The 69752-nt window shown below is 42.7% G+C and overlaps 1 protein-coding gene across 1 annotated transcript; it reads left to right on the forward strand.

Annotated features, from left to right (window-relative positions):
• Positions 1-760: 760 nt before the first annotated feature.
• baiap3 (BAI1 associated protein 3) lies at positions 761-44581 on the forward strand. Its single transcript, XM_048990980.1, has 34 exons — positions 761-1223; positions 13225-13374; positions 24216-24303; positions 24692-24772; positions 25032-25139; positions 25641-25700; positions 26346-26412; positions 26959-27172; positions 27743-27787; positions 28084-28161; positions 28350-28455; positions 28531-28638; positions 28741-28833; positions 28916-29019; positions 31006-31123; positions 31839-31963; positions 32871-32961; positions 33081-33137; positions 34452-34549; positions 34821-34872; positions 35046-35197; positions 35349-35472; positions 36802-36945; positions 37239-37334; positions 37545-37760; positions 38530-38598; positions 38694-38773; positions 38974-39082; positions 39483-39554; positions 40419-40502; positions 40806-40926; positions 41471-41594; positions 42311-42516; positions 42706-44581. Exons 2-34 carry the CDS (start codon positions 13232-13234, stop codon positions 42807-42809), a joined length of 3537 nt encoding a protein of 1178 aa, XP_048846937.1. The 5' UTR covers positions 761-1223; positions 13225-13231; the 3' UTR covers positions 42810-44581.
• The last annotated feature ends 25171 nt before the right edge of the window (positions 44582-69752 follow it).

Raw genomic sequence — 69752 nt, forward strand, 5'->3', positions numbered from 1 at the left:
TTAATACTTTGCTCTATATCAGTTTTCTTAATCAAAACAATGCAGACGTAACAGGCATTATATTATACAGACATTGATTATTTCTCTGGGCGGCATGGTGGTGCAGTGGTTAGCACTGTTGCCTCACACCTCTGGAACCCGGGTTCGAGTCTCCGCCTGGGTCACATGTGTGTGGAGTTTGCATGTTCTCCCCATGTCGTTGTGGGGTTTCCTCCAGGTACTCCGGTTTCCCCCCACAGTCCAAAAACATGCTGAGGCTAATTGGAGTTGCTAAATTGCCCGTAGGTGTGCATGTGAGAGTGAATGGTGTGTGAGTGTGCCCTGTAATGGGCTGGTCCCCCATCCTGGGTTGTTCCCTGCCTCGTGCCCATTGCTTCCGGGATAGGCTCCAGACCCCCCGTGACCCAGTAGGATAAGCAGTTTGGAAAATGGATGGATAAATTATTATTTCTCATGTTGTCATAATCGGCCCAAACGGCTCACACTATGTTCTTTGGATTAGATGTTGAGAAGGGTGCACTTCTGATCACTTCTGATCCACCTTGTAATTGGTACTGGGCAGGTCAACAAGAACTGTCCATATTTCCACAAGTATACTTCAATACCAGTACCCCCCATTACCAGTCATTATAGATGTGCTGAGATCGCAGAATCATTCTCAGCACTTTAGCTTTCCATATATTTGCAATTATCGTCTAAGTGGAATGACCTGGACGATAATGTTTGACAGATCCAGATATATCAGCACATGTTCATAAACATTTTAACTGCTGTATGTTTGTTTAGCTTTTTGCATTTTCATTTGTTTACATTTTCATATCAGTTTGCAATTATGGTTGTTTGTGAATCTTTGTTAACACATGGCAAAAGAGGCAGGTCTAGCTGAGGAGGCGAAGCAGATAGCCTTCCGTCGCCTTGACTGAAGAGAGATTTTGATATCCCTCAGCAACAGCCCTAGGCAAGAAAACAGTACCAGCACTTCCCCTGACCATATATGGAAAGCGCCGGGAATGAAGGAGAAAACATCTCAGAAAATTGAAAGATTTGTCTGTTATCAGGCAAACTAAATCAGCGTGTATTGCAGCACTTACTCGTTTCGTTTCGGACTTTTGACGTTTCGTGAGCACACATCGTCATTACCCTTTATTGCTGCAGACAGAATGAAACTCTAAAAATCGGCAAAAACACAGGCGCGTCATACACGGTGAATGAGAAGTCCACAGGTGAGTGTTATCTACGCTTTCATTGCAACTTTGAAAGCTTTCTCTTCGTGTTTTTGTTCATCGCCATTCGACATATGGACAACTTTACATATATACGCGTCGATGTTGCATGGATTTCTGTTGCATGAGTGCACGAATACATAAGAAGGAAACCTGTTGATTGCTGTTTCTTGCCTTGATCATTTTTGTTCAGTCGCTAATAAGTATATAAATAGTCGTGTCTAATAAAAACACTAGCATATATTAAATGTTCTATTTTTGTATTTTATGGGGACAATCGCATCCCCGAGACTTTCAGCGTGTTGCATTTCTTTACGAGACGCAACATGAAATAATCACTCACACAGACATGTTAATTGTGATGCCTGTTGTTTTGCCGGTACCGATGAGTGACACGCACTAACAATGCAGCTGTCTTTCACATAAAGGAATTTACTTTGACTGATTCAAACAATAAAACTGCCAATTTTCTTATTGGCATTCCGTGAATTTGTCAGATGTTTGCTGTGATTTTGTGACTCATTCTTTCAGTAAAAGCAGTGGAGGATTTATCTACGCTATCGATATCTAAAGGAAAGACAACGTTTTCAACTAGAGTGTAGCGTTTTCCCTCGTTTAGTGGTCGTGGTACAGACATCTGACTTCTCGTACTTTTAAGTATGAAATCACAGTAGAGACTAGTGCATCATTTCAGTTTTTCCACAGTAACACGTTTGTAATTGTGTTTATAAGCGGAATGAGTACTGATTAGCTTTGTTGATGTATTTCCAGGCATGGTGTATGCCTGAATTGATTGTTCTTCAGACGTGTTGCCCAATATTTTAAACTTCGTATATAGATATCAATCGTATTTTTATTCGAATGCTGTGGTTTTAAAATAATTTTTGTTTCCCAGGACCAGAGCTTTGGTAAATGTCAAGCAGGTGTAAAACCACAGTAAAATCGGTGCCTTCGCTTTGGGAGTATAGACGGACGATGTCGTTTTGTTGTACACTTTTAAAACTGTATAAACTGTATGTTACATGTTTTTAAAATCGGTTCGTGCAAAGATTGAAACATCCGAACCCCCGTGAAATCCCGGGGAATATTAAAAAGCGGAATAATTTGGAACCTGTGGGGGGGGGGGAAACGGTGCGGGATGTATATTTAATTCTAATACCTTTATACACTAATTTCGTAAATGTTTCTAGACACACTGATGGTTAAAAAGTAGCAAAAACAGCATACATAACCATAATGCGTTTTATATGCCAACAGCTCTGTTTACATGTTACAGGGAATAATTGTCTCTGAGATCGTCCTCATAGTCATGGAGTCCGCATTCGAAATTGATTTTGCGACTTTTTGTAGATGTTCTGGGAAGGCGACAGAGAAAATGTGAAGTAATCTAGCGAAACAGAGTAATATCTAAAGTGCTACAATATCTATTGTTTATCCGTATTAAGAAATTAATTATAATTTGGAATGTGTCCCGGACATAACTGTTAATATTTCAATGTTTAAATGTAAACCGCGCTTTCACTTAAGTATATATGTTGAAGACCCGCAAAGCAAGATTCTGTACGCAGTATTAGTTATATCTGAAGTCGGTATGACCGGTTTCACTCAATTGCAGACTAAATGTGAAATCGATATCAAATGACCGCTTTGTGATGTTTTTGCTGATCACATAGAGGTTGTTAATAAAATGTTATTAAAATATCGACTGTGATGTACAATTGGCGAAGACGGGAAAGTTGTTTTTTTATTCATTTATTTTTATTGCGCAGATTTTTTGCGAGTCTCGCCCAAATAAGTACATGTCTTATGCGAGAGACGGTCATGAAAAATATGCGCCCCGCTTCTAGCGCTAGAAAAAGGCTAGGATTTAGCGACGTTATACCATAAGCAGCTAGTTTCCGATTTTACGGGGATTTCCAAGGTAAGGATCGTGGTTTATGGAGAATGTTGATTTCTTTACACATGATCACCTTTATAAGATCCGTCTACTAATAATTTCAGTTGAAGGAATGTGGATAAATGTCAAATCCAAGGATCGGCAGTCGTCTGGGAATTTTTAAGTGTTAGAAATCCGAAGGAACTATTCCAGGTGACTGTAGTGGTTCGCTAAGTGTTTCCATGGTTACACAGTATCAAGAGAGGTGTTGCTAAAATTGAATATTAAACAATATGTAATTGCTATTTGACACCAGAGCCATTAATCTTTATTTATTTTAAAATGAATATATCTTTCTTAAGGTTTTAATAATTAAACACCTGATAAATGATCCCGCGCAAAGAATATAGCTTTAAATGAACATTGATTAAATGTTGCGTTTCTGTATTGAAAATGTTTGAGTTGATCGTTTTGAGTTTCTGGTATTCGTGTTCAGAGGATCTAGTAAACTTTATGACGCAAAGGTTCATGTTGTGGCGGGACGTCACAACGGCACTGAGATTCACAACGCACAACGATCCACATAGCGACTGTCAACAAAAGGGGGTTTATTAACAAACAGAACACAACTGGCGAACCAGAAAGTTATGGGACAGCGAAGGGTCAAAACTAAACAAGTAAAAGCATCACAAGGACAACTACATTAAAAACTAGGAAAACGTGCAACTGAATAAGGAGTTAAGCACTGGAGACACGGGAACCAAGACCCTACCACAGAAGAACGCTGACACAGACCAAACACCCACACCTTCTTAGCTTTGAGCCACGCGGAAGCCTCAGGCAGCCGGCAAACACACTAGACACTCAAGGGCTACGAGGCAGAGGGGTTAACAAGATGGCCAGCAACACTGGATGGCCAAACGGGGACAAGACACATCAGACAGAGCCAGACGGGCACAAATCGTAAAATTGTTACAAATATTAATAGGCTGTATTTATTTATAAACACTTTCCAACATTTCAATATTAATGCCTAGTTTAAGCTATACCTTGCAACGTACTTCAAAATACACACACAAACATATATAGCGTATTTGTAAATATATATACAGCATATGTGCGGTGGTTATACAGCGAAATCCAGACTCTGAAATTCCAATCTAATTGCAGATTAGTTTGCAAATGTAAAGGTTCGGAGGTCATTTTCAACATGCGCTGAGAAGACAGTATTTAATTTGCACATTCTGCTCATACTTTCCCCATCTGTCTACTATATAGTCTGGTGTTGGAAAAAAGAATACTAAATTTAGGGGGGGAAAGTGTTAACTTGGTAGCTATAGAATAAGAGACAGACACACACATAAATCCATGCATCCATACATACGTAGTTGATGATAATTAGCCAAAGTCGCCATTTAAATTGATTACGCATTCAGGAAACTCCGTTATTTTTATATCCAGCCCTAGCATCCGTTATACCCATTTGCCCTTAATTGATTACTCTGCGAAATATTAACACAGCACCTAGAATCGCTGGAACAGCCCCAATTTCTGAATCATGTTACAAGTTGTACCATTTTTCACGTTGCTCTTGTACTGCTGCTGATAAGAATCTGTGTCACTGCTGTGTTGGTGCCAAAAGAAGTGATTGTACATTTTTACTAGCACTTCATTCATAGGAAATTTAGTAAGCACTCAATGCAATTAATATATTATTTCAGACATTGCAATCTCACTGTATTTTTGTATAAAAACATCCCATTTTCTAAAGATCCCATGGATACAAGGACAGCTCACGCACACCTCATACCTGAGGAGGATGTAATAGGGCTCTTCATTATTGCATGGAATCTGTTCAACCAAAACTGCAGCCTTTCATTGCATGTATTAAAAGGTGAAACAAATGTTGCAAACTTGATTTTCTCTCTTCTTTATTTAACTGCTGCACAGACACAATTGCAGTTGCACTACGTCCACACATCAATACATCTGTTTAAACATGCCACCTACAAAAGAGTGTCTAGACTTATTAAAGGTGCAGGTTTGGTTTCAATGTTGGTAGGTTCCAAATCAGCCCCGGACTCCTACCCCCTAAACACACACTGTACTCCCACAGTGTTGGTAGGGACCCAATCAGCCCCGGACCCCCACCCCCTAAACACACATTGTACCCCCACAGTGTTGGTAGGGACCCAATCAGCCCCGAACCCCCACCCCCTAACCACACACAGTGTTGGTCATTACTGTCCATAACTAAATCTTTGCCCTTGAGATTTATGTTTTCACAGTCATCTCACTTTTACGTAATTGAATCATCAATCCATTTTCCATATCTACTTGCTGTTTGGGGAGCTGAACCAAGAAGGTATGAGCGTGAGCCAAGGGTCTGATCCAGGACCAGGAAACAGATCCTCACAGGACACACAGACCATCCGGCAGCTCCCGTTCATCTCAGCATGTTCCTGGACTGTGAGGAAACCCCACAATGACACACAGATACTTTTTAACGTCTTCATAGTCTCATTGACTAGTATAACCTCTTAAGTAATAACTGATCCTTTGACCCAACAGTCATATGTTCTGAACCTGAAATTCATGTTCTCTCTTCATAATTCACTAGAACACTCAAATTCCTGATTGTGTATTTTCCTCTCTACATCACAGATGGCATGTAAATTTTATTTCGAATCTTACTTTAAAGCTGTGCCTGTTTAAAGCCAAGTTTAAAACTTTGTGCTTGATAAAGTGTTTGAGTCAAGTTTGAAATGAAATAATCAGTTTCTATATAGCGTTTTATTTTAAAAGCAAATCTTTAAGAATCCGTTAGTAGTTCTTAAAACGAGAGAGAATGATACCTAAGATCTATGTATAGGTTGCTAATTTTCAGCTGACATGTCATGCATACTCACTGTGAGCATAATCCACATTGAGATTCCACTGCTAGCACTCTGGAGACTTGTTTAAAGTGTTTTCTATAAATATGGAAAATATCTTAATTATGTGAGTAATTTAACTTGGCAACATATTAAAGAAAGATCACACAAACTCACTCGCCTCGCTGATTACTAGCGTAATTGAACTTTCTTGTTAAGTGTGATGCAGAGCAACTTTAGAAAAAAAGACTTTCTGAGATAGGTTAAAGAAAATGTTTGATTTTCGGTTCTTCACTGAGTCATATTCAGTGACCTAAATTATTAACAGTGAGAGCTCGCTTTATTTGACTGTTTTTCCTGTTCTGGGTTGCATGCACTTTTGGATTTTTAACTAGGTCTCTAGGGAATTAGGGGAACGTATCGAATGGTACGATGTGGTGATTCCTTTTTGTGTGACAGTCTAATGAGGTTTGTGAACAATAACCAGGATTATTGCTTTCACATATTTAGCCAAGTAACCTTGGTTTTCTGTTCCCAGGCTATGATAAAGCATTGTTCAAATATTCTATACCCAGGGCCAGGCATATGTTTGCCAAATAAACAATATTCAAGAGAAAGCTAGTAAGGAATTATCAAATCTTTCGACAAGCTCTTCCAAGAACATCACTCCTCAGAAACACCCTGTAACCTAATAGACTGTTGGATTTTTTTTATGGAAGTGTCACGTTACCTCCTTGGTATCTTCATGGACCATTGAAACATCTTGAACTGAATCTCTTGGTCAGTGAGTATCAGATGCAGGAGAACAAGTGCCATGTTAAGAAAAGGCAGAACATGATTACTCAGATTCTCCATTGGTGGTTTCTCCGATCATTTCCATCCATCCATCCATTTTCCGAACCGCTTATCCTACTGGGTCACGGGGGGATCCGGAGCCAATCCCAGAAGCAATGGGCACGAGGCAGGGAACAACCCAGCATGGGGGGCCAGCCCATCGCAGGGCACACTCACGCACCATTCACTCTCACACGCACACCTATGGGCAATTTAGCAACTCCAATTAGCCTCAGCATGTTTTTGGACTGTGGGGGGAAACCGGAGTACCCAGAGGAAACCCCACGATGACATGGGGAGAACATGCAAACTCCACACACATGTGACCCAGGCGGAGACTCGAACCCGGGTCCCAGAGGTGTGAGGCAGCAGTGCTAACCACTGCACCACCATGCCGCCCCCTCAGATCATTTCATAATCCATAATTTGTTTGTCATTAAACTCTGATGTAAGTACAGTATGGACTTCATGCCTAATTCACTAGGACCAATAGGACAGGTGATGGACTTTCTCCCTTAAACAGCAGTAGCAAAACAACTTGACGTTGCGTTATACGCAAACTTAAATTCAAATACTAGAGACATATATCAACCAAAAAGCAAGGAAGAATGGCAGAATGTTGAATGTGACATAAAAATTCAATCCTCTCTTTTATAACAGATCACTCTTGTGCTGCTGATATTGTCTCTGGAATATAAAGATGTCTGAAGGGGATTTTTATGGGAAAATGAAACAGCAAAGTGGTAATATAGTGTCTCTGTATTCCTTTACATTATTATTATTATTATTATTATTATTATTATTATTATTATTATTATTATTATTATTATTATTATTATGTAGCTGGTTGCACAGGTGGAAGCACAGCAGTCAGATATGTACCTAAAAAATTATTACCCAGACTCTCTTCTGATATTTTTAAAAGCTTTTGTGTATTTTTGTCTGGGTGATTGCCTGTCCCGATCAGCACTTTTGCTGTGTGCTGGTAGGGCCAAGCTCTCATGTAAATCCATATTGTTCTCTCAGTACCTTTGACCATTTGAAATGCAACCTTTTTCCAGGGCACTGTGTAGATTTTGCTCTGAACTGCATAGCATGCAAATTCTGGCTTACAGTCTGCCATGCTGAAAAGCTTCCACAAGGCTGAGACCCTTAGATTTCCAAATGGAACAAGCTGTGCAGAAACGCATGTTTTTATGCGCTTGTCGATAGAAAGACCTCTTGCTTGATTTTCAAATTGGCTTCTAGATATTGTCACTTCCGCACAATAGCTCATCATTGGGGAAAAAAGCAAAACCCCTTCAGTGGATGTATTTCTGTGAGGACGTGTTGGTGACATGGTTTCTGTGAATATCTGCTGCTGGAACATGCTGAAGTGACTGGCTGATTAGAAGGTCACAATTACTGGAAGACTGAACTGTTGAATTGTTAAAATTCAAAGCATCTTCCTTCTACCTCTTAGGCTCACCATAATATGTAACAAGGATTATAATTAAGAAGATTTTTTTATGACTGGAATTATTCGATGCCTTGCACCTTTGTTATGAAGATTGTGATTCCTAATAAGCGCTTGCCTGCTCTGGTGGATGTGATTTCTAAGCTTAAAAAAATTACAAAAACAACAATCTAACAAATTAATTTCACCTACGCCTTAAAGCTGGGCTCTCAAATCCTCATTAGACTGAGAACTATTTCACCGCCTCTATAAAAGGAATAATCTGTGGAGAAGCGCATTTCCTATAAGATTATATGTTCTAATGGTACGGAGGCTACTGTGTAACTCGCTGACTGGATTCACTCTGTTTTCCTTTCTGCTATACGGGATCGATGACCGCTGCTTTAAAGGGTGCTGCTTGGCCAACAGCCACGCATTTCCCTGGCATATACTGCATGAAATGTCACTTCAGGTTATTGTTAAACATATTCGTTTCTTTGGTTTTACAATCGTATTTCCCACTTTCGCAGCAGATGGGTAAATGGTGATTCCCGCGATTAGCAGCTACGGTCAGTGACATTCCCTCCATGGTCGTTCCACCGCGACAGCGTCTGATTTCACACACTTACTGGTTGAATCATGCAGAATATATAGAACAGCAGGAGTCATTAGAACTTCTTCGTTGACTATTATAAGGCACGTTTTAGGGCAGACAAGGAGTCTATAAGAGGGTCTCCTTAAAGCAGCAACCATCAAGAGAAGAATCTCGCTTTTGTTACAGATGAAGGTTCTCATGAATCATTGAACTATCACAGAAAGACTAAGATTAATGTTTTACTTAATATTCTGTGCCTATATAACATACTAACAGATAACTTTAGTTCTGTATCATATGTGCCGTAAACCTTATAGATAGAAAGGAGAGTAAAAGTGTCAGAGGAAATTGTTCCGAACCCTAGAAGGACGACCAGACCAGACCAGCCCACTGAGATGGATGTAATGAGCCACCCTGCTTGTTCCTCACGCAGCCTCTCAGAGTACTGGAGTATTGCGTACCTGGGTTTACTGTTCTTCTCCACCAACCGTTACCATAGAGACCCACCTTCCGACCAGAGGGGAGGTTCAGGCTGCTGAGCTTCCAAAGTCATGTGGGGGTTTGGGTATTTGACAGAAACATTGTTCCCTATGCAGACACACAGTTAGGGCTTAGCTGCGCCTGCTGGTGCTCCGGAGCACCTGTGCTATGGGAGCCTGTTGCTAGTACCAGGGTTCCTGGTGTGCAGGTCGATTTTTTTCTCCACCAGGTGTCGCCACTTCAGAGTTCGCCCAGAGATGGGAGCTTATTGGCTCTCAGGGGAAACAGTAGCTGCCCTTTCGGTGAGATACAGGCTCTTAACAGCATCCCCAGTGCGTGGCAGCTTGCTGAGGTCCTCCGCACAGTCACTGTACATCCTCTCCACTGGTGCAGCGCATTGAATTATGCGGAGAAAAAAGTGAACAAGTTCCGGTCGACTCCCAGAAACACTGCCCCACTGAGACTGGATGTCATTAGTACCTCCGCAGAACCCAAACCCAGGCAGCTTCCTCACTGTGCTCCCCTGTGCGGCTGCTGATGTGCCATGTCAATGTGTTAATGAATAATCAGACACACGGAAAACGGAGCTGACTGTGGTGCCAAGCCGCTACATCCATTCCATACAGTGAACATGGATTCGTCCCAAAGCATCTGGGCTTGGTTGCGGTCAGATTAGTGAAAGTCATCTTTATTTTAGAGACAGTTACTCAGATTTTTATCACGTTTCTTTCTGTTCATGAAGAGGCTTTGGGGCACTCCAAAGATCACAGAAGTCATTCCACTGAGCATCGCAAAGAGTCATGTGATCTGAGGGTCCTTCACGCATGTGGGCACGTACGATTACCGCAGAGGAATCTTACAGGCTCAGTCTCCTCATTCCCATGGTGAAGAGCTCCTGTGGCTCTAACAGTTTTGATGTAGGTGCAGTTTTCTGGTGGGGTTTATGTCCACTCACCCCTCTAGAGGAGGACATAAAATTCCAATAAACATAAAGCAAGGCTCACATTTACGGTGAAGGATTGGGATTAAAATCAAGTGATCCACATATCATGATCATGATCAGTTACCAACTCTTAACCAACTGTTCATAACTGAGGTGCCCCCTGAGGTGGAAGCCAACCAGTCCCTGATTGTGACATGGTTGTGGGGATCGTGCCAAATCACTAATTTCAAATCTACCTTCCATCCACCCAGAACACCATCCATCCAACCATCCATGCATCTTTCATACCCTGTCTTGGAAGCTACAGGAGCAAGGCAGAGAAAAACCCGGGATAAGATGCCAACCCATCACAGGGCCCACACACTATTCACAGACAAATTCACATCTCTGGTGGAGCAACAGGCTGCATCGGGGGGAACATGCACGCTCTGCATAGGTTGGGCTGTGTCGGGGGGAACATGCACACTCCGCATAGGTAGGGCTGTGTCGGGGGGAACATGCAGACTCCGCATAGGTAGGGCTGTGTCGGGGGGAACATGCAGACGCCGCATAGGTAGGGCTGTGTCGGGGGGAACATGCAGACTCCACATAGGTAGGGCTGTGTCAGGGGGGACAAGCGCACTCCGCATAGGTAGGGCTGTGTCGGGGGGGAACATGCACGCTCTGCATAGGTAGGGCTGTGTCGGGGGGAACATACACACTCCACATAGGTAGGGCTGTGTCAGGGGGGACATGCACACTCCGCATAGGTAGGGCTGTGTCGGGGGGAACATGCAGACTCCGCATAGGTAGGGCTGTGTCGGGGGGAACATGCACACTCCGCATAGGTAGGGCTGTGTCGGGGGGAACATGCACACTCCGCATAGGTAGGGCTGTGTCGGGGGGGAACATGCAGACTCCGCATAGGTAGGGCTGTGTCGGGGGGAACATGCAGACTCTGCATAGGTAGGGCTGTGGCGGGGGGGGACATGCAGACTCCGCATAGGTAGGGCTGTGTTGGGGGGAACATGCAGACTCTGCATAGGTAGGGCTGTGTTGGGGGGAACATGCAGACTCCGCATAGGTAGGGCTGTGTCGGGGGGAACATGCAGACTCCGCATAGGTAGGGCTGTGTCGGGGGGAACATGCAGACTCCGCATAGGTAGGGCTGTGTCGGGAGGACCATGCACACTCCGCTTAGGTAGGGCTGTGTTGGGGGGAACATGCAGACTCCGCATAGGTAGGGCTGTGTCGGGGGGAACATGCAGACTCCGCATAGGTAGGGCTGTGTTGGGGGGAACATGCAGACTCCGCATAGGTAGGGCTGTGTTGGGGGGAACATGCAGACTCCGCATAGGTAGGGCTGTGTCGGGAGGACCATGCACACTCCGCTTAGGTAGGGCTGTGTTGGGGGGAACATGCAGACTCCGCATAGGTAGGGCTGTGTCGGGGAGAACATGCAGACTCCGCATAGGTAGGGCTGTGTTGGGGGGAACATGCACACTCCGCATAGGTAGGGCTGTGTTGGGGGGAACATGCAGACTCTGCATAGGTAGGGCTGTGGCGGCGACTGCACCTCCAGTCTGCCTTCAGCAAAACACCTATTTTTTAAATGATTTTTAAATTTTCCCTTCTTGTCACATCTTATATTTTGGCAGTTCGGGACCTGTGGTATTAGTACCTCTGTTCTGTCCATATATAATTTATCATGCATCAACTCTCCTCAATTTTTGTGTCATTCTTTCCTTTATTAGTAGTTTCTCGGAGTGGCTTCTCCATTCTCCTCTCATCAGTAACGCTCACCGCTGCCTCAGCATGCGTCCAAAGTCTCCTACAAGTTGGACAAGTAACTTAGATCATGTACAATCACAGTGCCAGACGCTACCGATGCATGCTCGCAAGAATTCGGTCAGAATTCAATTTAAAATCAATCTACAAGAGAATACAGAGAAATGTGGCAAAAAGGAATAAAAAAACATTATTTAATGTGCATGAAATGATGAAAGTTTTTTTTGCAGCAATAGTGAAAAATCATAGATACTCTATGTGGCTTCCATAGATCTTGTTTGGTGGACGACTTGGTAACTGTACTGACAGGTCTAACATGGTACTCTGCAGTTTTGAAGCAATTTAATACTTAGCTGGTTGTTCCCGAAGGGGCGGTCAGGTAGTGCAATGGTGCAGTGATACAGTAGTGCAGTGGTTAGCCTTGTTGCCTCACAACTCTGGGACATGGGTCTGAGTCTCTATGATGGCTCTGTGTGTGGAAGTCGCAAAATTGCCCATAGCTGTGCCTGTGTGAGCGTGCCCTGTGATAGGTGGTGTGCCCTGTGATGGGTGGTGTGCCCTGTGATAGGTGGTGTACCTGTGTGAGCGTGCCCTGTGATGGGTGGTGTACCTGTGTGAGCATGCCCTGTGATGGGTGGTGTACCTGTGTGAGCGTGCCCTGTGAGTGGTGGTGTGCCCTGTGATAGGTGGTGTGCCCTGTGATGGGTGGTGTGCCCTGTGATAGGTGGTGTACCTGTGTGAGCGTGCCCTGTGATGGGTGGTGTACCTGTGTGAGCATGCCCTGTGATGGGTGGTGTACCTGTGTGAGCGTGCCCTGTGAGTGGTGGTGTGCCCTGTGATGGGTGGTGTGTCCTGTGATGGGTGGTGTGCCCTGTGATGGGTGGTGTGTCCTGTGATGGGTGGTGTGTCCTGTGATGGGTGTATAGTGCCCTGTTCCACTGTATAGGAGAAGCAGTTACTGACAATTGCCTGTTCCAAAGAGTCCACTTTATGCTGGACAGTGTGTGGTTTCAGTTGTAGACATTGAGAAACATATACAATCACAACTGCATGTTTTGTCGATATATTTGATCTTGCAATCATATTGTATCTGGAAAGGCAAATTTTCTCTGGTCAAGCTGCTTTCTACCTGTAGATTCTGCCTGTATTCTGTGACGTGATTGGATGCTTCAGGCCCTGTGCCTCCCCCCTGTCACAGATAGCCAATGAACATGTCGACGCTGCTGGAACTCAAGAGCAGTGTGATGCGGCAGGTGCAGAGAAGCCAGTCACTGCGGGGGAGGAGAGAGCCAGCAGCCCAGCCCAGCAGCCCCCTGGCCGCGCCTCTCCCAGACGTCCCAGTACACGGGTGAGTTTGTACTGGTGCTTCGAGCTGTTCTATCCACAGCACACTGACGCTCTGCTCAAGACCTGGCTGTGTTTGTCGTATTTACCGGGGTGTGAATGAACCAAACTTTACTACAGGAATGAAAAAACTGAACGCTTCCAAACTAGTTCTCATGCCAACATTTGGCATTATAGTAAAATTCCTACTGCTCATGCACAATCAATTACCCTTTTTATTTTCTTCTATCTGCTCTTGCTGTACACAGTGTTCAGTTTATTGTGGTAAATTTGGAAATAAAATATCATTGTACTGTTGGTCGGTCACATTCTCTGATTTTAAAAGGATTTAGGAACGATGCCAGGACAGTGTTCTGCGGAGAAAGGACAGTGAATTACATTTTACGCTTCATTACTTTTAGAAACTTGGCATGGACAGTATTATTTAAATAGTTATATCTCGTATGGACAGCCGTGGAATGCTGAATGACCTGTGGTCACATGTTCATACATATGGCAATGCATTTTATCATGATTATTGTGGCTGGCTAATTATTTACATGGGCTGTCATTTAAGTTATTCACAGGAGGATGGAAAAATTCCTTCTATATGTCATATGAAATAGCTTTTTTTATTACTGCTATAATTAAATTAATTCATAGCAATAATAATTATTATTATTAATTAAAACATAGCAATTTATTCTATGCATTTTCAGACTAATCATTAATAACATGTTGCAAAGTCTTGTATAAACTTCAAGCTAGTCTACAGATTTTGATCCTAACTGAGGAAAAGAGGCCCAGAATGAGTGCAGATGCTGGCAGATCAAGTTCAGCTCTGGAAAGAATTACAAGACCACTCTGCTGGTTTAATCGTCGTTCTGCTGAGCAGCAGGCTGTGCTGAGCAGCAGGCTGCTTCCACGTTCAAAGTCTGTAAGACAGCAGAACAGAAGAACAAAGTGAAGCAGGAGACACTGGGAAGGAGCAGAAACCAGCCATGCAGAGGGAGGAAGCGGCTTTCCAGCGATGACCGTTAACTTATTCAGGAGTTTCTCATGGATCAGAGGAAGACCTCAAGTGAATGAATGGGAAACATTAAATGCAGCTGTGAAGTGCACTGCTAGGACAGTTTGTATCAGGCTCCAAGAAGCAGGACTGAAGACCCATAAAGCAAGGAAGAAGCCCTTCATCAAAGAGAAGCAGGGAAGAGTCAGGCTGCAATTCAGAAATATATATATATATATATATATATATATATATATACATATAATGTGATGCCCCCACCCGGGTTGTTCCCTGCCTCGTGCCCATTGCTTCTGGGATAGGCTCTGGACCCCCCGCGAACCAGTAGGATAAGCGGTTTGGAATATGGATGGATGGATGGATTTATATATATACACACGTGGACAAAATTGTTGGTACCCTTCAGTCAATGAAAGAAAAACTCACAATGGTCACAGAAATAACTTTAATCTGACAAAAGTAATAATAAATAAAAATTCTATGAAATTTAACTAATAAAAGTCAGACATTGATTTTTAACCATGCTTCAACAGAATTAATAAAAAAAAAAAACTCATGAAACAGGCCTGGACAAAAATGATGGTACCCCTAACTTAATATTTTGTTGCACAACCTTTTGAGGCAATCACTGCAATCAAACGATTCCTGTAACTGTCAATGAGACTTCTGCACTTCTCAGCAGGTATTTTGGCCCACTCCTCATGAGCAAACTGCTCCAGTTGTCTCAGGTTTGAAGGGTGCCTTTTTCAGACGGCATGTTTCAGCTCTTTCCAAAGATGCTCAATAGGATTGAGGTCAGGGCTCATAGAAGGCCACTTTAGAATAGTCCAATGTTTTCCTCGTAGCCATTCTTGGGTGTTTTTAGCTGTGTGTTTTGGGTCATTGTCCTGTTGCAAGACCCATGACCTGCGACTGAGACCAAGCTTTCTGACACTGGCCAGCACATTTCTCTCTAGAATCCCTTGATAGTCTTGAGATTTCATTGTACCCTGCACAGATTCAAGACACCCTGTGCCAGATGCAGCAAAGCAGCCCCAGAACATAACAGAGCCTCCTCCATGTTTCACAGAAGGGACAGTGTTCTTTTCTTGATATGCTTCATTTTTCCGTCTGTGAACATAGAGCTGATGTGCCTTGGCAAAAAGTTCAATTTTTGTCTCATCTGTCCATAGGACATTCTCCCAGAATCTTTGTGGCTTGTCCACATGTAGTTTGGCAAATTCCAGTCTGGCTTTTTTATGACTTGTTTTCAACAATGGTGTCTTCCTTGGTCGTCTCCCATGAAGTCCACTTTGGCTCAAACAACGACGGATGGTGCGATCTGACACTGATGTTCCTTGAGCTTGAAGTTCACCTTGGATCTCTTTAGAAGTTTTTCTGGGCTCTTTTGTTACCATTCGTATTATCCGTCTCTTTGATTTGTCATCAATTTTCCTCCTGCGGCCACGTCCAGGGAGGTTGGCTACAGTCCCATGGATCTTAAATTTCTGAATAATATGTGCAACTGTAGTCACAGGAACATCAAGCTGCTTCGAGATGGTCTTATAGCCTTTACCTTTGACATGCTTGTCTATAATTTTCTTTCTAATCTCCTGAGACAACTCTTTCCTTCGCTTCCTCTAGTCCATGTTGAGTGTGGTACATACCATGTCACCAAACAACACAGTGACTACCTGGAGCACTATATATAGGTCCACTGACTGATTACAAGATTGTAGACACCTGTGATGCTAATTAGTGGACATACCTTGGATTAACATGTCCCTTTGGTCACATTATTTTCAGTCTTTTCTAGGGGTACCATCATTTTTGTCCAGGCCTGTTTCATGAGTTTTTTTTTTTTTATTAATTCTGTTGAAGCATGGTTAAAAATCAATGTCTGACTTTTATTAGTTAAATTTCATAGAATTTTTATTTATTATTACTTTTGTCAGATTAAAGTTATTTCTGTGACCATTGTGAGTTTTTCTTTCATTGACTGAAGGGTACCAACAATTTTGTCCACGTGTGTATATATATATATATATATATATATATATAATCACAGACACACAGCCATGAACTGAGAAATGAGTGAAACAAAAAAAAAACATGATTATCATGGTGGTATCATGTAATTTTTCTCAGTAACATCTATGGCCAACAAAATTCTGTTTGTCACTGTTCTTTATGTTAGTTTAGTTATCAAAGATGGAAAGGTGACTATTATATCAGTAGTCATTTTTTGAGCTTTTTAGAAGTCTGTCCATACATCCATCCATCCACTTTGGAACTAAAGTAATATGTTACGCAGTCTTTACCAACATTATTAAGAGCAAGTGCAATCTTCTGCCCTGAAATTCTCTCTTCCTGTATCACAAAGGGGTCGGTGAGACATTGACATCGTTACACTGAGCGGAACCTAAAGATTCTCAGCAGTATGTGAAGTGAAGCGGTTAGGAGCTGCTGCCCTTGTGCTGGAACCTGAACGACATTCACATGCTGTCAGATTCCAGTGCATGAGAGGTTCTGCTTACACCTGCTGGTCTCAGTGCTCTGATAGTGAGACAGTCCCTTCTTCTGGACCCATTGTGGTAGATTGTAGCTTTATGTTGGCCACTCGGCATTCGTGTACTAAGGGATGCACTGTGAATTTCACACATGAAGACCCTCTCCCCTGACATAAATGTTCCCAGACCAGACATGTTTGTCTCTTTGTAATGGCAAAAATAAACAGAATTATACACTCATTATGAAGATAAGTACCCATGATGGTGCTTTGTTTTGTTCGCAAGGCGTAAGCACTGTAGTTACAGAAGGGTAAGTAGATGAGAGGCAGCTGGGTCAAATTTTCTGTGTGTGACAGCAGTCAATTCATACATACTATACATAAACAAAGCCAGTAAGCCACGGAGATACTGCAGAATGCCTTAATTCATTTTAAGCTTTTTTGAAAGTCACGCAGCATTTTGTTTTTGGTAATATTCTGTGAATATTATAGATTCACGAAGACCCCAGAAGAAGACTTATATTGTTATGTAGCAAAATGAGTGTTATGCTATTGTCTTTTCATCTGTGTAAGTTTGTAACGTGCGATGAACTGGGCCCTGAAGTACTGTCCACTGAGCCAATGTGGTACCACTGGGTCCTGAAGTACTGTTCACTGAGCCAACGTAGTACCACTGGGCCCTGAAGTACTGTCCACTGAGCCTTTGTGGTACCACTGGGCCCTGAAGTACTGTCCACTAAGCCTTTGTGGTACCACTGGGCCCTGAAGTACTGTCCACTGAGCCTTTGTGGTATCACTGGGCCCTGAAGTACTGTCCACTGAGCCAACGTGGTACCACTGGGCCCTGAAGTACTGTCCACTGAGCCTTTGTGGTACCACTGGGCCCTGAAGTACTATCCACTGAGCCTTTGTGGTACCACTGGGCCCTGAAGTACTGTCCACTGAGCCAACGTGGTACCACTGGGCCCTGAAGTACTGTCCACTGAGCCAACGTGGTACCACTGGGCCCTGAAGTACTGTCCACTGAGCCTTTGTGGTACCACTGGGCCCTGAAGTACTGTCCACTGAGCCAACGTGGTACCACAGGGCCCTGAAGTACTGTCCACTGAGCCATTGTGGTACCACTGGGCCCTGAAGTACTGTTCACTGAGCCAACGTGGGACCACTGGCCCCTGAAGTACTGTCCACTGAGCCATTGTGGTACCACTGGGCCCTGAAGTACTGTTCACTGAGCCAACATGGTACCACTGGGTCCTGAAGTACTGTCCACTGAGCCATTGTGGTACCACTGGGCCCTGAAGTACTGTTCACTGAGCCAACGTGGTACCACTGGGCCCTGAAGTACTATTCACTGGGCCATTACGGTACCACTGAGCCATTGTGGTACCACTGGGCCCTGAAGTACTATTCACTGGGCCATTACGGTATCACTGGGCCATTGTGGTACCACTGGGCCCTGAAGTACTGTTCACTGGGCCATTACGGTAACCTTAGGAAAGTAGAATCTTTAGAAATAGCAAAGATTAGTTGATGATTCAAGTCAAAATTCATATATTTAAATACATGCTGCAAATAGCAAAAATTTTTTGAATATTATTTTTTTTTATTTATTATGTTTGATATTTTGTTTTCACAACAACTTAAGCAAAAAGTAATCTCCAAGGTTTCTATAGCAACCTTAGAACGTTCATGTTTTTGGTTATATATATTTTCTTAAATTGAAACAATTTAAATTTAATGGCAACACACTGTTTGTCTAAATGAAGCATCAGCTTAAATTGAGCACAATTTGTTCTCTGCACAGTTGGATTTTACTCTGGTTCACAGTATTAAATTTGCACATTAAAACAACTGCTTATATATTGTTGAAGAACAAATTGCATGGCAGTTTCAAAACTTATCAAACAGAATACAGATGTTAAAAATATTATAATTTACCAATTTTTTCCTCGGGATAATAAACCACCTTTGCTATGGCCACTGTGCTCGATGGATGAGCTCGTTTCACATTTGCTGTATCAGAAAACATGGGGCAGATGTAAATATCTCAGCCTTGTCTTTCCCTGCATCCAGTGCTGCTGTGAAGCTGACAGGGAGCTCGTAGAAGTTGGTTGTGATCTTCATTAATAGCAAGGAACACTAATGTTTCTCCTGTCTCTAGTGACATGTTGTTAATAAATAAGGCAGCTAAGATGGGTTCCAGGTCCGCGGCGGAGCATCACGGAAGATCTTCTAAGCCGGGGATATGGAGCAGACAGTCCAGCGCATTAACACAGCCTGTCATTGCGCCACAACAAATCCTCAAAGGAAGTTAGAGTCATTGCTCTTTCCCGAAATGCATCAAGATATTTTTGGTTTTCTACGAATGTTATACACTAGGACCCTTTGTCATGGCCTATCGCAAAATTACAATATTAATGTCTTTAAATAAGCATTTTGGGGCGGCATGGTGGTGCAGTGGTTAGCACTGTTGCCTCACACCTCTGGAACCCGGGTTCGAGTCTCCGCCTGGGTCACATGTGTGTGGAGTTTGCATGTTCTCCCCATGTCGTCGTGGGGTTTCCTCCGGGTACTCCGGTTTCCCCCCACAGTCCAAAAAAAACATGCTGAGGCTAATTGGAGTTGCTAAATTACCCATGTGTGTGTGAGTGACTGGTGTGTGAGTGTGCCCTGCGATGGGCTGGCCCCCCATCCTGGGTTGTTCCCTGCCTCGTGCCCATTGCTTGCGGGATAGGCTCCGGACCCCCCACGACCCAGTAGGATAAGCGGTTTGGAAAATGGATGGATGGATGGATGGACAAGCATTTTTTTTTATGATGTGCAAAAACAAATGACAGAACAATTTTATATTAACTTTCGTTTCAGATTTTATTAAAGGTATTAAATTATTAGACAAAAGTGTTAGGATTGTAGCAGTGTGAGCTTCCTTTTGTATACATATTGCTTTGTTGAATACAGAAGTATTTGGTTCTGTTTCATGCTATATAAGATGGTTTGTCTGACTCACCGTTGAGAATTCCGAGGGTTTATGGAGTATAAACTGAATGTGTAAACTTGTGACAGTATGTGTGCACATTTGTTTTGACTTGACAGGCTTGCCAGCTGAAATGAGTCCAAGTTAAAAAAATAAATAAAATTAGAATGGCAATAAGAGGCAGAGAGTGGGGGGACTGTTTCCTAGCAACACAGAAAGGGGTTACTGCACAAGCTGTGTGTGATCTTTGTTTGCAGGCATGCGTGTACGGGAGAGCTGACGGCGGTGCATGTGTGCATGGTCAGGTCTGCGTATGTGATGGGCTGCGCATGTTTTTGGTCAAGAATGCAGCCGTAAGGCATGAGGTCATTCTTAACAAACGCTGAAGCATGTCTCTCTCTTTAACAGTGCAGTAAATAAGAGCTACAGCTTCAATGTACCTTTGTACAAAGTTTTTTGTTTTTTTTCCTTAATGCATTATGCATATTAGTACATTTCCCATAATGATTGGTTATTTTTTAAACTAAATTAAGTCTCTAGTACAAATTCCAATAAAGCATATTTTTTTCTTTTGTGTTAAATTCATATATCCAGTCCTCAGTGGCAAATATTAAATAAATCATGAAAGTCCATTAAAATGCTATTTTTGAACACTCATGCACTGGGGAATAGCTGAGACTGGCATTTACGGAATGTAATGCTCCCAAATTCCCGGACCACCAGAATAATTTTTATGAGCTTAGTAGCTTACATCTTAAATTGCAGTAGATCGTTTTATATGAGCCTCTGTTGTGGAGTTTTCTCAGTCGTCTCAGCTGCACTGTTACTCTTCCCAGGTCCATTGCAGTCCGTAGGCTCATTTCGTTCTTCTGCATAGCTCTCTGTGGTTCTAACTGTCAGTATTCCTTCATTGCATCTAACCTGTAGTGTATGAGCTTGGATGATCTCCCAGCAAATTCTACAGGAAATGAGAGTTTGGAAAGAAGTCGAATTTCCACAGTTAGTGCACCACCTGGGCCTCGTTGGTGCATTACTCAAACCACACGCCGAAGGGTGCATTGCGTCTAATGAATAACATTAAGTAATTTCCTGTTTTATTAGACTTTTTTGTTCTCTTTAAATCAGCTTCAAAGATATGTAAATATTCTTTTGAACAAATTCAAATCTTCTTTTGAATCTCCAAATGTAAATATGAATATTTCAGCAACGTTGTATGAACGTGTGGATGGCTGCCGCGGGGTGTGGACGCCTCCCCTGAGACCCTCAGGAAATTGACATGGCGCATGACACGAACTGAAGGGGTGATCAGATCGCCCCTGGCTTCAGCCTTAATGTCCAGCCTGTTTCCAGCACTCAGCCTTGCCTCAGGGAAATCTCCAAAGGTCTGCGATACCCCGGCAAAATCCATCACCATGGCGACCAGGGGAATCGAGCAGTCTGAGAAAAATCATCGTGAGACCCCCTCAGACTAAGCATCTCCCCATTTTGTATCACCTGGACGTAGGTATCTGCGGAATGAGGTGGAGTCGCACTGCATGTTAAGGAACATTTCGCTGGTTTTAATACGACCTGTTCAGAAATGGGCTTCTGTCAGGATTCAGGCATGGGATACATATTGTGTTCATCAGTTACCGAGGTGACACAGTTAAACTGGCCTTCCAGCTTTATGCTACTCTTCTGTTTGTGAGCATCATCCTTCTCTAGGCTTCTTACAATAAAAAAATTGTCATCTGGTAACAATAGTTAAATTAAATATCATTGTTTATTGTTTCCAAAAGCCCAGTGTTTACTTTCAAGTGGCACCTGTCCATAAATCACAGTGCTTATAAAACACAAATATATGAATTTTACTGAAATGACCGGCTAATTGAATATCCTAAATGTGCACCTCTATGTTCTCTCTGCAATCCTTTAAAGTAGACATATGGCAATCAGCCATAACATTAAAGCCACTGACAGGTGAAGTGAATAGCATTGATTATCTCAATTCAATGGCACCTGTCAAGGGTGCCATTATATATCAGGCAAGTCAACAGTCAGATGTTGAAGTTGATGTGTTGGATGTCAGCGTAAGGATCTGAGCGACGTAATGGCTAGATGACTGCGTCGCAGCATCTCCAAAACGGCAGTGTTCCCAGCATGCAGTGGTCAGTATCTACCAAAATTGGTCCAGTGGTCCAGGACATGCAGGCCCCACACACAGAGGACATGCAGGCCCCACACACAGAAGACATGCAGACCCCACACACAGAGGATATGCAGATCCCACACACAGAGGACATGCAGGCCCCACACACAGAGGACATGCAGGTCCCACACACAGAGGACATGCAAGTCCCACACACAGAGGACATGCAGGTCCCACACACAGAGGACATGCAGGTCCCACACACAGAGGACATGCAGGCCCCACACACAGAGGACATGCAGACCCCACACACAGAGGACATGCAGGTCCCACACACAGAGGACATGCAGGCCCCACACACAGAGGACATGCAGACCCCACACACAGAGCACATGCAGGTCCCACACACAGAGGACATGCAGGCCCCACACACAGAGGACATGCAGACCCCACACACAGAGGACATGCAGGTCCCACACACAGAGGACATGCAGGCCCCACACACAGAGGACATGCAGACCCCACACACAGAGGACATGCAGGTCCCACACACAGAGGACATGCAGGCCCCACACACAGAGGACATGCAGGTCCTACACACAGAGGACATGCAGACCCCACACACAGAGGATATGCAGACCCCACACACAGAGCATATGCAGACCCCACACACAGAGCACATGCAGGCCCCACACACAGAGGACATGCAGGTCCCACACACAGAGGACATGCAGACCCCACACACAGAGCACATGCAGGCCCCACACACAGAGGACATGCAGGTCCTACACACAGAGGACATGCAGACCCCACACACAGAGGATATGCAGACCCCACACACAGAGCATATGCAGACCCCACACACAGAGCACATGCAGGCCCCACACACAGAGGATATGCAGACCCCACACACAGAGGACATGCAGGTCCCACAGACAGAGGACATGCAGGTCCCACACACAGAGGACATGCAGGTCCCACAGACAGAGGACATGCAGGCCCCACACACAGAAGACATGCAGACCCCACACACAGAGGACACGACATGCACGTGGCATGTCATGTTTGCGTAGGTTGGACCACTTTACCAAACAACACTGATCTGATCACTTTGAATATCTTTTATTTGCAGTTTTATTCCTTGGCAGAATGTCTATGTATCTGTGGCAGAACAATAACCAAATGCGCTCTCAATTGCTCTTATTACTTGGTAACAGAAAGAGGTTTTACACATCGATATAGAGCAATGATAACTTTTCCCTAGAATAAATGTAACAGCCAATTATCTCTATTATTTCAAATACATCATGTTCCCTATAGTGATATTTAAGTAGTTTTCAAACAAATGAAGATTTACGATGGAGACTTTAAGTCCACTCTGCACAACTAATCAAACCTGACTAAACAAGTTTAATTCAGAAGTAAAAATATCCCATTGCTTCATAATGGGATATACAGCAAGAATCTCCCAGTGGAACCAGTGCTAAAACTGGGTGTGTGAGTGGATAATAATCTAAATTACAGTGCTTATGGGTTTAAATGATGCCACCCACGCAATCTGTGGCTCCCTAATCACTTTTCTCATTGACGAAAATTTGTGAGACTCTTCCATTTCCGACATCAGTCTAGACATCCACACATAAAGACTGTGCCTCATTTGCTTTTTCCTCGACCAGGTGCAATCCTTTCAGTGAACCAATACTGTAATACTTGCACTGACACCTTTTTACAACAGAGCATGCAATCCTAGTCCATGATGTTTTATACTGGCATGTCATAGATATGCTATTGTATTCATGGGTTTAATGCCATATAGAAATGTCTGGGAAAATCTGATTGGTTCAATGAATGGTGTCACATGTCACATGGGTGATCAAAGGAGAATGGAGGGCTTTGGTCAGCAAAGACAACCACGCCTTTATAAGGAGAGAGCCAGGCTCAAGGAAGGTCTGGTCTAGGGTAACTGGAGAAACACATGCACAGGACAGGAAAGAATAATGACAGACAACGAGGGACAGAAGGAACAAATCAGTATGAGCATGTCATGTGTCTATCTTACCCAAGATAGGCCACACCCACTTCCGGTCATGCGAGCTTACCATTGATTTAAAAGGTTTCCAAACGTCCGTATTAACTTGAAAATGTCATTGATGATCTGCCTCAATGATTCCATCTATATGTTGTTCAATACTGCAATACTTAGCAAGCATGATGGTGAAATAAACTACCCACTTTTTATTTTGTTTCAGGGTTGCTGAAGGCAATGGAGAATTTTTTGAGCGCATGAAGAACATTATCCAGAAGCAAGAGAACATGCAGCGTGCCTGTCAGACCTGGGTAATCCAAGACCTCCATAGACGACTTGGGAATTAGACACACGGCCCGTTCGTGTGCCTGTGAACACCACATATGCTAGTCTGGCTGTACGGAAACTACAGGGATTTTGCAGTGACAAGAAGAGGATGTTAATGTCTGCATAGATCTTTCTCAGTGACTGTCCTGTGTCTTCTGACATTTCAGTAATGGAATAGTATTTTATCTTAATATGTTACATGTGGTGGTGGTTTATTTATTTACAATGTTTTTTACAGTATCTGTTGCTAAATCTGTTTTCTCTCATGGGTTAGGAGTTGGGTTGATTTGCTTCTAAAAAGTTAGGACAGTAAGGCCCATGAGTAAAACTGCCTGATGGTTAGCTTAGTGCGAAGGTTCCCATCTATTACAGGGCAAAGGAGAGAGTGGAACACCTCCCCCTGCAGAGACTGTGCAGCCAGCCTGTGTTCCGGATCGAGCAAACAGGAGGGAGGTGAGCACAGCTGGAGGAAATAGGGGATTTGTTCAGGCCAAACGAAACGAGGGAATACAAAACAAAACAATGCTTTGTCATCATTTGAGTTAGGAAGTAAAATAGACAAAATATTTGATCAGATGGCAATTTTGCGCTATAATGTCAAACGTGCATGTTAACATACATAGATGTGTGCAGACATGTATGCGTGTGGATGTGCATGCATGTAGATCTTCAGGTGTGTCTGTCACTTGAGGTTCTACCTTTTGTTTTGCAGCTGGACCTTTTATATGAAGAAGTTGCGTACACTGTTGTGAACAGGGTCGGTATGCCCTCTCCAGACCATGTTACCAACGAAGAAGAGATTTTCAGCTATCTGCAGCGGGTATACATCTTAGCTTTGTCCCCTTCTGTCCTACCACAGTGAGAGATCTTTCATTATAATTTAAACATAAGAACCTAGACACAAAACATCCTGTTCTCAGCAAAGCCCCAATAAAATATTAAGCGTTCTCTAATCACGACACAAATCGAGTGCTCATTGTGATCAGTTTCAGCCTGCGAGCTTGATCTTCCGCCTCAACAAAGTGGCGATGAGAGGCAGAGATCTGGCCTCACTCTGAGGCAGGTGTGATTAGAGGCATTGCTCTAGGAGTAAATTATAGATTAAATCCAGGGCTGGGCAGCCTTTGAAGTTCAGCTTGTGTTCATCGGTGGCGTTTAGCCACATTCTACTTCCATGGCCGAGGACAGAATCTCCGCCATATGGCCGATGAGTAGCAGATGCAGGCTTTGCCGTTTATCGCTGCCACGAGAGCCAGCGGCTCACAGCTCCCTTTCTGACGAGCGCGTCAAGGCCGTCGCTGACTTTCTGCTCGTCTTTCAGGCGTTTGATATGGGAGCAGAGGAGCACGATATCATTCTACAGAGGGTCAGAGAAGCCAAGGTAAGACTTCAGTCCGATCACATTTCCTCTCCCACATTTGTTACGTTAAAACCAATTTCAACAAGAAAGACATACATAGAATCTCAGCAAACAGCATAATGGTGCCGACCTGTAGATTTAGAAGTCATTATTTGTAGTTTAATCTAATGGGGCTGTTTTAAGTCAAAAGCATTCTGGCATCAGTTAAAATGTTCATTCAGTCAGAAGGACAATGAAAGCAGCTCTTATTTTGGGCAAACAGTTATCGATAACATTGGATTAGTCTTTATCCACACTAGGAGAGAAATCTTTGCAGGGCACATTTTTCACAGCTCCTTGTCTTTTATGTAGTGACAAGGAACCTCTCTGTGTTCCAAATGTCAGTCTGAAAGAAAACACACTCCCCTCCAACAGCTGCTCTGAAAAGCTTCTCGATACACGGAAATATTGTGCCATTTAAATGTTCCACACAATGTCGTTAACCTTCACAAGCACAGCAAGTCTGATTTCACTGCACACAAAAGCACTTGCACTGCATCACTCGCTAAAAAGCATTTACTGGGTGGCGACGTGGCCCTTATTCACACTGCGCCTGCTCCGTGGTTTAAAGGCGTCAATTTGATTATAGTGAAGGTTCAGGTCTGTTCTGCTTGTTTCTCTCCACAGAGGGCAAATTTCGCCTTACGGTTGTCTGTTATGAAAGGAAAAAATCTGCTTGCTAAAGATGCTAACGGTGAGATATTTTTAGCCATCTTCTTCATTTCAGTTGAAAGAAAAGCAATTATAATGTTCAATGCATGGATACTGTATCAGAGTGTGGAAATGTAAGCATGATGATCCACCTAGGATTCCCCGCATCCTTTGTTGTTAATAATAATAATAACAATAAATAATAAGGCCAGGACAGGAAGGGACTGAATCACAGTGACCTCGCTCATCCCTCTCGACTGTTTCTATGCTGACAGATGACTGACATTTCAATTTGTCTGGTTTAACAAGCACAACACGTCCTCTATGGGACTTGTTGTTAATGAATATTTAATATGAGCATATGAATAAACTTTGACTTGTTCTTTTTTGCCTAACTGAACACTCAGAATATGAAATTAAGGGGAAGCATTGGACTAAAATCTATGAAGGAATGAAAGAAGCGAACTGACCCTCCGTGCCGAGGAATATAACTGTGATGCAAGTGTGATGACAGTGTTGTTGTTTAATTTGTTTGTCTCTTATTTTGAGGCGCTGGGCGTAATGAGATGGTTAAATCTTTAAATGGCAGGTTACAGTGACCCCTACTGCATGCTGGGGATTCTGTTGGGCCAGAGCCCCAGGGAAACTGAGGAGAGGAAGGAGAGGAAATTCAGCTTCCGTAAGAAGAAGGAGAAGGTGGAGAAACGACCCAGTGTCCGGGAAGTGCTGGCAGCCCGGAGCATCCAGGTCACAGAGGTCAAACCAGAAACCCTCAACCCCGTTTGGAATGAACATTTTGTCTTGTAGGTGCCATTCTTGTCATTTTATGTGTTACACCTTTCTTAGCTGAAGCCATTTTATGTTCCCTGAATGAGCTGTCTTACACTTTCCGCTATTTTAAATAGTCTTACTAGGTGCTTTCTTCGTTCGATGTTGCCGTGTAGCTCTCGCTCCGATGCTGCTTACCCTGCCCCTGGGCGTTCACTGGCAGCTCAGCCTTAGCCACACGTACGCCTAGTCGACCCCACAACAGCCGTTTGTAATGTGCTAGTTACCTCACTTTGGATAAAAGAAGCAGCTAAATAAATGTAAAAATGTCCAATGTCACGCTTATAGATATTAAATCCACCAAGCCATAAATCACTCAACTATCCAAATCAGTTTTATTGAGAATGTAACCTGTTGCAGTGGAAAACGTTAACTGAGATTCTTTCCTGGCTAACGTAACGGATTTTAAGTGTTAAATTGTTAGTCTTACGGTTGGTCTCGCATTTCAGCTACACATTATTATGCCGAATGATTTTATGCAGGTTTTTGGTGGCTTTCAGTTGAATCCCTCTCACATCCGGCCTTTATCTTTGTCTTTTTTACAGTGAAATTGATGACATTTACAGTGACATGCTGCATCTCGATATATGGTGAGATGACACATATGTGTATTTTGACACATTTTTGCCTAAGCTTTTAAAGTAACTAATTGTTTATCCATATCAGACGGGCTTAACGCCTGTTTAATTCAACTTTTTATAACTAACGGCTTCCCTTTCACATGACTAATGTGCCCTTTGCAAAAAAACAAGGTTTTTATTTTTCTCACAAAGTAATTTAATTTAATTTAAGTTTGACAATAAAGTCAGGAATGCACCTGATATTGGATCAAGGCACGTTCCAGAGCCCTCTGACGGGGGGGGGGGGGGGGGGCTGCCTTTCACAGGGATCACGATGACGATGTGTCTGTAGCCGAGGCCTGCAGAAAACTCAATGAAGTCAGCGGACTCAAGGGCATGGGAAGGTATTCATGAGCCATTCTAAAGACACAGTGACACAGGCTTAAACAAAACTACTGTAGGCGGCTTGGGAAAAACCAGCAGAAACAGACTTCTGCAGCAGAAGCCTTTGTTGGATTATTTTTCTCTTGTTCTATTGAGGCAATATGAGTGCATCGATTTCTCAAGCACTTGATTTTCTTGCTTTTGACAGATATTTCAAGCAGATCGCCAAGTCCGTCCGAGCCAACGGCGCCGCAGGATCTGCATCGGAGGAAAACGCAGACGACTTCCTGGGATGCCTGAACATCCCCATTAGCGTGAGAAAACCTTAAAGCGCCTACCGGAGTAACTAGCTGATGATGGGTCACTTACCCTGTCTGCTTCTGATCCAGGACATTCCGGTGGAGGGCTTTGATAGGTGGTTTAAGCTGGAGCCCCGGTCCAGCTCCTCCAAGGTGCAGGGAGAATGTCATTTGATCCTGAAGCTCTTCGCCAGCCAGGTAACCACGACTCTCGGCAGCCTAACCGTGACCCGAACGTAACCCAGCTGCAGGTCATCACTCAGGACCAACGAGTAGCTTTGTGACTTTACATTTCTCCAGAGAGATACCACTTTGAGTACGACGGAGTCTACCCTGGCTATCCATGAGAAGATCTTGAGTCAAATTTTGGAATATGAACACACTAAAGTTCAGGTAAACTAAGTCATTACCGATCTGTGATTAAAGAACAAAATTAATGAAAGCCTACTTGGTTCATGTATATTTTTCTCTACAGCCGGAACCCTATACATGGACAGGGCAGATATGTAAAACAGCGTGGACCGTGCTGTCTCACCATGCCATGCACACTGGGCTGACACGTCTGCAGCAAGCCATCATGTATGTTTATCTGAAATATAGCTGAAAAACGCAATGTCTGTATGAGGCACATACATATATACATACACACACACACACATACATATGTATATATATATTTTTTTTTTATCATTTCCATACATATGGAAAGCCATATAATTAATAAATATATCTATAAATAAAAAAATGTTTCAATAATTGATTAATAATTAATTTTGTTTTTAAATAATAATGACATTATTGTATATGATTGCTTAAATAATTCGAATTACATTTCACAATAACGTTTAACTTTTCACATTAATGCATTTCTGACCCAGCTATTTACTTCATAATGACACTTGTCATAATAATGGTGCCTCCTGTCAATCGCTTTGAGGGGGACAGTATTGAGCTTGTGATTGGATCAAGTGTTCCATGCATGGGCGTCGCCGCCATTGAATCTGAGGGGGTCGTGTCCCCCTCACATTTCATAATTATTCGTTTGGACCCCCCTACATTTAACATAATATATTAGTTTTACGCCAGTGTGCACCCCCCCTCCCCCCCCCGCCCCCCCCAAATTCAAAATTCTTCTGATGCCCTTGGTTCCACGTCTCTAACTCAGCATTAGTTAGCATTACAGAAACATCGAACATGTGGAACGCCGTCAGAATGTGAACCGGGAGAGAGCATGCGTAAAAATAAATGTAAAAATACCCGTTTTCAAAGACTTCAGCAAATGATGCTCGTTAAATGTGCATAAATGTTTGCATGCTGTGAAGTATGACCTCAAGCTTATGGAATCAGCTACACTCAGTTCAGAGCATGTGACACTAAAAATACTGTCACACTACTAATAATATTGATCCTTTTAGCCTTAAATATATTACAGTTACGAGCTGATTACTATATGTGCCCCTGACTCAATATGGTGTGTAATTCCTATATCTCTCCCCCCATTTGACATATGATTTATGCCAGAACACATGTCAGTGCAGAGTGCAGTGTGTGGTAAACTGCATTGTGAACGACAGTGCATCTTTCTCCCCACAGCACCAAGAAATAAGTCTGAATCTGTTGGGAAGTTGGTTCAATATCAGAAATAAAGAAAGGCCACGTGCAGATGCATAGAGGAGGAGAATGCAGTGCTGAGATGTTTCTGTTTTCTGCTCCGCTGATCTATGCGTCCTGCTACTGACCTCCATGGCTTCCCGGCACTTTCCAAGCTACTTCCTCTATCTGCTAGGCGGAATAATGAATCACAAGGGATTAGCAAATCACAGGCTCAGTCCAGCCCCCCTCAAAGTGATTGACAGAGCTCTCAGTTATTATCAGAAGTGGCATCATGAAACAAAGAGAACTTAACTAATAGCTCAGACTTGTTAAAATCTTATCTAGCTCTGATTTAATGGAACCCAGGGTTTTAGCTTGCAAAACACTAGCAGGAAGACTATTCCATGCTCTGACTACACGCTGTGTAAAGAACTGCTTTCTCAAAACCAATGTAAAAAGTTCTCCCGCTAATACCCACCTATGGCCACGAGTTCTAGTATTTAAACTAATATTAAAGTAGCCATTTGCCTGAACAGCATCCCGACCTGTTAGAATCTTATATACCTGGATCATGTCCCCCCTTAGTCTCCTTTGCTGGAGGCTGAACAGCTTCAGCTCAGCTAACCTCTCCTCATAAGACATTCCCCTAAGACCAGGAATCATTCTTGTAGCCCTTGTATGTGTGTATATATATATATATATATATATATATATATATATATATATATATATATATATATATCCATCCATCCATCCATCCATTTTCCAAACCTCTTATCCTACTGGGTCGCGGGGATATATATATATATATACACACAAGGGCTACAAGAATGATATATATTGAGTAATATGGTCGTTCCATACATACCATCTACATTGCTGGTGATATTTAGGGCCAAAATGAGTCAACGCCTCATGTTAATGTCCCGCTGGCTGATGATCATTCCCTGCTCATGTTCTTGTGGTCTGCAGACGATGGCTTTGTTACAGCAGACACCACCGCTCTCAGAGCATGTGTTACGCCGCCCTCCTGGAGCTCCTGAAGGACATCGAGAAGGCGTGGGATGCCCCAGTCTTAGAGAGGCAACTGGTCAGCGATTCCGCGAAACCTCCCTTCTGGTCCTACGCGTCTGTGTCCAGAGGCAGAGCACCACAACTTTCCAAAATTACCCTTAGTCTCTTGCAGAAGATAATTCAGACACAGACATAATTAGCACTAACGGCTGTCATGTCCACTAAGGATTACGTAAAACAGCATTACGTGAGTTAAGACATGGGACTCAATCCACACATTTCTTCCGTTGTCTGCAGAGGTCGATATTAAACAAAAAAAAATTTGCTACTAAATTATATGTTTTTGTATGCAATTTATAGTTTAAAATTCCTCAATACTATATATTAATTATAAGAAATGTGAATCTCACTCTTGTATCATGAATCTGACGGTCTGAAGGGAATCAGCACTGAATATATAATTGCGAGAAAGTGAAAATGAGACAATGTAACATATAAAACGATTCAAACACCTGTAATTATGACATATATACACATATATTACGTATTATATTATTCCTTAAAGTAAATAACGCAATATAACAAATTCAGGAGTATGTGTAAGGAAGTACTCATCTAGAAACGAGCTGTTCAGAACTGAATTATCTTCTTTAGTAACCGATTTAGTAATTGAGACTGAGAACCCATCAAGCATTAATGCCTTTTTGTGTATTAAATGTGGCATGGAATCGTACATTGACCACGAACATTGACCACGAACACTGAGGTGTTATTTGTTGGGATTTTCGCAGGAGAGGATCCTGGCAGAGAGTTTCCGGCTGCACACAGATTACTGTCTGTCCCTGTTAAAGCGTCTGCGGAAGCTTTTCCCCGTCTGCAGTGCCGTGGCCGTTTCTCGCTGCGACCTCATGCTGAGGTAAACTGACGCTATGACCTTTCTTAGTGTGACAGTATAGCAGCAGGACTAAATGACATCCGACAAAACGTCTGTGACTGGACGGGAATGTCGATTTCACAGTAGAAAACGTATGCGATTCCAATGCATTCAGTTGCGTCAATTGTTGCGACAGATGTCTGTTATTAATGCATCAGTCCGATGCATTTGAGATCAGAATTGTTCACATTCAGTCGGATGTGAGACAGGGATATTATGCCTCGGTGCTTCTTAGTTAACTTAGATAGATAGATTTATTTAATTTTTAAAAGAAATGTTATTAGCCAGCACATTTCATCAGCGTTATCCTGTGCCTTGCAGAAACTGCTTTTAAGAGCAGAGTTAAAAGTAATATCATAAGTTAGAATTGATAAGATGTTTGTTAGAGTTCAGGGGGTGGTGTGGAGGTTGGCGCTCACACCTCTGGGAGCTGGGTTCCAGTCTCTGCCGTGGCTCCATGTGAGTGGAGTTTGCATGTTCTCCTCATGTATTCATGGGGTTACCTCTGGGGACTCCTGTCCCCTCCACAGTCAAAAACCACACCAATTTACCAGTGTGTGTGTGTGTGTTCTGTGTGATGGGTTTGCGACCCATCTGGGGTAGTTCCCTGCCTTGCCCCTGTAGCCTCCAGAATAGGCTTTGGAACCCCCCCCCCACCACAGTTGGATAGTTCAAGGATGGATAGACAGTAGGACAGTCTTATATTATTAGATTTAATTCTAAATATGGTGGAGAATATATGTTGGCCTAGTAAACATGGCAATAAATCTGCTAAATTTGTGGCAGGTTTGTCTCCATGAAAATGCTGAGCCAGCAGTCTGTGGTTGTGTTACCAAACCTCTGCTTTCGCCGTTCTTGATAATTTCAGGACTTTGCTGTTTTAATGCAGGGGTTTGGGCTACCTGCTAAACATGGAGGCGTATAAGGCTGTGTGTCCCGACCGGAATGAGATCCCTTTGGAAATCACCACTGTGATCAAGGTACCACCCTGAGAATATAACGCATAGCGACGGGCGCATCCCGCCACAGCTATGTGGCTGTTTCCTTTTGTTTGCACTTGGGGACGTTTCGCCTTTTGATGCATATTTTTATCTAACAGAAGAGTACGGCTGAATGGTACGAAGGGACCATTTCACACTTTAAACCAGATGAAGGGGTGAGTTTTAAAAAAGAGAAACTTCAGGTGTTTAGGAATTTGAACTAGTAACTGAAAAGGGAAATGTGAAATGTTTAAAGCTATTTATTTGGGTAGTAAGTATAGATTTGTTCAGAAAAAAACACAGAATTTGACATTAGAATATATGCTAATGAACTCTAACACAATAAAAAATAATGACAAAATCAATAGGGTCATATCATCTACGCTGTTTAGACCTTAAATACAAGAATTTCTTCAGTTTTTCAAAAAGTTACCGACGTCTTGTTAGATGGCTGGATGAACACGCTTCAGTCCCCAGAGCTCACCTCAGAGGCACCTCAGCCATTACATGTATTCATTAAATGTCACCACCAGCTCACTTAAATAATCAACCTAATTAGTTAAATATCTCAATGAGGTGTTGATTAGCGAACCATGGTATGCTAGTGGTTGAGTTAATACAATAGTTCTGGAAAAAATTAAGAAACCACTTATTATTATTTTTTAAATCTGCATTGTTAAATCCTGGTTTAATCGTGGTTCTGCTGGCAGAAGGCTACACTGTGAGGAAGACTGTTTCCAGGCTCAAAGTTTCTAAGACAGCAGTACACAAGAACAAGGTGAAGCAGGAGACACTGGAAACGACTAGAAACCAGCCAGGTAGAGGGCAGAAGCAATTGTCTAATGTATGTAAAGACCGCCAACTTATCTGGCAGTGCCTGATAAATCAGAGGACGACCTCAAGTGATCTTCAAAAAGAATGGGAATCATTAAGTGCAGCTGTGAAGTGCACTGCTAGGACAGTTCGTATCAGGCTCCTAGAAGCAGGACTGAAGTCCCATAAAGCAAGGAAGAAGCCCTTCATCAAAGAGAAGCAGGGAAGAGTCAGGCTGGAGTTTGCAAAAAATAGTTCATCCATCCATCCATTTTCCAAACCACTTATCCTACTAGGTCGCGGGAAAAATAGTTCATTTTACATAGAACTGTAAACTGAGAAATGAATGGAACTAAAATTTTTGCTGTGGTCTCTTAATTTTTTCCAGAGCTGTATATGGATAAACTAGATGGTTACAGTTGGAGAGGGTTTGAAAAGGCTCTACTAACACACTTTGCCAAACATAAAATCATAATTTTACACCTACAGGAAGATCACTTAAACACATTGTTCTTCGGCAGAAAAGATTTTCCCACGGTGCTGTATATATGTGTATAAAAAAATTAAGCGAATGAAGCTAATTCTAGTAATTCGTATCAAGTCAAATCCATTCAGAAAGGTTGTTCCCAGTCGTGTTGGAGTTCTCTGATTTACCTGCTGCCTTCCCTTTACTGAAGACGCTGGAGCAGCAGTTGGGACGCCTGGTCCTGGTAGTCGATGCTGTCTGCGCCGACGTGCAGAAAGGACATGTCGTCTATGACAAGATCTTCTCCAGGTAGCGTGGAATCTCACTGAATGCAAATGTGGGATTTTTCTATTTTGGTAGCCAGATATTGAAAGAGTTAGGTGATGGACTACAGAGGTTTGACAGTTCTCAAGAAAGTCTTTCAAATAATGGCTAAGAACAGTGGCTGATGTTTAGTTTAATTCCTATTGCCTAGAATGATACCAATATAATTACATTTGAAAATACATGGCTGACCGAAATTATATATGGAATGAATAAATTAATAATTCGCCTTGTTGTTGCTTTTTGTGCCTTCTAGTTCGGTGAAAGTGGATTTTTTCAGCACCTCCTATCGTCAGCTGGAAAAGCTGGTGTGTATCCCGATTCCATACTGACATCAGATGCAGACATTATGTGGGCGCATTCCACCATGTATGAGGATAAGCATACATAGTAAAACATACATATTTCACTGATCCAAGGTTGGTTGCCTTTGAAAGTTTCACTTTGAACCAGAATCAGTTGTGCTGTGCAATTCCTCTAGGTGGCAGATGATGTGAGTGTGCTCATGGAGAAGGTGTGTGGAACTCTTGAACAAGAAGGCTCTCGGCTCTCGCAGACCATGGGTGAAACACTCTTCGAGCTCTACATATCTCTGAAAACACTCAGGCTCTGCAGGGAATTTCTTCCCCCTAAGTAAGTGCCAGGCCAAGCATTTTAGGCAGATTAACTAGCATGATAATTATTTGAAATAATAATAAAACTGTTAACCAGTTCGCCGATTTCTTCGCTACTCATAATGGCCAAAGCTTTTTTCTTAAACTATATGTCGTTGGCTTCTTTTCAGGGAAACTCGAATGCTGGCCCTGACTGATTCTCATAATTGGTTCAAGACCTCCATTCACAAGTGGCTGCAAATCGTTCACGAAAAGTCATGTGACAGGATCCGTAGAGCGGTGGAGCTAGAGAATGTGAGTTTGTTTGGGTCTAATGGAATAGCGAGAAGTTCTCCATCAAGGTAAAGCCTTTGGCTGTGTAGTGTCACTCAGGTTTGAAGAACCTAAATATAAACATATAAAATATAAGAAATAAAATATAAAATATAAGCGATGCACAAAATATCGGAATTTTGAAGCAACTGAAGCACCATTACAAATGCAGCTACAACGGGGAATTGTTAAATAGTTAAATGCTACATACTACTGTTCTTGTCAGCAGTCAGCAGTTTCATATGCCCAGTGGTGGTCAGCATCCCGCTAATCCGCTCACCTCTAATTACCAAAGCTAACGTTTTCGGTAGCGGATTAGTGATTATCGAAGTTAACTTTTCGCTTAGCTGTGCCCTCCACTGGATATGCCGGCTTTCGAAGCAACACAACCAACAGCCACGAAACGTTATTGAATGCTTCAGTGGGTCCGATCACCAAAAATGACGACAGCACATGCCAAACATGGACACACGTTATCAGCAGACAGTGGTCTCATGTTAAAGGTCATCAACGGGGGTTTGACATTTAGCAGCATACTAACACCACATAAGTACCTCAAAATTGAATGTTCACCTCTGTGGCCAATTTTCTATAAAACTGTACTTGGTAAGTTTCTCTCAGAAGATGCTCTTCATCCAAGGCAAATGCACAGTGATGCCTCACCTGTCATGAAGAGGACAAACACTGGACCCCTTGAGCGATGTGTACATGTAACGTCACCTGAGTCACCAGCCCCCTATTCTCCTGCATCCAAAGGGGTACATTTTTAGAAAGCCATAGGAAGCCTCCAGCTGACGATGTCTGTCGACATGGCCAGACAGCTCATGGCAGCCAGTGCATTTTACACGGTCACTGCAACACGAAGTGATTTCGCAGGACCAGGTTCACCCTGCAGTGCAAGCACTCTTCCCCTTAATGTTCCAGTGCTCCAGGATGGTGCTACCGCCATACGCACTTTGAAAACAATTCAGTACTGGTTTCTTCTATGGCCTAGACTTAATTGAAGGGATTGTGGATAGAGTGTGGAGTAGATTTCCATCTCCTAAAAGCATTGGAGACTTTTTTTCTTGAAGATCCCGATATGTGCTGGTGTTATAAGAGTAACCGTCCTTCTTATCGGGTCCTTGATATTATTTGTACGTTGTGCAGTGTTTCAATAATTTTATCCACCTCCATTAGCGCCATAATTGAAAGAACTATTGCTGTAGCTCTTTTGTTACTTTTAAGATCTGCTTATCAGCTGCTTCCTAGGATGTAGATCTGTTTGTGTGGCAGAAAGTGACGTGGTCTTCGCCCCTCTGATTGGCACAGCTGGAGGCCGTCCACAGCCTGCAGAAGCACAGCAGCTCCGCTGTGGACATCACTGCCTGCTTCAGCCAGGTCTGTGACTTCTGGGCACAGCTGGCCTGGCCTGACTCTGCGGGGGCCTTCATCTTAGTGACCCGTCTGACAGATGTGAGTGACACCCATGTCCCGCTGAGATCTCTGTCACGAGCTTGTGGACTGTCTGGCAGGGAGCTCGAGGGGAGCGAAAACATGGACCGGCCGTGGGTCCCCCGAGGAGCGGATTGGGAAACACTGGTCTACACAAATCTCATTCATCATGATGCTCCGCTTTGGTTGAATAATAGAAAATATAAAATGCCTAAATATAGTCTTTTTGTCATTTCTCTTTCTGGTAAAATAACATCTCAAGTAAAGCATTGAAAACAAAAAGCATAAATTCAATGCGTGTTTGTGGGTTACAGGATTTCTGCAGCGCGGCTGTGTGGTACTCTGAGCTGATCCGGCGTAAGATTGAAAGGAATCAACCAGGACAGGAATACAAGAATTTTATCCTCCAGGTAGCGACCCTGGATGATTTCCTAATTCTCTCATGTTAAACTGGTCCAGGAACCAAAGCACAAACTCCCACATGTTTCTGTGGATATTTTTTTCATTAAAACTCTTTCTTACGCATCTTTCTCCTGTTATTTATTGAGTACGTAATCCCAAGTTCTCCTTGGTGAAAGTCCCTCATGATTTCCCTGCTCTCTCATCTTTTCTCCCCACAGGTCTGCGTCGCCCTGAATAACATTGAGCATTTGTGCTCGTTTCTGGGGAACCTGCCGAAGGACCTGGACTGGAGGGGACTGGAACTGGCCATGGAGGAGTCTTGTGGGCCTGAGGGGAGGGAGCAAATGAACAAGGCCCTCAATGCACAGCTCTACAATATCGACCTGGACCTGCAGAGGGAGACCAAACGCATGATCACAAACCTCACTGACAAGGTACTGAGATCAGCCTTCCCTGATGTGTCAATCAGCTTGCAAAACATAAATAAGACAGCCCACACCCTGTGAATAGTGGCAGTTCGTGGGTGTAACGTGACAACAAGCATGCCCCCCCCCCCCAGAACATGCCTGAAATAAAATAGGCTACTTGTGTCTGAAAAAAAAGTGATATATATATATATATATATATATGTATTATTAACATATACGGTGCTCACAAAGAAAATCTTGGGACCCTTGCTTAATTCAATAAAAATATTGCAAATTTATTGGTTTTATATCAATAATACTTTATTCATTTGTTTACTAAAATATATATCCCACTATAAACAACAGTAAATTTTTTATTAAAACATTCCTTTTCGAGTAGTAATAAACTGAAACCCAAATTACGCTTCTATAAGAGCTGTTCCAAGTTGAAAACTTCACTGACAAGCAGCCTCATTGGGGGCTTTTTAATTAGTAACACATTCGTAAGTAAACATTTGTGTTTAGCGTCCCATTGGGAGCCAATGACCACAATTGCAATTAATGGCAAAATGGCAGGAACAGAAAATAATGAGTCAGTCAGAAAAGTTATGGCACTTAATAAAAAGAAAGTGTTTTTGTGGAAGAAGTGAGCGGATAAGTTGCCAATAGACTTTTGTTATGAAACCAAGCATTTACAAGATTCTTGCAGGTTTAAGGAAGCGTCCCGGTTGCTTGCTATGAGCCCTGTGTATCGCCATTTCCTCCTCTCTGTTGTTCCCTCTCCCTGGAATGGCAGATGCTTTCAGATCTGAAGAAGTACATCCAGCACATCACCCTATCCCCGGATTCAATTAGAAATGATGATGTGAGTCGGCCTGCCCTTCCCTTCCTCCTTCTGTACCATGTGACTCGGGCCATTCTCCTCCCCCTGTCACCTGTGCCATTTGCTCTGCGTTTCAGGCCGTGTCCCCCTTGATGAAGTACCTGGACGACGTCCTGATCATCCTCAGTAATTCACTTGTGAAAGAAAATCTGAGCAGGTGACCTATTCAATATCTTTTTTAGGCATTTTATAGATATTTTTTCTACGTGACATTTTGTCTCCATGATACCTCTGTTATCTCCTTTATGAACCTGTATTCAATTAGTTATACCTGTTCTAACCATTTAAAAGTGGTGTCAATGATGTTCATTCTCTCAGGGCTTGGCTGTTCTCATCGACGCATATTTTATTTCCCAGAGTGTTGCAGAGTTTGTGGGCTCTGCTTCTCCGGATGATTTTTGACACCGTAGCAGAGAACCGTGGAGTGCAGATGGAGTTCTACGGAAGATTCCACTACACGGTGGAGGTCAGTGACGGGCAGGTCTGTTAGGATCAGGGACCTGCAGGTAGCCAGGAGGTTATGTCATCTTGTCATCCCAAGTCGGTCATTTTGGCTGCTATAGTATTTATAGTAGGGTAGGCAAGTCCAAAAATAAATGCATTGACCTCAGTTTTGGTACGGAGGAACACACAGGAAGGACACACAGCATGCTGTCCATTTTCCATTTGAGATGTTTCTTATGTAATACTAAGCTTAGGGGGGTGAAGGGTTCTAGTATGGATCTGGTTGTTATAGAAGTCTCTGCAGTAGGAGTACTCGTAAGTTGAATAATGTCATGTGATACTGTTAACTGTAACGCTATATATTTTGTGTGTGAAGAGGTTGTTCGGAGGTCAGCAGTAAATTGATACTATACTATACACAGGCTCTGGTAGAGTTCTTCCACGCTGAGGGGGAAGGGGTACCTCTGGAGGACCTCCGGAATTCAGACTTCAAGGTACTAGTGCCACACCGGGCTGCTCTTATAAAATGCTTTCACACCGCAGGAACCAGAACCTTTTTTTCTAGAACCAGAGACATTTGTCATGTTCACGCCACAGTAACTCGGTCCGAATGTAATTCCTCTGAGGCAGTTCCGTAACCCTTTTTAAGTACTACTCCAAACTGGGTACTTTTCATTTGAACATTAACTACTGAGGAGGCACTTACAGTGATATCTTGCTGATTGGTTGGTGCTTACAGCGATATCTTGCTGATTGGTTGGCGCTTACAGCGATACCTTGCTGATTGGTTGGCACTTACCTGTACAGCGATGCCTTTCTCATTGGTTGGCACTTACAGCAATACCTTGCTGATTAGTTCACCACAAGCACTGGGCTAACTTGGAAGTTGCATGGAAGTGTAGGAAGAGTTGTAGAGCAAGTAGCAGAAGTAGCAGAGCAAAATTCGAGCAGATTATTGGAATTCATTTTGTACGTCAGTTACATTTAATGCATCAATTAGTGAATTTTTTACTTGTGTCTCCATTTTTCGGCATAGGAAGATTCGATCAATAAGCTATATATACTTTTGTCTAATATTGCCAGTGCCAGCAGTGAAACTTGCCAGCACTTATTAACGGAATTACGTTACATAATTGTTTATTCTGCATGCTGTGTATAGAAGTGCTTATTTAGCATAAATGTTGCAGGTCATGTTGTATGGTGTAAAAGCGACATATGAAACTAGCCATGAGCTACAGAAGTTCCCGGTCAAGACAAGGAACTTGTAAACCGGGACCAGGTTCTGGAACTTTGGTGTGAAAGTACCTATAGCTGATGCCCTCTCAGGGTGAACTGATTCAGTACCTGTGCTGTTCCAGGCCCTGGAGGAGGAGCTGAGACTAAATAAGTTCTCATCTAATGAGCTGATTGAGCAGTATTTCCTGGAGAAGATCTCCCAGCAGGTAGAGAAGAAGCTGTGTCAGAGGGCTCTTGGAAGAGCTTCTCCTTATTAATGCATGCAAGGCGGCTTTAGTCCATATTAACATCTTTTCTCCCAGTCGTGTTACTATTTATAATCCCAGCACATAAATTGCAGAATGAAAGTAATAATCAAGGACTGAATAGATTAGATTCTGATATTGCTCTGTGACCTTCTTTAGTGTTGGGAATGTGGTGGATGGTGGATCTGATATTGTGCTCCTGAATCTTCTGTGTTATTTTATTCATGGAAATGTAGATTCATATTTAATTCACCTGCCTTGCAGAAAACACTGAAGCACAGTAAGTTTGGGCGGATTAGTGTCAAGTTTTACTATGAGCCCTCTGATCAGCGGCTGACCGTGGAGATTCTGCATGCAGCTGACATTATCGCCTTGGATGCCAATGGTTAGTGCAGAGTGATGCCCGTGAATGATGGCCGTGAGCGGTGCTAGTGAGTGATGCCCGTGTATGATGTCCACGAGCAATGCTCGTGAGCGATGCCCGTGAATGATGTCCGCAGGCAATGCTCGTGAGCGATGCCCGTGAATGATGTCCACGAGCAATGCTCGTGAGCGATGACCGTGAATGATGTCCACGAGCAATGCTCATGAGCGATGACCGTGAATGATGTCCGCAGGCAATGCTTGTGAGCGATGACCATGAATGATGTCTGCGAGCAATGTTCATCAGCGATGCCCGTGAATGATGTCCACGAGCAATGCTCGTGAGCGATGCCCGTGAATGATGTCCACGAGCAATGCTCGTGAGCGATGACCGTGAATGATGTCCACGAGCAATGCTCGTGAGCAATGACCGTGAATGATGTTCATAAATAATGCCGTTGTGCATGTGGGTCCCCAGCAAACCTGTGCTGCCACCCTTAATAATAATAATAATAATAATTATTATTATTATTATTATAATTTCAATGTTGCTTGGTTGCCCCAAGGACTGAGCGACCCATTTGTCATTGTGGAGCTCTGTCCTCATCATCTGTTCCCCAACGCCAAGAGTCAACGCACACAAGTGAAGCCCAAGACTCTCCACCCCGTTTTCGATGAGTTCTTCTACTTGTGAGCGACAACCGTTTTTTTCAATACCATTTATCGACTTGAGCAAGAAACTAGATAAATGATTGAATAAAATGATAATGGATGTAGTGTTTATAATTTTGTGAAACAGGAAAAGCCTAAAATCCCCAAAATTCTCCTGCTATGCATATTTGCACAGGAAACTACAGTAAATTTTCAAATGTTAGATGGAATTTCTTGACAACCCCTTAGACATGCAAATACACGCAATATATCATCTGTTTAATTACAGTATTGCATTTATAAGATAGATGCACACATACCGAATTGAAAAATCCCGAAAGCATAACTGTAAGTATTTCTATGGAATATTGATGAATCTTATGTGATGTGTACCCTTACACACACCTTATTTGGTTATCCAGCAATGAGAGGTTGTTTCAGTGCTTAGAGAATGTCGGCAAACAAAGCCAGCATTCAAAAAAAAAACTTAAATCATTCTCCAAATTCCTACTCCTTTTCAGCCCACACCTCAAAAGTTGCTCAAGAAGTGAAGACGGATGTTACAAATATCCATTGTTTGCTGCTACCCCTTTCATACACAGCTGTCTATTATAATCTGCGCACTAATGCTAACATAACAGTGTGCGCATTCTTATTTATTCTAAAACGAATGTTATAGTACGGCTGATTATGTTTGTGCTTTGTGCTGGATATTGCCGCCCTCATGACATCATCTTCTGTCACGCCACCTGCAGTCACGTCAGCCCAGAGCAGTACAGACACAGGTGCGCCTGTGTCACCTTCACTGTGATGGATTACGATTGGCTGTCCACCAACGACTTTGCAGGGGATGCTGTGGCACCTCTCAGCGACTTCTGCTGGCCGGGCCGGCCCAATGCCACTGGCGCAGCGAAAACCCTGCCGCCCGCTATCCTGCACCTGACCCGGCAGAAACCCAGTGGTAAAGTACCCGTGTTCTCCATCCCAGGCATACCAAACCTCGGCTAACATGCAGGCAATGCAATCCTAAGCATGGCCGTGTTGCCGTATATTTCCAGATCGACAAATTGACCTGCTCTGACCACAGAGTGACTCTGTAATTCTTTGGTTTTTTTTTTTCTCCATATAAATCCTCTTTGTTCCAACACAGAGAAACCCATTGTCAAAATGCTAGAGGCAAGAACTGCGGACAAGGAGGCACAAGAATTTTCAAGAAGATTCAAAGAAATTGAAAAGTCCATGGAGGAGGAGTGATTAGTCTGCTGCTTGCTTTTCTACTTGTCAAACTGTTTACTATATTAAAAAAATACTATTTGTCATATGTGTATTTTTAAGTGTTCTTGGGAAAAGTAATATACAGAATCTTTGGTATTTTCTCTGTAGATGAATGCTATCTAGCATTGTATTTTCTTTCTTTTAATATAGTATTTAATAATATGCATATTACCTGTGAGGAAAGTGTTCACTGAAAAGTCTTGTAACTGTGTAATACTGTTCATATTTAATAATTAGCTGTTTCTGTTTTCCGAGACCATGGGTGACAAATGTAGAAGGTGCAAAAAAATAATCTGTTCTGGACTCACAGCTTATGAATGTTAAATCTTTATTACTCAGTTGTACTGGGCAATGTTGCTTTTTCTCCCGTTTTGTGTTAGCTGTTTAAAAAGTAAAAGTCATCTTGTACTTGCGGTCTGTTTTTATATCAGCAGTGATGCACAGCAGTCTGTTTCCGTGATGTTTTTGTTGTTTTGAATAGTACAAAAACTCTGTGAAATTTCCCGTAGCCTTAGTTGGCCCTTTTTCTGAAGCGCATTGCTGGAGACACAAATCTGCAGTTGTGTGTCTCATAAGACTTGAATAAAAAACATGCACATACCTTTGAGATCATGTTCACATTTTCATATCACAGTTTATGGATGTTTTATTTAATTGCTGCTAGGTCACATATGCTTTGGCTATTATACAATTATTATAGAATTAAAAATAAACAGAAGGCTGCAGTAACCCAGGAAGCTGTCCCAGCAGATATGGGCGACACGAGCCTGAGATGACATTCCATTACACACACACACCCACAGACACACACACACACGCGCACACACACACACACACACTCACAGACACACACACGCACACACACACGCGCACACACCCACAGACACACACACACACACACCAACGCACACATACACACACACACTCATGCACACATGCACATACACACACACCAGCGCACGCACATACACGCAAATACACACACACACGTATAGGATTTTAAGCCTGACACTAGAGGTGCGAGGCAATAGTGTTACTATGACTAGATTTAGAGCCAACATTTAACAGAGCAGGAATCCATCGATCATTAACAATTTCTTCTCATTTACTAATATTTATTTCTCATTTATTTTTTTTTCAGGTAGATCTTACAATCATTAGCAATCCCATCATTTTCCTCTTTGTCCTTTTCATAAGGATCCCTACACTATGCTGTACATCACAGTACATACACATCACAGTACATACAGATTACAGAACACACACATCGCAGTACATACAGATTATAGAACATACACATTACAGTACATACACATCATAGTACATACAGATTACAGAACATACACATCATAGTACATACAGATTATAGAACATACACATTACAGTACATACATATCATAGTACATACAGATTATAGAACATACACATCATAGTACATACACATTACAGAACATACACATCACAGTACATGCAAATCATAGTACATACAGATTACAGAACATACACCTCATAGTACATAAAGAGTACAGAACATACACATCACAGTACATGCACATCACACAGGAGCTTATGTTATGTTACTTGGGAGAACAACCTTCTACACAGCAAGATCACAGAGGTTGTGCACTTTGCTTTCTTAAAAGCTGTATCCCGATGTGCTGGGTTTTCACAAATTTTATTCAGGGTGTTACTTTATATTATTGAAAGTATGTTACATCACTGAAATGCAACAGGAACTATGCTATTGCAGAATAAGGTAATTGTTAAGACTGTGTCTATGAAATTAAATAAAAATCCTTTATCAAAAGCAGAACTGAGGACTGTTTTGAATTTATCGAATGATCTTAATTTACATTGAATATTATTATTCATATTTCACTTATGAGGGTTTTCTCTTTTTTCCATTCAGTATTTTCATTTAGATCCTTTTTCTCAAAAAAAAAAAGTGAATTACACAAATGAATTTATGTACACATTTTAGTAATTTCAGTAATTTCTTTAGTAAAAAAAATAATAATTATGACCAAGATAGCGTACAGTTGATTATAATTCCCCATAATCAGTGATTTCAACAAAGAGGAGCAGCAGTATGCTAGTCGCAGCTAGGTGTCCCCACTAACACAAATATGAATTCCACGTTTCAAAAACAGAAGTAATGAAAGAGTAATTTGTTTAATTTCAACAGCCATCCTAATTCTCTTGAATCATTTTCTTTCTCAGCTCGTCTCCAGAATTCTTCAGCAGAAATGCCCACTGCTCTGATCCTTCCCTTTGCCCTTTCTCTTACTCCAAGTCATGGGGGTCAAAATGAAACCATGGCAACCAAGGACTTCAAAACACAGAGAGGCACAGTGGGGAGAGGGCCCCCTCACCAGCCGTTCAGTCCAGCTCTCAATAAGTCAGGAAATTCATTGATTGTTGCTTAAATATCATTTTTAAAAGACTGATACTAATTAATTACTTTTTAAATAAAGTGGATGTAATTTGTTAGAGAAAACAATGCTGGTTCCTGATTTTAATTAAATTTAATATAAACTTAAAATCCGTTTATTGTAACACAATATATGTAACACATATATTTCTCCATATATTTTTCGATGGGCACTTTTTTGCTTACCATTGTACTTTTGTGTAGAATGAAAATTTTATCAAGTGAAAACAATTCAAAGTTAAAAAGCACTGATTCCAAAGCCGGTTAATTTCAGTCACCATATATTAATTTGACATACGTCTCATAAAAGCTGCACTGACTGCCCAAACTTGCCTTAGCCTAATAAACCAGACCTGACCTGTGCACATGGCTTTGGGGCATTAAACCCCCCTTGTCAGAGTATATCATAGCACAACCCCTCAAAGTTCATCACTTCTCCATGCTGTTAACTGTATTTATTTTGGTAGCGCTAAACATATCACGTATATCCAGATAACCACGCAAACAAGAACAGCTTTTATCGCCTTTGCAGAATGAGTCATCCGTGGTGCCTGTTGCCCATGTATGAGTTTCCCTCCGTGTTTGTAGACGAGTGAGAACCATCGTCAAGCTATGCATGAAAGCTCTACTGGCAGCTAAATTATTGCTGTCATAGGCAGTAAGAGACCAAGCCCAACATGGACATGCTGATCAGGGGTCGGGGGGGGGGGGGGGAAACATCACCACACAGAGAACCAAATCACTGCTGTATTGATGCGGCAGACAGTGGCTCACTTCCTTACAGGAGGACGTACAATGACACAAGCTGCAACATGCAAACTTAGACAGGAATTTGCACTAAGACTCTTTTCATCAGCATTAGCTCTTCAGCAAGGGAGTCCACACGTATGACGCCACTGTGTGTAGTATCCACCTATGACACCAAACTAAAGAACGCTCTCTGACCCCTAGAGGCTCAGGACTGACTCACTCCCTCTGGATTAGGCACTCTCTCAATCACAGCTCTTCCAGAGCCGCCTGTCTCCAGTTTGGGGATGTCACTAGCACCCCTGCCTTACAGTCAGACTGATATCTAAGAGCTCAAAGAACTCGCTACCTGCACACCAGTCACCAATGAACACCAAAAACAGGTTTTCTGTTTCAAACAGAATGACTGTTAATTTGTATAAAATTCCTACCCACGGTAAGACAGCAGTCTGGGGAAAATTCCTTTCAGGGGCCTCAGGTATCTCAAATTAAGGCTCAACTAGATGTATTTCTCAACAATGAAATCTCATAATTGTTTGTCCAGGATGGAACTAAAGATGAAGTCCCAGTAGTGTAGGGTATTAAAGAGGATATTCACATGAAAAACTGCTAATATCGCAGTCGCTGATATCTTATCAAATCTGAAAGAGATGTACACTGTAGCAGCAGGCTACTGCTGGTTATAGAGCTGGTGTTCATCAAAATGGATGGACTATTAACAAGTGGGATGATTTTTGGGATCAGCTTGGTATTTATGACAAGGACAGTTTCATGACTGGAGAGGACCATTAGTGCATAAAGTTTATAAAAGCACATGGTAAACAAACTGCCTGCATGACCTGTGAAAGCACCATCTGGGCCTCAGTCATGTGATCTTCTCAGAGCACCACCTGGGCCTCAGTCATGTGATCTTCTCCGAGCACCTTCTGGGCCTCAGTCATGTGATCTCAGAGCATCACCTGGGCCTCGGTCATGTGACCTTAAATCAGAGCCTGAATATTTTTCCATATTCAGTTCCCTTCTGGCAATGACTCAGAATCTCAGTAATTTGGCATCTTATAAATTGCAGCACTTAAATAGGCATAGTATGCTAGGATCAGGTAGGACGCGCCTTCAGCTCCAGAATCACTCTGAGGACAGACCTTTCCATTCCATGCTGTACTGCTTTCTGTGTACTTGTGGCCTGCCTGTCAGTGACAGCACATCTGCACTCTTGCTCATCAAAAATGGCCTTTTGACCACAATTATTTGCACACTTTTCACCAAAGTGATTTACAATTGAGAACCAGAGAACAGGGTCAAAGCAAGCTGTCCATGGGATTCAAACCCGAGACCAACCATACTGGCATGGGCACAGAGGCCTAATGCAGTGACAGCTGCATTTGAGGCCTTGAAGGTGCATCTTTCTGAGCGACTGCAATAAGCATGTCTGCCCCCTCATGCCTAATTAGATCAGGGGCTTCCAGCTTGCTGCTGCTCCGTTCCCAGGTCTCCGGTGGGCTGCGGGGGTAGGGAGGTGCTTAATCTCCACAAATAAACTGTGTGTTTATATATCAAATCCCATCTGAAATAAAGGAAACTGCTAAACTTGGCCTGCCGATCCATCCACCCCCCTGTAAGCTGCACCATACCTGGAGCTGGCTGAGGGGTCGCCTGCCGGTAATAAACAAGCTATGATCTTCACTGTGTGTGATCCTCCACTGTGTGAAATCGTTTCACAATGTATGTTGGTTCCTGATTGCCAAAAGCTTGGGGGCCCCTAGCTGAGGTCGGGCAGCTTTGCTATTCTAACGCTTAGTAACCGAGCCTCAGGACCCGAACAGCATATGGAGTTACAGCTAAGTCAGGGGCAGGTTGTTTGTGTTAACGGGCAAGTGTGCCTAATAAACTCACCAGTCAGTGTAGATCTAGGTGCAACAGAGCACCAGCAGAAAATAGCAACCATATCTAGACCTAAATTAAATGTCAGATGCTACACTTGGGGCTCCTTGTATATGATTTAATCACCATTAACCCGCTAAAATCAAACGCAAAATGTTTTAATGAAGTTAGTGTGCAATGCTTTCTATTAAATGTCCTCTCCCTTGGTAGTAAAGCCGTGCTTATTAGTAAGATGATGCTACGCATTTGCGGTGATCGACCTCCGTCTGCTGGCAGAACCTTTGTTCTGATATTACGTCTTTATGTTTATGTTTATTTTGCTGCTTCAGCTGAAGCCTCCAGCTCAGGGCAGAGAGTACAGCCATCTTCACTAGAACATGGATTTAGGAGACGTAGGTCCAATTAAAAAAGGCCAATAGGATGTTGGGTTACATCTCTAGGTGTGCGGAGTTTAAGTCAAGGGAGGTGATGCTACGAACTATACAGTTCTTTGGTAAGATCCCACCTAGAATATTGTGCAGGTTTGGTCACCATACCTTAAAAAGGACATTGCTGCCTTGGAAAAGGTTCAACGTAGGGCTACAAGAATGATTCCTGGTGTTAGAGGAATGTCTTATGAGGAGAGGTTAGCTGAGCTGAATCTGTTCAGCCTCGAGCAAAGGGGACTAAGGGGGGACATGATCCAGGTATATAAGATTCTAACAGGTCTGGATGCTGTTCAGACAAATGGCTATTTTAATATTAGTTTAAATACTAGATCTCGTGGCCATAAGTGGAAATTAGCGGGAGAACATTTTACACTGGATTTGAGAAAGCACTTCTTTACACGACGTGTAGTTAGAGTATGGAATAGTCTTCCTGCTAGTGTAGCACAAGCTAACTTCAGCATGCGTGTAGATTAGGGCTCCTCCTGCCTACCTACTAACCATGGGGGAGGGGTTTGTGAGTTGCAGGGATCCTAGATGTTATGTTTCTAGCGGCATTTGCCCCCGGTCAGGTCTCCCATGGCAGACAGGTCCTAGGTGAGCAGCCAGACCCAAATAAGGGACCAGAAACCTCATGCAGAACAGGGGTACCGGAACAAGTTGGGGTCGGACCTCTACCCATGACGGACCTCTGACCTCTGCCCAGCCAGGTACAGCCCAAATGAGCCACATGGAGCCATAAAGGTTTGGTACAGAGTGGGGTGAGGTGGCAGAGGCTTTGGCGGGTCGATCCTTAGCTACTGGCTTTAGGGACATGAAGTTTAACCTAACTGGTAGGAATGGTGCCTGAGCTGCTGCGGGAGATACTGTAGAGAGACACCCACCAGATATAGTCGGCCTCATCTCATTGCATGGCTCGGGGTCTGGAACCAAACTCCTGGAGAGGGGCTGTACTCTATTCCACACTGGAGTTGCCCATGGTGAGAAGCATCGGACAGGTGTGGGTTTACTCATAGCCCCCCAGTTCAATGTCAGTGCGTTGGAGTTCACCCTGGTGTACGAGAGGGTCGCCTCCCTTCGACATTGAGTCGAGGTATGGGCTTTGACTGCTGTCTGTGCGTATGCACCGAACACAGTATTCGGCCTTCTTGGAGAACTTGCTGGAAGATGCTCCTTCTGGGGACTCCATAGTTCTGCTGGGGGACTTTAACGCTCACAGACCCACAGTCCATAACAAACACCGTGTTCGAGCATAAGGCTGTTCATAATTCCGCCTGCCACCACAGCACCCAAGGCCGCAGCTCGACGATCCGGTTTATAATAATATCATCAGATCTGCCTCCGCATGTTTTGGACAATCAGGTGAAGAGAGGAGGTGACGTGTCAACAGTGAACCACCATCTTGAAGATGTTCTGCTAACATGACATTGCACCACCTCCATGAAACACAGCTGTCAAGCCATGAAGAATCGCGAAAGCTCGATTTCCATGTCGGCTGTGTCATCCTGAATGACAAAGCTCACAGAACATAACTAAGAACAAGCAAAACAAGTTGATGCTGGCAGATAGTATGGAGTATTATTTTCAAAAATTCACATGATTGAGTGAAATTGGATATGACTCTTATTTGTGGAAAACTAGAAATCAGTTTTTCCCCAGGTTAAGAAAAATGTGGGCTCTTAAGCCCCTGATGATACGTCTGTTTGTGGGTCAAAAATAAGGTGGAGATTTGAAAGGCGGCACCTTTGGTTTCCAGTAGCTACTGAGTAGCAGCCAGTGATGAGCTCAGATTGGTGTGGTGGCTCTGTTGTTGTCCAGAGAGCTATCAGGAAGGACTGAAAAGGCCAGCAAGGACACCCCAGAGGAATGGAGACATTAAGTCCGTACATCAACAACAGGGTGAGACACCCCTGCAAAGGTGTCCAGAGGCCAGTGCAGTGGGTTCGAAAATACTGCCGAATCATCCTTCTGGGGGCTCGACTGTCATTAAGCGACTCTGTCATGGCTTTCTGTCTTTTCTTTGTCTTCCCTTTATCCTGTTTTAATTACACAACCGTGTAAAGCGCCTGGGGACTCCAGTGTTGTGAAAGGCGCTATATAAAAATAAACTGAATTGAACACGAAAGGGTCATGTTGTTAGTCACGTGTCACCATGTTGAGGAAGCAACGTGATACATTCTGACATTGTAACAACACCATAAACAGCATTAATCCGGGAGAAAATGCTGACAGGATGCAACCTTATGAACAAAAATGTTTAATAGTTATATATGCTGTCTGACTATCTGATCTATCTGCCAGCATCTCTTCTCTCTCAACCTGCTATTTTAAAAAATTTGGCCATAAAATATATGAGTGTCATCTCAAGCTCTCCTGGTGAAAAATAGCATCTTACCGCATATTTCATGAATTCAATGGTAATAAATCTGTGTGATAAATCCATCAAAAGAAGCAGGAATTGATTTTGCATCGGCTTCTTTCCAGCCAACACACCATGGTGTAATTTACAAAACAAAAATGCCAAAAATGGTTACATTCTCTTTTTTTAGGTTACGTATTAAAATCCTTATATAAAACAAATGTTTTCTACATGCATTTGGTAATTAGATTTTTTTTTTCCATTTTCACTGACAAAATATCGACAGAATTTAAAGTCTGGTAGCATCATTTTTTTCAATTAAAGAACAGATTATAACAAATACTGTAGCTCTTTCAGAGACCCTCGGCACGTATCCCATAATTTCAAAAAGCATGGCTTAGCAAGCAAGCTTGCAAAGTTTGATAAAGTTTAATGAGGCAATAAATGCACCTCCTGACTTCACTTTGTTTCCAAGCACAGTCAACTACATGCGTGGACCTTTTCTCATGGGGTTTGACAATGGAGTTGTTGTGTAAATATTTCAGGATCATTCTTGCTCTCCCATATCTAGTCATTTTTTTCCCCAAACAGGGAATGTTTATGCTGGCATTACAAGAGTTGGGGCAGCCATTGAGGGAATGGAAGTGGGTGGTTCTTTAGCCTATGAAGGCATCATAAGGCTTGAGCAGAAATAGGCTTTCATCCAGATTTTCATTCTTTCATTTAGACAACTCAGCGGCAAAGTTGTTAATTCCCTTGACAATGTGGGTCTCTAAGAGCAGGCCATCGAAAAAGAGAAATTTGTAAATGAAACCGCATGAAGTACTTCATCTGAGATTTAAGTGAGATCGCCTTCCAAGTCGCTGTCAGGCGCCTTGTTTCACCTGTTCTCTGCTGTCCCTCAATTTACAGGCACTAACAATGCATAGGGTGCTCCTGTGGGTGTGCTGTACCACATTATCACCGTGTTTTACCCTCGAGGAGATCCACCAGGCGCCCAGGGGCCCTCATAAAGTGTCTGCTACTATTGCCTTTGATGTCTTCAATGATTATGGTGTCCATAACCACTAGCAGTGAAAAAGGAAGAATGTTAGCAGTCGCCATGGTTACGGCCTCCTAGTTCACTTGGAGGTCAGCGAGTGTTCCCAGCCTTCTAAGTCTCATGAGAAACTGCAAGCTGGTATCAAACCTAGAATTTACTACAATTAACACAGTAAAATGAATATAGCCAAGCTTTGATAATCACTCATTCTGTCCCTAGACGGACCTCACCCCAAAGCCCGTACTGTATCCCATTTTTGGTAGAATGTCTTGTCCTACTTAGCTGAAAAAAATGTGGGTTGCAGCCCTTGATTCATCAAGACATAAAAGGCGATACTGAAAAGGAAGTCCATTAAATCTTCCATTGTGTGTATTAGCAATGAATCAATGTTGCAGTTCTGGCTTTGCATAGCCGCTATCGAATGACTGCAGTGAGCCAAGCAAATCTCATTCATTCATGCGGGCATCGTGCCAGTCTCCGCGTGTGAAGGGCACACTGGAACACAGGGTAGTGAGCGAGGACCTTTTAGAAAGCCATAAAATGAAGCGTTGGGTCCTCGAGTCACATGTATCACATACAGACAACCATTTAACTTACATCATACTGCAAACATGCAGAACTCTCAAGGAGATATGGGCTCCCTCGCCCAGCCCATCCCTGAAGCCTCAGCATGTCCTTGGGGAGAATTCTGGTGTCTTTTTTTCCACTTCATGCTCCATGCAGTTTTGCTCCCCATGATATACGATACCCTCCAAAAATGGTTTTTATTTCTTCAGAACCATCTTGCTACATTGGTCTCTCTCATTCTTTGTTTTTTGTACTTGCTTCCAGAATCTTCCAGAGGGGAAAGAGATCCACCAGTATTATTTATTTGTTTAAGTAGACTTCTTCACACACTACGCACATATTTGTGTTGCCCCTTTTATTTTCTACTTTTCTCTTTGCCTCTCCTCCTGCTCCACTTTCGCTACTACAGGTGGGTTGTGCACATTGGTCAGTAGGCCCATCACTCTGAACTGCTTCAGAGCCCCTCCTCTGTGGGTAGAGTCTGCCCCAACTGCAGAATGGAAAGATGCCCAGACCCAAAATGGCAGCAGAGGTATAGAGCGAAAGATATTTCAAGCTGCACTACAGTGGAGAGTTTTGTACATTGACTCTGCCCTCCTCCCCTCCTCTACTCTGCTGTCCCCTCCCATCTCCTCTCTGCTCCCATCTCCTCTCTGCTCCCCTCCCCTTCCCTCCTGTCCTCTGCCCTCCCCTCCTCTACTCTCCTGTCTGCCCTCCTCTAGCTTCCTCTCCTCTCCCCTCCTCTCTGTTCCCCTCTCTTTCCCTCCTGTCCTCTCCTCCCCTCTCCTCTTTTCTCTCCCCTCCCCTCCTCTTCTCTACTCTCCTCTCCGCTCTGCCCTCCTCTAGCTTCTTTTCCTCTCTCATTTCCCCTCCTCTTCTCCCTTCTCTCTGCTCCTCTCCCTTCTCTGCTTTCCTTTCCTGTCCCCCTCCCTCTCCTTTACCAGATACTTACCCATTCCTTTTACCTCTTAACCTTAATTGGCCATGCACAATATGCAGGCATTTTAAATGATAAAAATTATGAGTTAAAATTACAGCCAGCATCAGGCTGCTCAGAGGATTGCAAACATACCTTTGCTCAGTTAGCACCTCCCTGACCTGCCCTAGGTGTAACACATCTCCGATGAGAGGTATCGCAATATTCACACAGACAATGGCGCCAGGATATAAATTATTCCAAATCAAGCAGGCCAAAGCCTCAATGTCCATTAATACTGTCCAAATCAGGCTCCCTAAAGGACTGAGCAAACTGCTGGGGCTGAGATGAGGAAATCCTGGCTCGTACTTCTGCGACGGTGGCAGTGAGAATAGAGGCATCATACATGAGGCCTCCAGGCGACCACTGGGTGTCAATCATCTCTGTATTTTCCTCAGGATTGACGACGCTGCTAGAAAATACTAAAAAAACAAGCAAGCAGCCAAGTTCCTGGGCGCCAAGCAGACAGCATTAATGCCGTTGCACCCCCCCCCTATAGTGTCTACTTAGACAAATTTACAAAATCCAGCATTCATTCAATAGAAATAAACAGTATGATTTTAAATCATGTTCCGTCAGTTTCCACTTGCGTGTGAAGACATGAACACACCCCAGTGAGAATTAATATGATAATTGGACCCGCATAATTTATTACACTTAATTCCTGAAGCATTTTAATCAGCTAGTCATTTTTAGTTTTTTTTTTCCTGTTTTTAATTTGAGAGACTGAGCTGCTCTGACTGGCAGGAATTATATGACAGACATGAACGCCTCACGACGTGAAAGGAGATAGTTCGTCTGGCAGCACTTTTGGCCTCGCTGATGGATCGCAACGCTAGAATGTCAAGTGACGAGGAAAAAACATGCACTTATCAATTCCCTTTTGGACACACATCAATACATTTTGGTATGAATGTTTGCAGTGTACAGGAAAACATGTTTATGAATCATGGCAGTAAAATGAATAAGTAAAAAAAAAAATGGATTGAGTGCATTGTGGGAGGAAAATGAGAAAGTAACGCTTGTCTGCATTCAGAAAGCCAATGATTTTCAGCCGGGATTTTATGTGAATCTGTATCGTGTGAGATACCGTACATATGTTACCTCTCACAGAATTTAATTAGGCTCAGAGAAGAGGAGCAGAGGCCTCCTGTAAGATGAATTTGGCCTAAGTGTCACACAGCTAGTCCATGTGTCCCTTTGCTAGCTCCCACCTGCTGCTAAGTCAGAGAGACAGACTCTTAAAGCTCCCGTCACTAATACTGAGTTTTCATTTTTCTTGTGATTTTATATTCCATCTCTTGGGATCCATTGTCTGTCAGCACTGACATCATTTGCCCAGTGATGTCATCTTATCCAGTAGAGGAATAACCGTTCCCCACGGGTTGGATATCTTCTCCCTTTCTCAGATGCCACTCTGCATCCTTTGCGCAAATCATAAGACAAAAGGTTGAGTATTTAATTCCAGAAACCTCTTAAATTTATTGCTTCTGTTTGATCTAAGCACACTTACTGACATCAATATCTTGTCTTTCAGGAGCTAAGACTAATACTGTAAATATATATTCAGTGCTTCACTGCTAGTGTAACTGTGCTGCCTGCTTAGAATTTCCAGTGTACTGAAATTTGTAATTTGTTTATGAAACAAACACCATGATGTTATATATGGACATGGACTGAGGCACTGCTAATCTTGGAAGTACTTTAATGTATAATGTTTGCCCTCTTTAAAAGCAATGATAGTGATCTAGCAAGTCAGTAACACTTAGACACGTTACTATTCACGTAAAGATCAGGGTTCAGGTAGCTATTCATGATTCATGCAGCATCAGCTGTTCGTGAACTGGGCAAATGGAGCATGTCATACAGGAAAGCCTCCTGCTGCACTGCAGCACTGGAGAAGAGCTCATGGCCGAGGTGGCCGGGATGGAGGGAATCCGGCAGCCCACGCTACACAGTGCTATAAATAAAGCTATACGCACTCAGGGAAAGCGTTGTTAATAATGACACGTTTTCCCCCTTCCACTGATTACCTGCAATTGAGACCGTCTTGTGCTCAGCTCGTTACATGGTGGAGGATGGCAAGGAATAGCAGGAAATGGTAGGGAATGGTGAGGAATAGCAGGAAATGGTAGGGAATGGTGGGGACTGGCAGGGAATGTTGGGGAATGGTAGGGAATGGTGGGGACTGGCAAGGAATGGTGGGGAATGGCAGGGAATTGTTGGGAATGGCAGGGAATGGTGGGGAATGGTGGGGAATGGCAGAGAGCTGTCAGCGTTGTAATAAGGTCTTGCAGGTAATGATATTCCTGAGACAACAGTCATTTAATACTACAAATTACAAAAAAAACTTGTACTTAAAGGGATATTTTGCTGTTAAATAAATGTTAATGTAAATTATTGACTAGGGGGTAAAAGTTATCTTTCAAATACGTGTTTTATTTCTCTGTATTTTATTCTTCTTAACTTCTGGTTGAGTGCAATGTCGCTTGGAACCCAGGACATCCATCCAATGAACATGAGCCATTAGGCCATATTTTATTCTTAGAGAGAAACCCTGTTATGTAATTTATGTAATGGTATTAACTTTTGTCTGTTATAAAAACAAAAAAGACTTAAAAATAGAGGAACAGAAGGAGGAACGATCCAATTTTCATCCTATTGCTCACCCCTCCTTCAGTCACATCAGCAAAGTCATGGGCTGTCCTCGTCTTTCAGACACCAGACAAGCTGTCGCACTTTGGTTTGTCTTCAGAAGTGTCTCATTATGTCTCATGTAATCCCTTTGAAACTGAGAACTTGCTGTAAGCATACTTTATATAATTATCTGCTGAGTTGTACATCCCTGTATTATTTGTGCTTTGCATGGCTTCTCTTTCAGCATGAACGCCCATGCACATGCCCATCTCCCAAACACGCATGCATGCAGCATGCATGTATGCATGCGGAGCAAGGCTCAGGGACCCAGAGACAATCTCAGGCAGATTGGGTCACTCTGGACAGATGCTAGATCCCACCATCTATTTCAATTGATAAAATACAGGAGGAAGATGAAAGGATTTCTGATTATAGGTACAAAACTTCGGATTGCGTGTGGTTTGCGAGTGTTTTGCAAGATAAGCAAAATTTTAAAATAAATCTTAACTTGATAAACGAGCAAGGCTTTGCAATATGAGTATTATGTATACGCTTTGTCTGCCGAGCGTCACGTAATCACAACTGAGCCGATGGTTCTTCTCTCTCTCTTGCTGCAGGATTGTAGGTAATCATTTCCCATGCTTGGTCTCAGTCGATGTGCCTCACTCATATAGTCAAAATTTAGTAGAAAATCACTATCCGAATAAGGGCATAGCAGTGCGATGAATCGATGGTAGTAGGGTGTTTAAAGGTGTGTGTGTGCAATGCAATGTTACATTTCCACGAAATCGAGAAGGAGGCAAAAGCGGCTGTCATTGGATCGGTTCCTTGTTAAAGCTGCACAAAAAGAAAAAGAGTCCAGTGACCTAACAGACAGCAGTGATTCCGTTAGTTATAGTGAAAGTCATCCTACAAAATAACCCTCCTCTTCTCCTCGCTCTCGTCTCCCTCACACCATCCACGATTCTTTTCAAAGGTAAAGTGCAGGTTAATTTGTTTTATGCATTTTTACTTCATATTTTGTATTGATCATTTTCATATGAATATTTTTGGTTGTGGAATGAATCATCTGAGTTTCCATTATTTCTAATGGGAAAATTCACTTTGGATTACAAGTACGTTTCCGGAACGAATTTTGCTCACAATCCGAGGTTTTACTGTATAAGAAACAAGAGTTATTTGCAGACACTTCAAGCGGTGATAAGCAGTGTGTGGATGTTAGCAAACATCAGAAATCTATCGCGCCGTTTTCTCTAAAAACAGACCGGATGGTCCCATATACAAAGAGATTTAAAGCAAAACTGGTGAAACACCAGACCTGTCATCACCTCAAAACATGTGCATCATAAAACGAAACATATGACAAAGGAGACTCCAAGCTGTTGAGCAGTTGAAATCCTATATCAGGCAAGAATGGAACAACATTTCACATCAAAACTCCAGCAGCTGGTCTCCTCAGTACCCAAATGTTTGTTGCTAAAAGATGAGGTGATGCAAGACAGTGGTAAACACGCCCCTGTTCTAACTTTTTTAAACGTGTTGCAGGCATAAAATTTAAATTAAGTATATATTTGTCATAAAACAATAAAATTTCCCAGTTTCAACATTTTATATGTAGGTTTCTATGATTTGTAAACCACTGAATTCTGTTTTTATTTACATTTTATGGAAACAGGGTTATAATGTTGACTGTTGTAAAAATTGGTGCATGTCAAGGTCTGTGATATATTACATACTGAGCTAATATTTAGTCCTCACTGTTGACGTGTTGAATGTAGAAGAAATGGGCAGGAATGAATCTGAGTGACTTTAATAAGGGCCAGATCATTACAGGCAGACAACTGGGTCAGAGCATCTCCAAAGGCTTGTGGGGAGCTCATGGTCAGACATAGGTCAGAAGGTGAGAAATTTCATTAACACTGTCAGGGTGTTGGTTGGCCAGGACTCGTCAATGCGTGATGTCTAACACGTCCGGGTGAACTGCAGCTAAAGTCGCAATGGTGCTCAGAGTTCTCCGTGTCTGAAAGGTTACAGGGGAAGTACTATTCACTGAGAGTACTGGATGGCACAGGGCTGATGCGCCTCTTCGGTGCTGAAAGGAAGGCATCTCTGTACAAAACAGAGGTTGGGTCTCTATTTTTAAAAATGTGGCACCAGCAAGTGTGTTCCAACTATAGATGATTGCATTTCTAAACCCCCTGGGAAAGTCCATGTAGTGCGGGAGACACCACATGACATTCAAACCTAGGATTAAAAATGCAAAACACAGATTCCAGCATGATCTCTGGACATTAGACCGCTGAATGTGTGAGGGTTCATGGCAATATGCTTACATTTCCGCATGTGATCAAAATCATGCAATCAGATGTCCCGAGACGTGTTTTGGAAGAAGCCGCGGGAAATACAGACAACTACTGTGCAATATTCAGCTCCTCTACATCTGTTGTGAGCTGTGCTCACGTACTTAGCTGGAATTTGTAGTCATTTCAAGAGGGTCTTTCTGACAGCAGTGTGTGTAGTCTCCACTCTGGTTTTTAATTTTGATGTATAAGATATTACTGTAAGGTGCAGCTATGTCTGGAAGGTCTCTGGGATTTTTGGGCTGATATTTGCAGACGATATTTTTCTTTCAGCCTCGTGGTTTATCGATTAATCTACATCTCTCTCAACACCTCCATCACCATTGTGACCAAAATGAAGTTTCTCTACAAGGCTGTTAGTCAGCCATGACCTTGTTAGTTGATTTGAAGGGAACTGAAAAAAGCAGCTGTTCCTTTGGATTAAAAGAAGACAGTTAAGATGTTTTGAGCATCAAGTAAGGATGCTACTCGTACGTGATCAGCTTACAGGGGAAATGTTCCGGGCACTTCTCACTGGCCGGAGGCCCCAAGGAAAACCCAGGATGTGGTTGAGGAGCTACATCTCGAAGGTGGCTTAGGAACATCTGGGGATTCCCTGGAAGGAGCTGAAGTCTGCGGCTTCTGAAAGCGATGTCTGCTCTGACCTACTTGGCAGGCTGCCACCACAACCCTCACTAGGAAAAGCATTTTGGTGATGGATGCATACTGGAATGCAAACATGCTGCTCTATCTACAATCAGTACATTGGCATCAGACACCCATGGGATAAGATCAGCATTAGCCTTTAGCTTGAATCATGGATTTCTCATTTGATCTTTCTCCTTACCACTTGAGCCTGGGGCCCATTACAAAAGCAGGGGACCCTCATGAACATTGGGAAAACACAGGAGCAGGATTTGAGCCCTGAACCACGGAGAGGTGAGGTGTATGGGTGATGGCCGTTTTCCGTAACTGCTTACCTAATATAGCACTTGGTAATCTAAGGCCTTACCCCAGAACGCACAGCACACAAGGATGTACTGATCTTACTGCATTAGAGCCAGTTACTCAGTTTGTCCTATTCAGGTTCACAGGGGGGTCTGACACTTATTGAAGCAGCAAGGAAGGGTAGGGAACAGCCTAGAACGAGGCACCACCCCATCACAGGGCAGACGCACGCTATTCACTCACACAAGTCCACCTATAAGCAACCTGGGAACTCCAGCATGTTTTTGGACTGTGGGGGAGAAACCGGAGTATCCAGAAGGAAACCCCCAGACAACACGGGGAGAACATGCAAACTCCACTATCAATGAACCATGGAAGAGACTCAAAGCCAGGTCCCAGAGGTGTGAGGCAACAGCGCTAACCACTGCACCACTGTACCACTGCACCACCCCTTGCTGCACTAGATAGTGAATGTAAGTTTGCTGGGATAATACATTTTTAAATTAAACATTTTGTTCTTAAATTAAAAAAAAACAAATGAGTCAGAAAGTGGTGTAAATCCGCCTCCTGTTCACACATAGAGTACAATAAGAATATGAAGTAAACATGATTACACAGAACCATAAACTTCTTTGTTTGCCAAACCAGTCTGACAAGTTTATCTTAAAACCTCCATTCGGAATTTTAAGTTAGATACTGTTTGCAAACAGAGTTTATCACCAGCTATGAATATCTATCTATAGTATAAAATTTGATGGTTACCTATCAGACACCGGACTGAGATATTCACACGGGCACACACACACACACACACACACCTTCATACACCCAACTACCTCAAGAACTTTTTGCACAACTCATTGCACTGTTGCACTTTACACTGTTTTTACAATGTTTACACATTTTGCCCACTTGCACTTTATGTACAGTAGTCCTGTGCTGATGTAGTGTTATATACATCACCATGACCCTGGAGGAACGTCGTCTCTTTTCACTATGTACTGTGTCACTGTAAATCACTGAAATGACAATAAAAACCACTTGACTTGACTTGACATACAGTACATGCACATAATAAGTGGATACGTTGGTTAAGAAAACATCATGGTTCATATCTAAACAGCTAATCTTTTATTCCAAGTATTTTTAACAAATATACATTTTTTCTAATCTGTTTTAACATTTCCATTTGTGAGGCTAATTAAATACGATTACATAAATGAGCCTTAAAATTCTCGACAGGCTACCGAAATGAAGCTTTTTTTGAGTTAACAAAATGCACACTCAATGCGCCACACTTGCAGAGCTGAGTTTTACGGACGGCCTCATTGACATTCCTCTGCAGGCTTCATTAGAGAGACCCTGCGTGAGCAGCGGAGCTGAGTTTATTTAACCTATCGCTGAGACTAGAAAGACTGTCTGCTCTGTAATAGGGGTTCGTCTGAGGAGAAGTGCCACGTTTTTGTGTGTGATGGTGAGCTCATTAGACACGTCTGTTTGAGTTAGACAGAATGGTGTTCAAGGTCAGCTCCCTCCATCTTCCATTGGTTGAGATCTGCCTGCGTGACGTGACAGAGCCAGAATCTCCCACAATACTGCCACCGAGCTCTTGGTACTGGACTTAAGCCGTCAAACAAGCCGTGAACAAAAAAGCAAAGAACAAGGGCAACCATCAGAGAAACTCCTGAAACATCCCAATTAAATCATAGCAATACCCATGTACTGTAGGACAGTTAGCATTTGGGAGATGATGGGCAACCAGCACATCTGCATATGGCATGTCCGTGAATGTATGTCCTGCGTGCGTGAGTTTGCATGCGTCAATACAAGAACGGCATAGCGTGTCTGAGTCCTATCAGATGAAAAGAGAAAGACCCTCATTGTGTGGCAGAAGAGCAGATGAAGGGTTCCGACCGGCGCTGGTATCTCTGGTCCCTCTTGATGAGAGATTTTCCTACCGCTTTCTTTTTTAGCTAAAGTCTTTCATCTTTTTTTTCCAGAACCATCAGTGAAAACACACACACACAAAATGACAGGCGCCCAGAAGAACACAGACAGACACATGCATGTACACAGACAGACACATGTGGTGCTGACAGATCACATCAACACCGGAGTGAAACAAGAGACATCACTGACATCGTTTTAACTAAGGCGCGACCATATCAGGACAGGAGACCCCCGGCAGTGACTCAGGGACCTGATTTAGCAAAATAATATATATATATATTTTAAAGGCGGGGGAAGGTTAGGAAGAAATAGCTTGAACTATTTGTTTGAAGAAACTTTTTTTCTGAACAAACGAAGTTTCCAGTGATTTGCTGAACCACTTCCCATCCATCCACAAAGTTAGTCAGGGAGATAGAGAGGCTCAGTGCCTATTAAAACAGCAAAATATACCCCAGTTTAAACAGCCTTCATCTTTGCTCACTTACATTTATCCTAGGATACCTTAAATACAACAAGTTATTAACCAATCACGTCTTGCATTTACATGTAATCAGCCAACCGCATGCCAGATCGACTGTTGCACTCACGCTCACAACAGACCAGAACAAATATGTATGATTTTAGAATTTACAAATGTTTTGACTGTTAAATTTTATTTTACCTGTGAAAACACTTTAGCAGATTTACAGTTAGTGGAACTAAATTTAGTGGCTTCAGGAATGTCAACCTGGGTCAGCTGCCTGGACTGAGATTTTGAATTTGAGATGAGTCTGCACACACATTTACATGTGTGTAACGCTTTTATTACCTTATAAATAGACTGTATGGTTTGCAAACTACTCCAACGTGCCTACTTTTAGGTTTAGAATGGAATGATACACTTTTGCTGTAAGATTTCTTGCGTGAGCGTGGGAGTCTGAAAGCATGAGTGTCATGCCAGATGCATGATAGTTGGCAGCGGAAACACTAATCTGCTAACAAAGAATTTAACTTTACTAATTAGTGGATTAGTGGAAACCTGCCCACCACTGTATTCGGTGTTTATGTTTTACCAAATAAGTTGGGAACCATCATTTGTGAAAGCAGTTTGTCACTGTATCCCCTAATGCAGGACGAAACTCTATCATGTAGAGAAAAAAACCACATCTAAACATGATCCAGAAAGACCACCAACTTCTCGGAGTCCAAACACGTTTAAGATGGACTGAGGCAAAATGGAAAACTGTCCTGTGGTCTGACACCACGTCCTCCAGGTTAAAGAGCACCATCCAGCAAACAGTTCTAAAGCCAGCATCCGTGATGGTATGGGGGTGCATTATTGCCCATGGCTTAGGTAGCTTGCACATCTGGGAAGGGACCATTAATGCTGAATAATATATACAGGTGCTGGGGCAACATATGCTGCCATCGTGACAATGCCTTTGTCAGAGAAGGCCTTGCATATTTGAGCAAGACAATGCCAAACCGCATTCTGCACGTATTATCTGTAGTAGAAGAGTCTGGATGCTTGACTGTTAGAGGTGTCGCATTACACATCGCTGTTAGAGGTGTAACATTGCACATCGCTGTTAGAGGTGTAGCATTGCACGTCGGTGTTAGAGGTGTTGCATTGCACATCGCTGTTAGAGGTGTTGCATTGCACGTTGCTGTTAGAGTTGTTGCATTGCACGTCGCTGTTAGAGTTGTTGCATAGCACGTCGCTGTAAGAGGTGTTGTATAGCACGTCGCTGTAAGAGGTGTTGTATAGCATGTCGCTGTAAGAGGTGTTGTTGTATAGCATGTCGCTGTAAGAGGTGTTGCACAGCATGTCGCTGTAAGAGGTGTTGTTGTACAGCATGTCGCTGTAAGAGGTGTTGCACAGCATGTCGCTGTAAGAGGTGTTGCACAGCATGTCGCTGTAAGAGGTGTTGTATAGCATGTCGCTGTAAGAGGTGTTGTATAGCATGTCGCTGTAAGAGGTGTTGCACAGCATGTCGCTGTAAGAGGTGTTGCATAACATGTCGCTGTAAGAGGTGTTGCACAGCATGTCGCTGTAAGAGGTGTTGCATAGCATGTCGCTGTAAGAGGTGTTGCACGGCATGTCGCTGTAAGAGGTGTTGCATAGCATGTCGCTGTAAGAGGTGTTGCATAACATGTCGCTGTAAGAGGTGTTGTTGCACAGCATGTCGCTGTAAGAGGTGTTGTATAGCATGTCGCTGTAAGAGGTGTTGCACAGCATGTCGCTGTAAGAGGTGTTGCATAACATGTCGCTGTAAGAGGTGTTGCACAGCATGTCGCTGTAAGAGGTGTATGAACATTTGTATCAACTTATCTTAGTTATCAAAAGGTTCCATTTCACCATTTGATTTTTAATACCATCTTTGACACTAATGACATTTTTTTACTTACTTACTTGTAAAAAGACTGCACACACAATAGTCTATTTAATTAATATCCCATTCAGAGAACATATTCTTTGTTGATCCTTCGTATCAAATAATAGGCAAGTATTTTTACAGTGAGATGTAGGATAGACAATTGTGTTTTCTGGTACGTATATTTTTAATCTTTATAATAAATATGCTACTTTGGAAAATCCTAAAGTGTTCCCACACTCCCGTGTTTTAGCAAATCTTATGCCTCTTCGCAGTTTATGTTTTTATAACAGCAGGTAATATGAGACCTGCTGACAGACAGGATAAACCTATCAATCTGCATCTATTTCTGAATGTGTCGTCCATGCAAAGAGAAGCCGACATCAGGCACAGGTGGCAGGTGTCCGCTGCAGTAAACATACAGGACAGCAGTGTTCCAGCAAACTAGTCCCTCTGTTAGTGACTCCAGTTTATTCCTGAGTTAAAGTTATGCTACACATGCAGGACCTGGAGGGGTTAAAATACTCCGGACTGCCTTGCAGACCACTGCCAACTTTCACTGAAAGATGAGCTTCCGGGCCCATGGCAACCGCTAGGTAGACGCTCACAGGTGTCAGAGACGTCTCCCTAATTGACTGCAGCACGGCTGTGACGAGGGAATGGGTCTAATCTTTCCTGGATCCCATTGTGAACAGCAGTTGCAGCACACAATACCCCAGCAGTTTCAGTTTCAGGGCTCTAAAGACACCTAGTGTTTGTTTCAGTTCTGCCTCAGCAAAGCCGTCCCAAGCATCTATTAATGTCAGCCCCCTAACAGGCTCAAGCAGGATCATATCAGAGCGTCTGGGATCACACAACAAAGGCTGCACACACTTCCTGACTCCAAGATTTACATTTTCTGCACACAGAGCATCCTGATCCAATGTCTCCTTATCCATCTGCCCATCTCGTCCATTTCTGCTTCAGAAACCTCATTGCGGTAGAGCTCCAGTGCTAAATCAGACTGCGACATAAATGCAAATACAGACGGCTTCAAAGCCTCGCTTTTACATTTCCATGGGGCTCTTTGTTAACTGGTGGAAGGGCTTCTTCCACTCTCACATTTCCTGCTTTCCTACCAGACCTTACTTACATTCAGCCACTTTTTTCACACCGGCCAGCATGGCGTGTCCAGAAGTGCACAGTGTACAAAAACGTACAAATCAGCAACAGACACTTCATTTGAGGTTTGGATTTTCGTTAGCATAATAAGGATATTCTCTATTCTACACAATAAAGTCTTTTCTCAGGCCGAGAAAAATTCTGTTCCGCTAACAATGGATCAATGGGCATCATTGTATTGGTTGGTCTCATCTCGCATTTACAAGCCACAGTTTGAACAACAGCTTTCCTTGTTTCTTCAATACAGCTTCCTTTCTTCCATTCAAGCTTATTTAACAGCTATTTATTAACTAAATGTTGTTATTGTTCTGAAAATCCTCTGTCTTTCTCTCTCTGTATACATGAGCTTTCGTTAAATTAGCGAAGCAAAAATGTGCATATTTCTATATACAGAAATACTGTGAATTGTAATAAGAAAAGGGAAAAAAAACTCCAATGTGTTTCGGCTCGTTATTAACCACAGGCATCTTGGTTGCAACTAGAAATGTTTTAATGGACAAGTTGGAGATATTTCCCTGCAACTGACAACAATTAAACCCTATTTAACACTTAACTTACTACTCCATATAAGTCATAAATGTACGTGATAAATTTCCAAACAATTTTCATGGATCAGTTTGACTATAACGATTCAGCAAACTTTGAAAAAGGTACCGTGTCATATTATAACTGTTGCTTCCTGACGTTCTGCGAAGCGCAATCCTAAGGTGACTTTGCATTCTTGGAACCATGATTAATTTCAGGCTTATTAGTACTTGCTCAGCAGGTCTAGGGCTAACAGACAAAATTATACAAAAGCCCTACAGCATTTGGAAGGATTTTGCGGGAGGAGCTAAACAAATGCAATGTACACTCATTTGAAGAACCTTCTGCGAAGTCTGTGATCATGATGTTAAAGTTACCTCCATAGACATCAAGGGAAACTAAGTGGGAACAAAGACATCTGTGACATTCAGGGGTTAAAATGGGACTCCACATGTGGGGGAGCCCAGCGATCCGGTGTTGTGGTGCAGTGGGAAAAATGAATTACTTCAAAATAACCCCGCTGCATTTTTCACTACAATCTACAAGTTTTCAAAGGAAGACTAACTCCATCCACACAGGCATTTTCACATCCTTTACAAAAGGTTTTCCATACGCACTGAAACTATTAGTCTACACTGGGCATGCGTGCATTGACACAGTGATCCGTAAATTAGTTTTTTGTAAACATGCAACACTCAATGTGAGACATGCTATTTAGCTGCATACTGGTCAGCAGCAGCAAAAGCGCTTTTAAAAGAGGCTACTCTATATCCGCCACATTGGAATACTGTTTACTTCCGTGTAGGGTGACCAGTTGACCAATCAAGAAGAGGGTGCAACTAGTGGGATCCAATCAGCGATAGACTACGTAATGAGCTTTTAGAGTTCGCGTTTTCGAAAGTCTCCGTGTTCATTCATCCACACTGCGGTGTTTTAGGGACTCAAAACTCCAGGGGGGTTAAAATGGGAACTGCCTCATATCATCAGCGGGACCAGTGGTGGAGCTGAAATCATGCACTCGCGCTGACAGCGAGCTTTATCCCTTTATTTTACTGATCAGTCCTGCAGTGCTTATCCATAATTCGGTATTATTTTGCTTTATTATACATATCTAGGCAAGAGTGGTGATGCATGCATTATGTTACATTCTGCTTTATTAAGCAGGTCTAGCCAGCCGTGGTCATCCATAATTAGTTATTATTTTGCTTTAATATACTGATCTATTCGGGAGTGGTTATCCATAATTAGCTATTATTATGTTTAATTATGCAGTTATCCTGAAGTGGTGATCCATAGTTTAAGTATTATTACTCTTTATTATGAAGGTCGATCCAGGAGTGGTGAGCCATACTTTACGTATTACTGTGCTTTATTAACCAGAGATACCCACGACTGGACTGACAGGACAGCAGCGAGAGCACAGACTTCACATACAAGTTTAAATAAACCTAAAGACATATGAATTCTGTTAAATTCAATGATACAGAGGAAAATGGAAGGGAAAATTTACTCATGTACAAATTGCTCTCAAAATTCACATCTGCATTTAAAACAACAGTGTATGTACATTTATCTCTATGCAATTTTCCAGCATTCCAACCATGTGATTTCCTTTATCACTGTCACATTTGTAGGTACAGTTATTTTATTTATTTACATTAATTGTTATTCAACTGAGTAGACAATGCCGATGTCATACTAATACTGCAAACTGAGTTTTGTGTAAGTTTCCTGTGTTTTTGAAACAGGCCATTCTCTGGGGATATTATGGATTTGCCATATGATATTTTGGACACAAAGAAACACTGAACCCTGTTACTGGTGTTGGGTTCGGTAAAGAGACTCCCACAGTTGTAATGTCGCTGTGAAATATGAGTGTATCTGCTGACAGGGGTTACAGCCTGGGTCCTGATACCAGCCTACACCTTTCACTGCTCTATTCATTGTGTTACATATTGTTGCATATTTGTTAAGAAAATTATAAACTTTACCTTTCGGTGTGATCTTATTTTCTGAAAACTCGTATGCCAGTGCATTTTTTACCTTACAAGAAATGTTGGGGATGGAATGGAATATTTCTTACTTCTGTTGTGGATTCTGCTTCTGCTCTTAGATGCTGTATCTATAGTCATCAAAGTAGACATGAAACTGATGATTAAAAAAAAATGTGGATGTTTTTGGAAACGCCAACGACGCACGCCCCATGCATCTTTCTGCACATCCTTCTGCCTAGAGAATGAGGTTTCCTTGAACACTATCAGATTGTCCTAGCAGTTTGTGGGTTACTGCCAGTATGTTGCAGCAACTGGGATTGGTGGGAAGGACCTACCTAAACAGGAGCATTGTGAAAGTCAGCGCTATGGGGATCACCATCATGGCACTCTGTCACAACAGGTAACTTATCCCATTCCTACTCACCAACACTCACCCCCACACCCCCGGTGTCCTGACAACACAAACAGCATCGTACAATACTGGCCCATCAGTTTAAACTACACCCTGAAATAATATTTACATCCTGTCTGGAGTGTAATATCCTGTACTGTAGCTCCCGTACACACATTGCTAGGTGCTACGCTCTCTCACCCTGGTCTTCCATAGAATAGTGTGAAACCCTTGCACTTACTCCTTTGTCTCCAGCCATTAAGAAGGTTATTTGTGCTGCATATATGACCAGCACCAAGGGCAGTACATGAAAAGTCATAGCACGGTAAACTTTATGATGACGTGTGACTTATATGTCAATCACTGAACCTTAGTGCACAATTTCTATGACAGCAGATTTTTCGCTGCATGTAAAAACACTGTTTACACGTTTGAAGGACACTTAATAATCATGCTTCCCCGTTATTTATTACAGACCAGGCAGGCTTGTTTGCTGTATTTTCATCACGCTTGGCCCTTGGGGTCAATGACACATGCAGTAGTGTGTCAGGGGCAGCTGGGAGGGGCTGGCAGGGCTGGGCCTGGCAACATCATAGCGTCCTCACCGCTCTTCCCCCCATCCAGTCTGCAATATTGTTCCTCTGAAAATATCCTGTGCATTTCAAAGAGCTCAACATCATTTACAGTAACTCCTACAGGCAGAAGCGAGAAGATGGTGCTTCCTGATCTTTTCAGGGTAGTCAAGGATTTGGAAGACAAAGGCTGCACCTTTGTGATGCATCTGGGTAGTTTGTCTGTGCAGTGAATTAATAAAGGCCACGCGCATTCGGAGAGGGAACGGGGTAATTGGATACATACGTTTTGCACGTGATACAGATTAGTATAGGGACATGATGCAGATGGCTTCTGGGAAATAGTGTAGCATTACGACACGTGAGATGTGACCAAATGCGGGGCGGAGTGCGTCCTCTGAATCTGTCACATCTCCCATTAATGTCATATGGGTGGAACTGGAGATCTCATCCAAAACCACAGCCAACTCCCTTCAGGCCCCTGGGGCAAAACTGGAAGGAGAAAGCAAACCTAGACTGGTGTTTATAAACATGATACATTTGGGCTGGGCTGATTTACCTGCTGGATGCTGGGATCAGTCCTTCCAGATTACAACATAACACATTCCATACCACATTCCAAAGCTCACGATTTAAAACGCACATGTTTCTATATCAATGTACCTTATAAATGCATGTATGAGTGTAGGCAACATCTACATGCATCTATGCAGCTCCATCCGAGCATGTGGAACTCGCACGTATTGCAACTCTAAAGCAATTATAAGCTCAATCTGTCGTACAGACGCAAAGTACAAGACAAAAATGGTTGAAAGCATGTTAAATGAATGTATTTCATAGGTAAAAGGTTAACCTATGTTAGAAGCTTGACTTTTGCTGGATTCACGATCCTCGTGTCTGGTACATTCCGGTACGGCGTGAAACAGACTCTTTGTGCTAAAAATAAAGCTTCTTGTAGAACTTGGCAAACAAACAATCTACTGGCTAGACTTGGAGCACTGATATGTCACTGTATTCTGCCAAGGAGTATGACTCACATGTACAGAATAACTCAAAAGTTTGAATGCACCTGTTTACACTTTAAACCCTATACTGTTGTCTTTGAGAGGCCAAAGTGGGAAAATGCACTAATGAGTCCAACTATGGCATATTTTCAAGACACAGAGAATGTGTGTGCTAGAGTGATGTGAGTGCGAGAGTGATGTGAGTGCGAGAGTGATGTGAGTGCAAGAGTGATGTGAGTGCATTTCCCAATCGAGCATGGAGAGTGCGTCAAGGTCTTTGGAATTCTTTATGCGCTGTTTTGAAGTATACATAAAAAAATTATATTAAAAAAGTCTAGTTTCCAGTCTACCAAGTCTATACTACATTATAAATAATAAACAGGGAGTACTGACTTTTTCTTTAATATATACTGGTCCATTTATCCAAATATCAAAGACACTAGTATCAGGTTCTGCTCACAGCAAAATCAAAGTCAATGAAAAAATCCATATATTAATCTCCCAGCTGTTTATCCAGTACAAAGCAGCAATGGTAAGAACGAATTTAAATAATAGCCGGCTTATGTGATCTTTTAAAATTTTGCTTGTCGTGTTTGGAACGAAGGCAACAAAAAGTAAT

This window comes from Brienomyrus brachyistius, chromosome 22 (genome assembly GCF_023856365.1).
Source record: "Brienomyrus brachyistius isolate T26 chromosome 22, BBRACH_0.4, whole genome shotgun sequence".
Taxonomy (NCBI): domain Eukaryota; kingdom Metazoa; phylum Chordata; class Actinopteri; order Osteoglossiformes; family Mormyridae; genus Brienomyrus; species Brienomyrus brachyistius.

What these genes read in the sequence shown, in the direction of transcription:
- baiap3 (XM_048990980.1), top strand. Translation starts at nt 13,232, where the DNA reads ATGAACATGTCGACGCTGCTGGAACTCAAGAGCAGTGTGATGCGGCAG. An exon ending in GATTCCACTACACGGTGGAG is followed by an intron (nt 39,083 to 39,482) that starts GTCAGTGACGGG and finishes TACTATACACAG; the next exon opens with GCTCTGGTAGAGTTCTTCCA. An exon ending in TATCGCCTTGGATGCCAATG is followed by an intron (nt 40,927 to 41,470) that starts GTTAGTGCAGAG and finishes GGTTGCCCCAAG; the next exon opens with GACTGAGCGACCCATTTGTC.